Source organism: Gymnoscopelus microlampas (genome assembly GCF_963454915.1).
Source record: "Gymnoscopelus microlampas genome assembly, chromosome: 15".
In the NCBI taxonomy this organism is placed as follows: Eukaryota; Metazoa; Chordata; class Actinopteri; order Myctophiformes; family Myctophidae; genus Gymnoscopelus; species Gymnoscopelus microlampas.
This window is the reverse complement of record NC_139952.1, coordinates 14,883,586-14,955,674: the sequence shown is the minus strand read 5'-3', so window position 1 is coordinate 14,955,674 and position 72,089 is coordinate 14,883,586. Positions and strand designations below refer to the sequence as shown.

At 41.8% G+C, this 72,089-nt stretch overlaps 3 protein-coding genes across 3 annotated transcripts in view; 2 read left to right on the top strand and 1 right to left on the bottom strand.

The window, feature by feature from the left end:
* The window catches only part of zc3h12ab (zinc finger CCCH-type containing 12Ab), a 9,572-nt gene extending 9,069 nt beyond the window's left edge, over positions 1–503 (top strand). The window contains exon 7 of the mRNA XM_084081397.1: positions 1–503. This exon is cut by the window's left edge and continues 2,215 nt beyond it. The gene's annotated coding sequence lies outside the window, so the exon portion shown is untranslated.
* A 2,146-nt stretch (positions 504–2,649) lies between these two features.
* smim13 (small integral membrane protein 13) lies at positions 2,650–5,624 on the top strand. Its single transcript, XM_084080165.1, has 2 exons — positions 2,650–3,127; positions 4,084–5,624. Exons 1-2 carry the CDS (start codon positions 3,052–3,054, stop codon positions 4,272–4,274), a joined length of 267 nt encoding a protein of 88 aa, XP_083936291.1. The 5' UTR covers positions 2,650–3,051; the 3' UTR covers positions 4,275–5,624.
* Positions 5,625–34,240: 28,616 nt separating this feature from the next.
* nedd9 (neural precursor cell expressed, developmentally down-regulated 9) lies at positions 34,241–61,015 on the bottom strand. Its single transcript, XM_084079884.1, has 7 exons — positions 60,808–61,015; positions 47,549–47,980; positions 39,663–39,761; positions 39,284–39,430; positions 36,923–38,101; positions 35,851–35,940; positions 34,241–35,246 (listed from the first exon to the last, which is right to left on the bottom strand). Exons 1-7 carry the CDS (start codon positions 60,817–60,819, stop codon positions 34,683–34,685), a joined length of 2,523 nt encoding a protein of 840 aa, XP_083936010.1. The 5' UTR covers positions 60,820–61,015; the 3' UTR covers positions 34,241–34,682.
* Positions 61,016–72,089: the final 11,074 nt, after the last annotated feature.

Sequence of the window (72,089 nt, the reverse complement as noted above, 5' to 3'; positions counted from 1 at the left end):
GACATTTAATTCAATTGAACTGAACTGAATTGAATTACTCTAAACTCAATATTTATAGTTACATCTCATTCCTAAAACATTTTTAAGAGGTTGCTAAATAGAACCTTGAATTGTATATGAGCAACAGAATTCCTCTACAGCAACAAAACAAATAACAATAACAACAATAACAATAACAATGCTTATAGCACCAGGGCCAGGAGGGTTTTCAAGCCATAAGTTCAATAAAATGTGGGTCCCTTTCATCAACCATGTACATATTCTGCAGCTGGAGCCCACCATGGCTATCTGAGTGTCCCTTTTCAGCTTTGGTTGGTATGTGCCACACATGGCCAATATATCTGGTGTACTTAATGATTGACTATTTTGTTTCTGATGTGCATTTCCATTTTTAATATATATAGTGTTTTCTTTTTATTTGTTTTGTTTTGTGTTACCTTTATGAATTCTTATTCAATAAACATGTGAAAATAAATCGTTAAGAGGTCAAGGTCACAATCAAGACACAAGAGAAGTTTGGTGCTTGAAGGGTTTTCACCTATTTAATTGCTGTTACAACAAGATGGACACTGACGCCACATTCTTGTTATTCATCTACATAAACCTACATGCATACTGATCTTTGCAATACATTTAAAAGCTTCTAGATGTCCTATATAGATATGTTCATGCTTGTAGAGAGATGGTAACAGATAATGCATTATTTCATTTGAAAAGGAGGAAGTGGAAAGATTTACTACCCGAGGTTAAGATGCATCAGTTAAGGCAAACAACATGTATCCAGGTTTTTATTTAATAATCATCAATAATATTTTGATCTTTTGTTTTTAGTATAGTATTCCATATTACAAAAAGTCACTTGTCTTGACTATAGCATCAAAATAAACAAAGACAGAGAGTCAGAGCCAGAGCAAAAAGAACATTTAAACTGCCACTTAACTTGCTAATAGTATGTCTGGATCATAGCAGACAGGGCAATTTACTGTTCCAAAAGATACACCCTGTTACAAATGATGGAACACAAGTTCAGGCATGGCTTGGTGTTCCTAGAATGCTGAAAGTCAAAGATAGAGAGGACAGTGTCCAGTGTGTAACATTTTGTTTCCCACTGACTAGTGGTGGCGATTTTGGTTGCCTAACACTTTAGTACCAAACTTTAATACTACAGGCTGGACTGCCATGGAATTTGCTATGCAGGTTCATGCTCACCAGAGGAAGAACCCTGCTGTTTATTTGTTTAATTATTTATATGCTGACCTTATGGCCTTTCCTTTAGTACCACCCTTGGCTAAAATGTCCACACATAATGGCCGGATTGCCGTGACATTTGCTGAGCGACATGACATCATGCTGGTCCAGTGCAGAGGGTTCTGAACTGATGAGAGCAAGTGTTGCCGTCTACAGTATTTAGTCTAGAAGATGATGAGATTAAACCAGGAGATCACATTTATTCATTTGTTTGTTTATTAATTAGTTATTATTATTTTTCATTTTTATTTAAAACCTTCCTTTCACCTTTGTCAATTTTCAGCCATATAAAGATCAGCCTGCCCTGGAGTCTGGAAGAGCACAGAAATGGCTCCTCCTGCAGGATTAACAATGAATGGTCTTTTTCTGTTTGTTTTATGGTCCTTTATATTGAACAGCTACGCCTGGTGGCTCTGGTCCAGAGCTACGCCTATGGTGAGAGGTGATCTGTTAAAAGCTACTAAACATTAACTTAAAATACGCATATTTCCATTTACATGAAATGTGGCAAATAGCTGATATTTTAAGAATCTACAAATAACTCTTTCTAAAAGCTACTAAAACGTTATGGTGTGTACAATATTTGCATTTATATTATTTACTGTACTATTATAGCTGTTATTTTAATATCGACAAATAACATCTGTTTCATGCATGGATAGACGGATACAGGATAGGTGGGCACTATAGGGTCATCTGGGCACCATATGTTTGGGAAGATGGGCATTGGGCGGGCACTAGGAAGAGTGGTAAAATTAATTCTGATAATGATGTACCGTGCATGTTCACATCATGTATACTTTACATTACTTTTTTTTGGTTTACATTTTGGACAAAATAGCCAATTTTATATCGAGTTGCCCACATGTCCCTAGTGCCCACCTATCCTGTATCCAATGGAACAACCACTGAAACTTTGTCTTTACATACAAGACACACATTTAGCATCTAGCATCATTGTTAATAAAGTATTCAATTTCACAGGCAGTGCACCAGTGCACCTAGTGCCCAGTCTGCCGGGTGCCCACATGTCCCTAGTGCCCACTCTTCCTAATGCCCAGTTTTCCCTGTGCCCAGTCTCCCTGATGCCCATATTTCCCTAGTGCCCACTCTTCTCCACCCCTAAGTGCCCACTCTTTCAGGTGCCCACTCTTCCCAGTGTCCAGTTATCCCGGTGCCCAATCTTCCTGGTGCCCAGATTTCCTTAGTGCCCACTCTTCTCCACCCCTAAGTACCCACTCTTCCAGGTGCCCACATGTCCCTGGTGGCCACTCGTCCAAGGTGCCCAGTTTTCCCCAGTGCCCAGAATGTTTTGGTGCCCAGTCACCCGATCCTGTTAACGGATAGACTACAGGTCCCATAAGTCAACTGGGTCTCCTGCGCAGTCGCAGTTTGAGATCTCATCGTATTGACACCGTTTGTGTTGTTTTAACCCAGTTACCGCTGTGCAAGTGTGCTTATCTCTGTGGGAGCCAACAAAAACTATGTTGCAATTATGTAGCCACAGTGTCTCGGTGGTTTAAGGCACTGTGACACCACTCTGATTCGTTTCGATCGCATGGCTGCTAATTAGCTAGCCAGATGCTACCTATCAAGCTAGTGGGAGCTTTGTGATGTGGTATTTTGTTTTTGTCTTTTCTCATTGCAGTGGCTGGATGGATAGCAAAGCTAACTTAGCTAACAAATGCTAGCCTCCTGAGAAACCCACCACCACTTTGCTCAGCCCACGTTTTGAAGGGGGAAATACATATCGTTTACATATTCTCTCCTAATGCCATTCGGGTTATTAAGTGCTCAGCTAAGATGTGGCAAAGTGTCGGGCTCACAGTGCTGGTCATTGTGGCCACAATTGTGTGTGCGTTACTCTTCATGCTTTTTGGTAAGTTTCACAAACAATCTAGCTATCTTGTTTCTTTATATTGTTGCTAACTTATTTATTCAACGGCTACGCTGCTAGTAAATACACTATGTACGTTGAACTGTCTGGAACCACTTGACATTGTTATGATGCAATGGTAACAGGATAGGTGGGCACCAAGGAAGAATGGACACCTCGGTATTAACTTGGCTATTTTTCCCCAAATGTTAAAAACTAAAAATATTTGGAAAATATTTTTATGTTAAGTAAAGTATACATGATTAGAACATGCTTAAACATTCGTCAATTAAGGTCTAATATTTCTACAATTGCTACAGAACCTGTATATACATTTTGGGGCATACACAAGAAGTCTGATCATGATGTACCGTGCATTTTCACATCATGTATACTTACCATTACTTAAGACAATTTTTCAAATGTGTATATATTTTTTTACATTTTGGACAAAATAGCCAAAATAGCCCAGATGTCCCTAGTGCCCACCTATCCTGTATCCGTTATAACACAATTATGTAAGCAGCGCATGGCAATAAGCCACGTTAGAATACGAAGGTTGGTTTGAGCACAGCAAGTCCTTAAAGTTAATTTGTACGAGTCTCGTCAAGAATATGACACGGTGTGTTGAATAGCTTTGCCTAACTGGATTCTATTTCAAAAGAGTTTCTATTTTTATCGTGCGAAGGGGGAAGGGAGAGTCACTGAAATGGACATGACAGCTCCCTTCACCTTCTTCTTCAGCATATTCTGCAATTGACCTTTTAAAGACATGGCTTTGTGTAATTTCTAAATATTTACTTTGTCTACTGTCAATAACTTTTTTCTTTTGTCTGTACATTAGTCATGTCACGTTCTTTTTGTAAAAGTGACCCATGCTTTATTTGATATACTACTGTGTTGTTGATACAACTTTGACAGCAGATTTTTCACAATTGTTATTCTGACCCTTCCTTCAGGTTGGTATGTAGTTTGGCAGCTTTTCCTGTCCAAGTTCAAGTTCCTGCGTGAGCTGCTGGGGGATGCTGGTTCTCCGCAGGCCGAAACTCAGCCGTCCGAAACCAAGAGTGAACGTTCTGCTAGTGCTGCTGTCCGCAACCGGCCCAAGACTGCACGCCAAAGACTTGTTGCTCCGGAAAGCACTACATAGACCCTCCATCCCAAACGGTCTACTGTTTACCATCACTCTTTTACCTGCTACACAGACATGAAACCTCTGTTTCACAATGACCGCTTATATTAAATGTCCTGTCTGATCATTTGAACATTTACCCATCCATGCCTTTTCTCTGCACTACCTAAGGACCTTGCTATCAGTCAGTACTCGGCCCTCCTCACCAGGACACTTTAAAACTGACCGGGCAACTCTTCTGGATTCAAAGGGATAAACAATCCAAGTGACTGGCCATTTCTTTGTAGCACCTGTTCAGTCTGTATACATGTATCCTCCTAGTTGTATGTGGAGCTATGATTTCATTAACTATCCAGCTGCTGTTGCTGCATCACAAGAAGACACATGGCTGACAAGTTTATAGCATAATTATATGTGTACACTTTATATAATTTGATCTTAATAGTTGTTTTAGTTCAAGGAAAGCCTACTTTGACAGGTGTAGAGCTTCTAGAAGACCATTATGTAGAACTGGGTAAAAAAAACTGAAAGAAGCAATTTGTGTAACTGACAACTTAAGGTAATGTATTTTTCTTTGGGGAAAATATTCTTGTAATAAGTTCAATGAAAAAGCAAAATGTTTTGCTTTGATTTTATTGTCGTATGTACACTATGTATTAGTAATTACTTACCATGCAAGAGTGTCACAACCAATAGATAGGCCTATTGTCAAAGCCTCCCCGAAAGAAAACAAAACTACCAGGGCTACATTCCAATAGTGTTGTGATCCTTTTTCTTGCAGCTTCTTCTAGACACTCAAAAGATATTGAATTGCCAAGAGAAAATGACAGTGAAAGGAATCATTTTAGACCTCTGGTAATGTTAAAGTGGTTGTATGCAGTGTTAACAGCCTACCGTGAGTGGATAATGAGGCTTGATACCGCAGGGGTGGGAAACCCTGCACTTGTGATGTCTTCTCCTGTGTCCTGTGCCTCTGTCTGTACCAGTGCCTGTCTAGATGGCATCCACTGTTTGTTACTATGGCCTCTGATTCTTTTTTATTGCGAACAATAAATTGGTTTCCATTACAGAGCAAAACAAGGCTGACCAGTCCAGAGCTTAGTTATTTGTCGCTCGATTCACCAACAGGTGAACAAAACTGTTATGCATCATATTACTGGAAGAAATAATTTAGCACTCAAGCATTTCAAATGAACAAATACTGTTGTAAATGTTTTTAAGTCCTCATGGCTCTATTGGACAACTGTCTTGTTGAGAGAAAAGGTCTATAGGCAATGTAATGGTTGTGTGTGTGTGGTTGGTTTAAAAGTTTTTAGTATTGGCTGTAATTTACCTTCATAATAAATATATTTAATAAAAAATACAAAGATGTTTTCATATATACTGTATACAAATTAGCTTTGTTACACTGGTATGAAATAATTGGTATTGTAATAAGGAATGATGGGTTTCATTTAAACGGTTCCATAATAAGAATGACTCATTCTCAAACCCAAAGTGGAGATGAAGTGTGGCCCAGTTAATGATAATGCCCCACCTGCTGTCTCTGAGTCCCAATGTTGTCTTGGCAATAAAACTACAAAACATTTGATGTGCTATGACCCTAGGCTATGACATGCACATGGCAGTTTGGCATGTTATTTGACACATCCCTTGCTATAGAGGTGAATCACTTAAAACCCTATATACTTTGTTGACCGGAGTCCCCCAGGGGTCTCTATACTAGCCCCCATCCCTTTTCCCTCTATATTCAATTCAATTCAATTCAATTCAATCTTTATTTCAGACTCAGAGTCCATACAACAATACATATGACAGTTGCTCATTGCTAAAACTCAGATATAAGCAGTACTAGTAGTTCTCAATCTTTTCTGGATAAGGGTCCATTTGGGGAAAAAGTGGCTTCTGACCACTTAACACAGCAGTGTAGTTTTTAGCCGCTAGCTGAAAGCGCGGCTCTACAAACAGGCTCAGACAGTGTCATCCCCGACATGTATTTGTCTATTGGCTGTCCTGGCTGTCCTTCACTACTTTAAAGCCAATGGACGGCCGTCCTTTGCAGCACCCGCCTCCCCTCGCAGCACCGCGGCGCAGGGGAGGCGCCCCCTTACCTCTGACTGCAAAGGTCTAATAGTGGCCAAACAACGGATGCACGCTTATACAGTACTTGAGTAAATGTACTTAGTTACTTAGAACATTTATTTTTCGCCGACTTCACATCGCCCGTCCCCGCAGGGAAGGGGGTTCCCTGGCTCAAAATAGATTGGGGGGGCGGGGCTGTTGACAAATACATATTAATCTGGGGGTCCATGAACATGTTTGAGCACGCGAACGGCGTTTTCCTTTCGCCTCCGAGGCACCCAAACCAGTAGAGACGCGAAAGGAGTTGGGGAGAGCCTGGCTGTGTTGTTGACTGACAACAGATGCACGCTTTTATGCGAAACAACAACAATACAACCTGGCGCAACAGTTGCGTGCATTAGCGCAAGATGAGGACAAAGGAAACATATGAAAAGGCTACTACAGTCAAGTAAGTTGGACTGAATGACTATGCCCGTGCCGTGGGTTTCAATCACCGTCACACAGAGTACTCACACACGCGCATACTGTCCGAAATGGGAGGCATGCGATAATCCGACAGACCTTTTCTCCGACTATGTGGCATCCGCGTGCGGTTAGGGAATGGTTAGGGTTGGACTTCAGTGCTAAGCCTTTTTAGAAAGGTCACCCTTTCAGAAAAAGGCAGAGCAAGGAATTTTTGCTCTCGCCATCTTACCTTTGAAAGAAAGTATTTTTGGGATCCTGTTACTCTTTAATTTTAAGGTCCTTATAATTTCACATTCTGTTCTGTTTAACTAAGTCTTTAAACTACATTCTAAATCTTTGCCATAAGTTCTTTTTGGCTGGTTCCCCTTTCCTAGAGGGGGGGGGGGAGGATTCCCAATTAGGGTTAACCATTTAACCTTTCTTTAAGGTTTAGGTTTTTAGGCATGTTTACAAACTATAAAATAAAATAAAATTGCCAGTGAACTTTGTGAGAAGTGTTCACTGGGGACTGTGCATGGCAGGTAAGTCCAGTCATCCTGAGTCCCACCTGGACCGCATACCAAAAAATCATCCATAATCTCATTATAAGAATGGTACAGGATTAGGACTCAATAAAAGATTTAAGAAAACAAATGTAGTTTTGGACCATGCTGGAGGCCCGCCGACTCCGCAGACCTTGAGGCTGAGGAGTCGCGTCCGAGCGCCTCCAGGCGCGAGTGCCCGCGACGCCCAGCCGATGGGCTGCTAGTCGACTCAGCGCCGTCCGAGTTATGTACCGATAGGCACAGAATCGTAAATGATGTTTGTGGGGACTGCGTTTGCCCCCACTGACCTTCCCAGTGACTGCTGAGGGCAGGATTGTCCAGATTCCTGAGTCTTTTCTATATTAGACCGCATACCAAAAGGTCATATTTTAACTGGCTAAGTTTTCACATTTGCAAAAACATATTCCAACTCTCACGTTGATCCTATTTTAAATGGCTAAGTTTTCACATTTGCAAAAAACATTTTATTATTATTATTATCATCCTCTCACCTCTGGGTGTGCGTGCGGGTTTGGTTCGGGTTTAGTATTGAAACGTCGGAGCGCTGCGCTGTCGGAGGAATGCGCTGTCGGACTAACGTACTGCACCCGTCTGAAATACTCTGAAAACAGCCGATCTACAAGCTCACAATCATTGTACAGTACTGGAGTAAATGTAGTTACTTTACACCTCTTAACAGACGAACATACGTGTTGAGGCTCCGAAAATCTGTACGAGCCACAACTCACTATCTCTCGCCCCTAAACACGGTTGCCCCTGATCGCAACGGTCTGGGGTGAGCGATCAGTGCCGTTCTGCCTCGCCCCTAAACACGGTCGCACCGGATCGCAAAGAACGGTCTGGAGTGAGTGATCTGCTTTGCCCTTCAGTGCATATTTGCATGCACATGATGATATTGTTGTTGTGGTTAAGTTGAAATAAAAGTTGCACAAGTTGTAACAATAGTGCTGTATCATTACTTTGTTGCAGTAATCAATTCATTATAATATACGTACAATGACTGACAGAATATATATATATATATATATATATATATATATATATATATATATATATATATATATATATATATATATATATATATATATATATATATATATATATATATATATATATATATACATACATATAAATATATAATCCAAATATTATTTAACTTTTTCTTTTCAAGATATTTTTGAAAATAGCCGATCTACAAGCTCAAAAAGCATCGTGAATGCAACACTTTGCGAGCATGTAGATCTGCTATTTTCAAATAGCCAATGTACTAGTCTGTGCTACTGCTCGTATGTATGTATGTATGTATGTATGTATGTATGTATGTATGTATGTATGTATGTATGTATGTATATATATATATATATATATTCCAAATATTATTTAACTTTTTCTTTTCAAGATCTTTTTGAAAATAGCCGATCTACAAGCTCAAAAAGCGTCGTGAATGCAACACTTTGCGAGCATGTAGATATGCTATTTTCAAATAGCCAATGTACTAGTCTGTGCTACTGCTCATCCTAGTCGCTTCTTTTGGCCTTGTTTTCATAGAACTGACTGCTTATTTCACTCATGCAAGAGAGCCTAGTCAGCCTACGTGAAACATAACATCACACTTTTGCGGATTCCCCTGTATTGCACGTTTAGATGGAGAAGCGAGGCTGCGCCATTTTCACCCTGAAAGGCGGTTTCACTTAGGATTAGGGTTGCACTTAACTTTCATAGCCTAAGCATAAGTAGGCTTGGCTAACTATTTTTGTTGTTGATACAACTTTAATTTACTTCTACTCAACTACATCTCAGAGGCAAATATTGTACATTACATTATAAAACATACATTTACCACTTTAGCCCTATTTTACACCTACAAGTATAATACCTACTTGTAGATCTGCTATTTTCAAACATTTACAGAGATTGCCAGGTGGGGAGAGTCTTGTTTTTTCCCCCGTTTTTTTTGCTGAATCTGCTGTTTTTTTAGTGTGTTCCGGTGCGTTAGCCTGGCTCCACCCCTGAATCGCTAGCCGTTGTCCTAAAACACCCTGCCCCGGCTCTAATCCAGCGGCCTCGGAGCGTGAAAAAAATGGGCCAGTGTGTTTTTGGGACTAGCGTTCCTTTACCACCCGGTAGTGAAAATAGCAGATCTTCAAGCTTACGATGTGACGCATTGTGAGCTTGTAGATCTGCTACGTTCACTGCTTTGAGTCCCGGGGAGACATCAAATTTATGTTTTGGGTCCCGAGCTACAATGTTTGGGAACCTCTGGTTTAAAAGATGCTAATAATATCTTTGTTTATTGTAGCTACTCCACTTATTCATTAACTGCTTTTACTTGTATTAAACGTTATAGCTGGATAGCTGTTCTGAATTGTGAACCAGCAGTAGACAGGGGTCTTTTCTGAGGGAAACATTAGCCGAAAATAGCAGATCTACAAGCTCTCAACGCCTCGCACAGCGAGGCGTTGAGAGCTTGTAGATCGGCTATTTTTGGCAAAGAGGCTAGGTGTAGAGGGAAAAAAAGAGCAGATTAAGTAAAAAGCAATGTTTTTATCTGAAACACAATTGTATACAATATAGAGGGGGTCCCTGCTTCATCTCTCTATCAGCTAGGGGGTCTCTGGCCTGAAAACGTTGAAGACCCCTGTACATTACTGTCCTTGAGCACTAATGATAAGTTCATGTATTTGAACATTAGATGGCAGCAGTGTACTAAAGCTAATTAGAAGTGTCCGGGCCTTTAGGGATGGAACACATTCGTTCAGTTCATCCACACAGGTTTCCTAGGCACTCGACTCGAGCTTACTGGGGGGGGGGGGGGGGGGGGGGGCATTATGGCCATTCATTTGCTTTTGTAGTTTGGCCTTCATAATTTCAGAGTACTCCAGCAATAGACACTAGTAGGGCTGGGACTTGAACATGGACTCTCTGTACTGACATTGAGACCGTTAGACTACATAACAGTTCAGGTGGGTGTTTTTTTGTTTGCCATAACCACTCAACTTTCCTGTCTGGAAACAGCGGGGAGCAACACTGCTCCACCACCGTAATGAGTATTGGCTTCGGTGCCTCCCCAGGCTGGACAACCCTGTGCGCCTTGCTTGCAGAGACGGGATTCAAACCTGTGGCCCTGGTTGCCGTGTGGCTTTCGATGCCAAAGACCACATAGGTGTCCACCAACTATCCGCTGCCCTACGGCACCTCCACACATTTACACATGTTTATTTTAGTGCAGTTTAAGTGTAGTTTCTGGATGTTAGTGTTCAAAACATGTATTGAAGCAGGAGGTTTTGATCACACGACCTTTGGATCATGTAGGCCTAGACAGTGTCCTAACACAGCGACCTACCACGCTGCCTGCTTCGACCTTGTTTTCTTCCTGCTTTAACTAACAGCAGACAACAATACAAACAAAAATATATCAAGATATGCAGTTGAATTTATTTTAGTTTTTCATACAGGTATATCATTGTTTGTTGTGCTGTTCCTTGTCTGGATTGTTTATGGAACAGCTTTGAGCACAATGGAAACAAGCCTCTGGATTTTTTGTGATGAATTCATTTGGCCACACATAAGTAACATGTTCCAATAGCTCACTGTGTAAAGACACTGTCTACATGTTCCTAAAGTCATGGGTTCAACTTCAACAAATATTTGAATTCTTGAAATTTCTTTGACAAATTTTAAATACTTTGAAAGTTTTAAACACAAATCTATTTAATGGGTGTACTTTACCTTTTTACCTTTCACTCCACTACATTTCAAAGGCAAATATTGTGCTTTTGACTCCACTACATTTATAGGAAGGGGGAAAACAATACATTATGAATTACAAATTCAACTTAAGCCCTATTTCAAATATAATGAAGAACAGAATGAACATACTGTAGTAGATCCAAAACTGCATTCAGACAACATAATGCAATAAATAAATAGTACCATCGGCATCTCCATCTTCAAATTGTGTGTCAATGAAGTTGTAGAACAGTATAATACAACAAATAAAAAGTATGATCACTATCTCCAGTGAAGTTGTTGACAGTATGGGGCGGCAGTGGCTCAGGGGCAGAGTGGCCGGTAAAGCAGCTAGATGGCAACCCAGCCCAGGGGTTCCCAGTTCGATCCTGGGCTCCCCCAGAATTAGTGTTGAAGTGTCATTGAGCAAAATGCTGAACTCCTAATTGCTCCTGTCCCGGTAAACCAGGTGCCTATTTGCTTTTTGACACCATGTCTTCACTTGTCTGCATGTGAATACAGTTTTTACTGTAAAGGATGAATAACCTGTTGCAGCAACTTGATAAAGAATCATCACAGCTCTCCTTCAGTGTTTACTGATGGACCTGTAATCAAAGTATACAACAGCACAGTGATTCTCAACGTAAGGTCCGGCGGTCACGTAAGGGCCGGCGGTCACGTAAGGGCACGCACGCACGCACGCACGCACGCACGCACGCACGCACGCACGCACGCACGCACGCACGCACACACACACACACACACACACACACACACACACACACACACACACACACACGTGTCATCATCATCATTAGTGTTGATTGAAAGCAAACTGGGATCCATTCCCTCCAGACTGCATTTGAGCAGTGCTTATTAGATATAAATAGAAGGCAGGTGAGAGATGCCAGGGTGGATCACTTCAGAATGGAACCAGCCATTCGTGTCATAAAATGCGCCGTTCGTGTCATAAAAAAAACAAACAAAAAAGGCGCTGGTCTGGTTCTCCTGGTTTTACTAGGACAGGGTTCGATTCCCTGTGGCGACCTGCTCATGGTTTGCGTTGCGTTTACATTTCCCTAGCTTATTAGCACTTGATTGGTTACATTGTTAGGGGGGGGGCACCAGTGTTAAAATGTGTCATAGGAGGGAGGAGGTACAGGTTAAAATTAATACATTACCAGCAAATTAATACATTACGAAAAATGATGAAAAATGCTGGTGACGAAAAAAATGCTGGTGACGAAAAAATGCTGGTGACGAAAAAATGCTGGTGACGAAAAATGACGAAAAATGCTGGTGACGAAAAATGACGAAAAAATGCTGGTGACGAAAAATGACGAAAAATGCTGGTGACGAAAAAATGCTGGTGACGAAAAATGACAAAAAATGCTGGTGATGAAAAAAAGCTGGTGACGAAAAATGACGAAAAATGCTGGTGACGAAAAATGACGAAAAATGCTGGTGACGAAAAATGACGGAAAATGCTGGTGACGAAAAATGACGAAAAATGCTGGTGACGAAAAAAATGCTGGTGACGAAATAATGCTGGTGACGAAAAATGACGAAACAATGCTGGTGACGAAAAATGACAAAAAATGCTGGTGACGAAAAAATGCTGGTGACGAAAAATGACAAAAAATGCTGGTGACGAAAAAATGCTGGTGACGAAAAATGACGAAAAATGCTGGTGACGAAAAAATGCTGGTGACGGAAAATGACGAAAAATGCTGGTGACGAAAAAATGCTGGTGACGAAAAATGACGAAAAATGCTGGTGACGAAAAAATGCTGGTGACGAAAAAATGCTGGTGACGGAGGTTTCTATATCTATGGCTGTTGCTGCAGCGTGTGCAGTGAAGATGGCTGGAAGGTAGGAACTATGATGCTGTTGCTGCAGCGTGTGCAGTGAAGATGGCTGGAAGGTAGGAACTCTGTGCTGCTGCTGCAGCGTGTGCAGTGAAGATGGCAGAAAGGTAGGAACTTTTTTTTAATTCTTTGCTGCTGCTGGTTAGGGTTAGGGAGGTCACTTGCGTTGCGCCATTCGTGTCATAAAATGCGCCGTTCGTGTCATAAAAAAAACAAAAAAAAAAGGCGCTGGTCTGGTTCTTCTGGTTTTACTAGGACAGGGTTCGATTCCCTGTGGCGACCTGCTCATGGTTTGCGTTGCGTTTACATTTCCCTAGCTTATTAGCACTTGATTGGTTACATTGTTAGGGGGGGGGGGCACCAGTGTTAAAATGTGTCATAGGAGGGAGGAGGTACAGGTTAAAATTAATACATTACCAGCAAATTAATACATTACGAAAAATGACGAAAAATGCTGGTGACGAAAAAAATGCTGGTGACGAAAAAATGCTGGTGACGAAAAAATGCTGGTGACGAAAAATTACGAAAAATGCTGGTGACGAAAAATGACGAAAAAATGCTGGTGACGAAAAATGACGAAAAATGCTGGTGACGAAAAAATGCTGGTGACGAAAAATGACAAAAAATGCTGGTGACGAAAAAATGCTGGTGACGAAAAATGACGAAAAATGCTGGTGACGAAAAATGACGAAAAATGCTGGTGACGAAAAAAATGCTGGTGACGAAATAATGCTGGTGACGAAAAATGACGAAAAATGCTGGTGACGAAAAAAATGCTGGTGACGAAATAATGCTGGTGACGAAAAATGACGAAACAATGCTGGTGACGAAAAATGACAAAAAATGCTGGTGACGAAAAATGCTGGTGACGAAAAATGACGAAAAATGCTGGTGACGAAAAAATGCTGGTGACGAAAAATGACGAAAAATGCTGGTGACGAAAAATGACGAAAAATGCTGGTGACAAAAAAATGCTGGTGACGGAAAATGACGAAAAATGCTGGTGACGAAAAAATGCTGGTGACGAAAAATGACGAAAAATGCTGGTGACGAAAAAGTGCTGGTGACGAAAAATGACGAAAAATGCTGGTGACGAAAAAATGCTGGTGACGAAAAATGACGAAAAATGCTGGTGACGAAAAAATGCTGGTGACGAAAAATGACAAAAAATGCTGGTGACGAAAAAAATGCTGGTGACGAAAAAATGCTGGTGACGAAAAAATGCTGGTGACGAAAAATGACAAAAAATGCTGGTGACGAAAAAAATGCTGGTGACGAAAAAATGCTGGTGACGAAAAATGACGAAAAAATGCTGGTGACGAAAAATGACAAAAAATGCTGGTGACGAAAAACATGCTGGTGACGAAAAAATGCTGGTGACGAAAAATGACGAAAAATGACGAAAAATGCTGGTGACGAAAAAATGCTGGTGACGAAAAATAACGAAAAATGCTGGTGACGAAAAAAATGCTGGTGACGAAAAAATGCTGGTGACGAAAAAATGCTGGTGACGAAAAATGACGAAAAATGCTGGTGACGAAAAATGACGAAAAAATGCTGGTGACGAAAAATGACAAAAAATGCTGGTGACGAAAAAAATGCTGGTGACGAAAAAATGCTGGTGACGAAAAAAATGCTGGTGACGAAAAAATGCTGGTGACGAAAAATGACAAAAAATGCTGGTGACGAAAAAATGCTGGTGACGAAAAATGACGAAAAATGCTGGTGACGAAAAAATGCTGGTGACGAAAAATGACGAAAAAATGCTGGTGACGAAAAATGACAAAAAATGCTGGTGACGAAAAAAATGCTGGTGACGAAAAAATGCTGGTGACGAAAAATGACGAAAAAATGCTGGTGACGAAAAATGACGAAAAATAATGGTGACGAAAAATGACGAAAAATGCTGGTGACGAAAAAATGCTGGTGACGAAAAAATGCTGGTGACGAAAAATGACGAAAAATGCTGGTGACGAAAAATGACGAAAAATGCTGGTGACGAAAAAATGCTGGTGACGAAAAATGACGAAAAATGCTGGTGACGAAAAAATGCTGGTGACGAAAAATGACGAAAAATGCTGGTGACGAAAAAATGCTGGTGACGAAAAATGACGAAAAAATGCTGGTGACGAAAAATGACGAAAAATGCTGGTGACGAAAAAATGCTGGTGACGAAAAATGACAAAAAATGCTGGTGACGAAAAAAATGCTGGTGACGAAAAAATGCTGGTGACGAAAAATGACGAAAAAATGCTGGTGACGAAAAATGACAAAAAATGCTGGTGACGAAAAAAATGCTGGTGACGAAAAAATGCTGGTGACGAAAAATGACGAAAAAATGCTGGTGACGAAAAATGACAAAAAATGCTGGTGACGAAAAAAATGCTGGTGACGAAAAAATGCTGGTGACGAAAAATGACGAAAAATGACGAAAAATGCTGGTGACGAAAAAATGCTGGTGACGAAAAATAACGAAAAATGCTGGTGACGAAAAAAATGCTGGTGACGAAAAAATGCTGGTGACGAAAAAATGCTGGTGACGAAAAATGACGAAAAATGCTGGTGACGAAAAATGACGAAAAAATGCTGGTGACGAAAAATGACGAAAAATGCTGGTGACGAAAAAATGCTGGTGACGAAAAAATGCTGGTGACGGAGGTTTCTATATCTATGGCTGTTGCTGCAGCGTGTGCAGTGAAGATGGCTGGAAGGTAGGAACTATGATGCTGTTGCTGCAGCGTGTGCAGTGAAGATGGCTGGAAGGTAGGAACTCTGTGCTGCTGCTGCAGCGTGTGCAGTGAAGATGGCAGAAAGGTAGGAACTTTTTTTTAATTCTTTGCTGCTGCTGGTTAGGGTTAGGGAGGTCACTTGCGTTGCGCCATTCGTGTCATAAAATGCGCCGTTCGTGTCATAAAAAAAACAAAAAAAAAAGGCGCTGGTCTGGTTCTTCTGGTTTTACTAGGACAGGGTTCGATTCCCTGTGGCGACCTGCTCATGGTTTGCGTTGCGTTTACATTTCCCTAGCTTATTAGCACTTGATTGGTTACATTGTTAGGGGGGGGGGGCACCAGTGTTAAAATGTGTCATAGGAGGGAGGAGGTACAGGTTAAAATTAATACATTACCAGCAAATTAATACATTACGAAAAATGACGAAAAATGCTGGTGACGAAAAAAATGCTGGTGACGAAAAAATGCTGGTGACGAAAAAATGCTGGTGACAAAAAATTACGAAAAATGCTGGTGACGAAAAATGACGAAAAAATGCTGGTGACGAAAAATGACGAAAAATGCTGGTGACGAAAAAATGCTGGTGACGAAAAATGACAAAAAATGCTGGTGACGAAAAAATGCTGGTGACGAAAAATGACGAAAAATGCTGGTGACGAAAAATGACGAAAAATGCTGGTGACGAAAAAAATGCTGGTGACGAAATAATGCTGGTGACGAAAAATGACGAAAAATGCTGGTGACGAAAAAAATGCTGGTGACGAAATAATGCTGGTGACGAAAAATGACGAAACAATGCTGGTGACGAAAAATGACAAAAAATGCTGGTGACGAAAAATGCTGGTGACGAAAAATGACGAAAAATGCTGGTGACGAAAAAATGCTGGTGACGAAAAATGACGAAAAATGCTGGTGACGAAAAATGACGAAAAATGCTGGTGACAAAAAAATGCTGGTGACGGAAAATGACGAAAAATGCTGGTGACGAAAAAATGCTGGTGACGAAAAATGCTGGTGACGAAAAAGTGCTGGTGACGAAAAATGACGAAAAATGCTGGTGACGAAAAAATGCTGGTGACGAAAAATGACGAAAAATGCTGGTGACGAAAAAATGCTGGTGACGAAAAATGACAAAAAATGCTGGTGACGAAAAAATGCTGGTGACGAAAAAATGCTGGTGACGAAAAAATGCTGGTGACGAAAAATGACAAAAAATGCTGGTGACGAAAAAAATGCTGGTGACGAAAAAATGCTGGTGACGAAAAATGACGAAAAAATGCTGGTGACGAAAAATGACAAAAAATGCTGGTGACGAAAAACATGCTGGTGACGAAAAAATGCTGGTGACGAAAAATGACGAAAAATGACGAAAAATGACGAAAAATGCTGGTGACGAAAAAATGCTGGTGACGAAAAATAACGAAAAATGCTGGTGACGAAAAAAATGCTGGTGACGAAAAAATGCTGGTGACGAAAAAATGCTGGTGACGAAAAATGACGAAAAATGCTGGTGACGAAAAATGACGAAAAAATGCTGGTGACGAAAAATGACAAAAAATGCTGGTGACGAAAAAAATGCTGGTGACGAAAAAATGCTGGTGACGAAAAAAATGCTGGTGACGAAAAAATGCTGGTGACGAAAAATGACACCAGCATTGTGACGAAAAAATGCTGGTGACGAAAAATGACGAAAAATGCTGGTGACGAAAAAATGCTGGTGACGAAAAATGACGAAAAAATGCTGGTGACGAAAAATGACAAAAAATGCTGGTGACGAAAAAAATGCTGGTGACGAAAGAATGCTGGTGACGAAAAATGACGAAAAAATGCTGGTGACGAAAAATGACGAAAAATGCTGGTGACGAAAAATGACGAAAAATGCTGGTGACGAAAAAATGCTGGTGACGAAAAAATGCTGGTGACGAAAAATGACGAAAAATGCTGGTGACGAAAAATGACGAAAAATGCTGGTGACGAAAAAATGCTGGTGACGAAAAATGACGAAAAATGCTGGTGACGAAAAAAATGCTGGTGACGAAAGACGAAAAAATGCTGGTGACGAAAAATGACGAAAAATGCTGGTGACGAAAAAATGCTGGTGACGAAAAATGACGAAAAATGCTGGTGACGAAAAAATGCTGGTGACGAAAAATGACGAAAAAATGCTGGTGACGAAAAATGACGAAAAATGCTGGTGACGAAAAAATGCTGGTGACGAAAAATGACAAAAAATGCTGGTGACGAAAAAAATGCTGGTGACGAAAAAATGCTGGTGACGAAAAATGACGAAAAAATGCTGGTGACGAAAAATGACAAAAAATGCTGGTGACGAAAAAAATGCTGGTGACGAAAAAATGCTGGTGACGAAAAATGACGAAAAAATGCTGGTGACGAAAAATGACAAAAAATGCTGGTGACGAAAAAAATGCTGGTGACGAAAAAATGCTGGTGACGAAAAATGACGAAAAATGACGAAAAATGCTGGTGACGAAAAAATGCTGGTGACGAAAAATAACGAAAAATGCTGGTGACGAAAAAAATGCTGGTGACGAAAAATGACAAAAAATGCTGGTGACGAAAAAAATGCTGGTGACGAAAAAATGCTGGTGACGAAAAATGACGAAAAATGCTGGTGATGAAAAATGACGAAAAATGCTGGTGACGAAAAAATGCTGGTGACGAAAAATGACGAAAAATGCTGGTGACGAAAAAAATGCTGGTGACGAAAAAATGCTGGTGACGAAAAAATGCTGGTGACGAAAAATGCTGGTGACGAAAAATGACGAAAAAATGCTGGTGACGAAAAATGACGAAAAAATGCTGGTGACGAAAAAAATGCTGGTGACGAAAAAATGCTGGTGACGAAAAATGACGAAAAAATGCTGGTGAAGAAAAATGACAAAAAATGCTGGTGACGAAAAAAATGCTGGTGACGAAAAAATGCTGGTGACGAAAAAAATGCTGGTGACGAAAAAATGCTGGTTACGAAAAATGACGAAAAATGCTGGTGACGAAAAATGACGAAAAATGCTGGTGACGAAAAAAATGCTGGTGACGAAAAAATGCTGGTGACGAAAAATGACAAAAAATGCTGGTGACGAAAAAATGCTGGTGACGAAAAAATGCTGGTGACGAAAAATGACAAAAAATGCTGGTGACGAAAAAATGCTGGTGACGAAAAAATGCTGGTGACGAAAAATGACGGAAAATGCTGGTGACGAAAAAATGCTGGTGACGAAAAATGACGAAAAATGCTGGTGACGAAAAATGACGAAAAATGCTGGTGACGAAAAAATGCTGGTGACGAAAAATGACGAAAAATGCTGGTGACGAAAAAATGCTGGTGACGAAAAATGACGAAAAATGCTGGTGACGAAAAAAATGCTGGTGACGAAATAATGCTGGTGACGAAAAATGACGAAAAAATGCTGGTGACGAAAAATGACAAAAAATGCTGGTGACGAAAAAATGCTGGTGACGAAAAATGCTGGTGACGAAAAATGACGAAAAATGCTGGTGACGAAAAAATGCTGGTGACGAAAAATGCTGGTGACGAAAAATGACGAAAAATGCTGGTGACGAAAGAATGCTGGTGACGAAAAATGACGAAAAATGCTGGTGACGAAAAAATGCTGGTGACGGAAAATGACGAAAAATGCTGGTGACGAAAAAATGCTGGTGACGAAAAATGCTGGTGACGAAAAATGACGAAAAATGCTGGTGACGAAAAAATGCTGGTGACGAAAAATGCTGGTGACGAAAAATGACGAAAAATGCTGGTGACGAAAAAATGCTGGTGACGAAAAATGACGAAAAATGCTGGTGACGAAAAAATGCTGGTGACGGAAAATGACGAAAAATGCTGGTGACGAAAAAATGCTGGTGACGAAAAATGACGAAAAATGCTGGTGACAAAAAATTACTGCATGCATTAAAAAAAAATTCTATCCATGTCCTGAGACACTTGTTCAGACCTAAAGTCTATTCTGTGTTCAGAATGTTCAGTTCTTTTACATGCAATGATGGGGTCCTTTGCACGTGCAGTCATTTTATGTTAAGTACACTAGATTAGAGGGGTGTGCCACCCCCTGTACTTTTGTCCCTGTTTGCTTTTGTGACTCGGACGCATTCATGTTATAAATGAAACTCTGAATTCACCAGTGGCGTAAAATAACTAAGTACATTTTTGAGGTACCTCAAAAGTGTCTATACTTTTACTTGTACTCCACTACATCTCAGAGGCAAACTACAATTATTTGAAAACTTTAGTTACTTTGCAGGAATAAAGTATTTATTACTTTATAAAACATAAATTAACCACTTTAGCCCTATTTTAAACCTAGGCTATTTGAAAATAGCAGATCTACAAGCTCGCAACGCGTTGTGAGCTTGTAGATCTGCTATTTTCAAACATTTTAGTACTTTTACTTTTGGTACTTTAAGCACATTTTGATACCAATACTTTTGCACTTTTACTCAAGTAAACTTCTACATTGCAGTATTGATACTTTTACTTAGGTAAAACATTTGAGTACTTTTTTCACCACTGGAATTCACTTTATTTAAATACATTTATGCCTTTTTCAAACTTACTTTATACATAGTAACTAATTTAACAAAGGCTATTAGGTGTAAACATTTACGTTCTACAACATCAATATGTTTGTGTTTTAATGTACTGTATAGTTCAAAGCCATCTGCATCTAAAGTTCCTTTCCCCACACCTTCTCGGAGGAAATGATACTCAGACATACTACTGGGGTGGGACTTGAACCTGTGATTTTCTGCTTACAAGATAGCCACTCTACCCATTCAGCTATGGCTGTCTCTTTAGTTACAGTGGTTCTCAAACATCTTCATCACAAGGACCCCCAAATTTATATGTATATGGCCGTGGACGCCCATGTCAAAAGATGTAGTGACAGGACCCCCCATAAGTAAGATTTATATTAATAACTTGGAGGAAAAAAAATAGTGTTCCAAATTTGGCAAGATGTTGGGTACACCTTGATACATTGTCAGAACTTGGACTTGAACTTCCAATCTCCCGTATCTTAGGCAGGCGCCATTACTCAGTGAGCCACTGAGCTTTTGTTTAGTGCCTCACTCACCCTCACTTTGAATCCATTTCACTGTATACCATTTGTATATTGTTCCTCACACCAGTAGGGATACTATAATACTAGTCCTGGAAGAAAGCTGGCATCAAAAATTGATACGTATTGGCCACAGACCTCCATCTGAAAAGATTGTGCTGGCGTGGCCATAGTAAGGGGCGTCAAGATTCTTCAAAATGTTTAACTGGTATTTGTAGGACTTGAACCCAAGACGTTTTCGAACATGCAGAAAGAGTCTTTTCACAGTGAGCTATTGTGGTGACTGCTAGAACAGCTAAATAGAATAGACTAATCACAAAAAAGACAGAGGATTCTTTCCATAAACATTGAAACATCTAAGCTAAACTAAATAATTTTAACTGCATACTTTGATATGTATTTTGTTGCAGTAATTAAGGAAGTGAAGGGACAGTGGAAGTTACAGTGGTTCTTCTTTAATCTGAAGCATGTTTTAAACACCACACTTAAAAACACTAAAGAAACATGTGGAAATGTGTGGAGGTGCCATAGGCAAGCGAGTTCTGACGTGGATACCTAGGCGACCTTGTAAAAATGCCAAAGTCCCGCCTAGGCACTGAAGCACATACTCATCGATGTACTCTGTTACCCCCGGTGTACGGGGATGCAGTAGAGTGGGGCCGGGGAGCGGTTTAGCTCCCCGGTGTTTCCACACAGTAAAACTAGGTGGTTATGGCAAAAGAAATCACACCTATCTGAACTTTTATGTAACCAAGGTAACAATGACAATTAGATGAGGTCACTTCCTGAACTGCACTCCTCCCACCTCACTGTACTCCTCCCACCTCACTGTACTCCTCCCACCTCACTGTTTGATGTCTGTGCTGCTGCCCTGTCTGCTGACTGCTGAGCTTTTCTATAACTAAGCTTGTTTATTCACATTGTGATTTATTGAATATTGCTACCCACTGTTAAATATTGGAATGCGGTAGATGGCGCTCACGCACTGTCTTTGGGTTTTCTAGGGTTACATTCAGCTCAGTGATGTTGTGTTTGTTACAACAAAGTCAAGTCTGATACTTTTACTCAAGTAAGAAATGTGAGTACTTTGCAATCACTGGCACACAACCTATCACTACCTCATGTGTGGAGGTAGTGATGTGTGTGGGCCGGGGGGAACAGTTTAGGTGACGGACCATTCATTCACAGCATCTGAAGCTATACTCTAGTCTGTATACACATTAATAGAGTTATCAAACACATTAATAGAGTTATCAAACACATAATTACACGGAGGCCTTGAAGAATGGGTACAATGGTTTGTTGAAAACTAAAACAGACGGTTATTATTATGCTGCAGTGGTCACAGCATTAGCATTAGCATTAGCCTTAGCCTTAGCCTTAGTCTTAGCCTTAGTTATGACCCTATAGGTTCATATGTATTTTCCTGTGTGTTGCCTTGTGTTTGTAGGTATGTTTCCCTCATTGGTGTGTGTGTTGGTGATTGAGTGACTGAGTACCAGCTGGTGTGAATGGTGAATGAGTGTGACTGGCTGATTACTAGGTGGAGCCTGCTGAGGATTGGCTCATGTGACCAGGCTGGGGACTATAAAGATGGCTGTCCTCAGTACTTCTGATGTCTTCCTCCTAGCCAAGTTCTAAGCACCAGCACTTTGTTCAGTTTTATACCTGTGATAATGTAATACATTGGGTATGTAGGGGTGGGTGACCTCTCACTTGTTTTTTTGTAGTTTGTTCTGTTTTGTTAGTTGAAAGTAGGATTTTGTGTTTATTTTGGAAGTTGTGGTCCCCACCCTGAGGTATTGTAAATGTGTTTTATTATTTGTAAAATAAATCCTGAGCTCTTAGGATTTTAACCCTGTGTGGCTTGTCTGAATTGGGAACTGGGTAGGAGGGAGTCCATTTTTATGTTACACCTGGTAACCCCGAGGCCGGGTCGTAACAGTCTTAGCCTTAGCCTTAGCCTTAGCATCATCATCATCATCATGATCATGGTAAAGTGCTATTTATTTTCCACAGAAACGCCACTAAATCATGTAACATTAGTTTTTAGACCTGGAATTGTATAATTGTGTACTGGGCTGTCTGTAACCTGCAGCTTGGGCTTAAAGCTAACAACAGTCCATCTTAGACAATTGTAATGATTCATAAACATGGTTATTCATATATTTTCATTCATTTTAATGCAAGTATGCAATATGGTGTCAACATGGCAAACAAGCGCTGGTAGTCGGTACACCTGGTTTCTGCTGGGAACAGGGTTCGATTCCCTGCAGCGCTGTGCTTACTGTTTCACCTTTGTCCTGTTGTGTATGTTTACATTAAATGTTAGCACTCAATTCATTGATTCATAATACCTGAATGCACTTTTTATGCAAAGCTGTTCATGTGAAAGATGGTTGCATACTGAGCAACACTAGAATATTCACCACATGCTGACTGCATGTTTTAATTTCATTGTGGTTCAAGCAAAGGCATAGGATGTTGCTGTGCATTTGATCACTAGGATCTGGGTGTGCATGCTTTCTCTATTATATATCTTTATTTATTTATCATGTACAATTATTTGGTAGCACTTTACGATAATGACCCGTTATAAAGCATTTATAAACGTTTATAAGTAGTTTGTAGACTATTACTAACAACCTGTTTGTTGACATTCGTAAATGACTACTAAAACCTTTATAACTACAGTTACAAATCATTTGTAAAGTATTAGTAAGTAGTGAACTATTCATGAATAAGCCATTTATATACACCTGTAAAAGATTATTAAATCATTTGTAACGACCCATTCTAAAGCATTTATAAACGTTTATAAGAAGTTTGTAGACTATTAACAAATCATTAACAACCTGTTTATTGACATTCGTAAATGATTACTAAAACCTTTATAACTACGGTTACAAATCATCTATAAAGGTATTAGTAACTATTCATGAATAAGCCATGTATAATACATCTGTAAATGATTATTAAATCATTTGTAACTGATGTTACAGAATATATACAAGCTATTGGTAGCTTGTTCATGTTTAACATATTCCTTAAACATTCCTAAAGTATCTATAAATCCTTAGTACATGTTATTATGTGCCCTATAGTAAAGTGAAGACAGTTCATCATTTACAACTGTCTGTTAATGTGTTTGTTCATGTTTAACATGCTTTGTAAAACATTCCTAAAATATCTATAAATCCTTTGTACATGTTATTATGTGCCCTACAGTAAAGTGAAGACAGTTCATCATTTATGACTGTCTGTGGACTTTCTCCTTACCTGTTGCAAACTACCTGGCTTTCATGAATGCAGACACCAAACAATTACTAGAATTATCATTCATGTTAAGCAAATGATGCGTAAGACATTCGTAAAGAGTATGTAAACCATTTATGGTGTTAGGGACCAAAAAAGTCACTACAAAGTACTACCAATCAACTCTAAATTGCCTGAAACGTACTCCTAACAGGTTTTTGGGGGGACGATTTTGGCCTCCACACTTAGTGATTATTTCGGATTTAACTTTCGTTTCGGTGGTGACCAACTTTCGTTTCGGTAGTTTGATTACAAAATGTAAGTTGTGTAAAAAATAATCTGACTATACTAAGTTGTTATTTGTTTGTTTAAGTCAGGCTATACTCTACTCAGAGTCATAAGTTTACAAAATGTACTAAAGTACAGTGAACGTCTGTGCGGTTTGTCTTCATCACTGAAAATAACGTAAACTGATGTCATGTGCAGTTGGGGTGAAGAAACGCAACCATTTCACTCCTAATAATACCTATTTGATTTGATATCCTGACTTGCTGCTGTAGCTGAGGCTTGAACCTGTTACCTGCGGCTCACTAGTCAGTGACTCTATCCATTCACCTACAGCTGTTTCCTTGGAATCTGCGGTTCTGAAACGTTTTGTTGTCAACCCCCCAAATTGACATGTATTTGGGCAGTGGACCCCAATGTGAAAAGATGTAGTGTCAGGGCCCCCCATGAAAAAGATTTATTTTTATGCTGTAAACACATTTTTTTAAAGTTATTTGTCTTGTTTGTTGTTCAAGTCAAAGCACCAGGAAGGCTGTACTTGTCAGCCATCTGTTAGCTCAATGGGTTGAGACGCAGTATTCATGATCCAGAGGCCATGAGTTCAAATCCCATTGATGTCTTTCCTATGATTCTTTCCTTTGCAGACTGGCTTCCAGAAGATCAACTGAAAACTACCAGGAAGGCTATATTTGTCATCCAACTGTTAGCTCAATGGGTTGAGACGCAGTATACATGATCCAGAGGCCATGAGTTCAAATCCCATTGATGTCTTTCCTATGATTCTTTCCTTTGCAGACTGGCTTCCAGAAGATCAACTGAAAACTACCAGGAAGGCTGTACTTGTCAGCCATCTGTTAGCTCAATGGGTTGAGACGCAGTATTCATGATCCAGAGGCCATGAGTTCAAATCCCATTGATGTCTTTCCTATGATTCTTTCCTTTGCAGACTGGCTTCCAGAAGATCAACTGAAAACTACCAGGAAGGCTGTACTTGTCAGCCATCTGTTAGCTCAATGGGTTGAGACGCAGTATACATGATCCAGAGGCCATGAGTTCAAATCCCACTGGTGTCTTTACTGTGATGCTTCCCTTTGCAGACTAACTTCTAGAAAAACAAGTTAAAACCACCAGGAAACCTCTAACTCTCAGCCAACAGCTTAGCTCAACTGGTAGAGCGTCTGTCCAATAACATGACTTGACTTGACTTGACTAGAGTGGGTTCGATTCCCACTCCAGTCAAGTGTCCCCGGTAACTTGAGATAAGTTGACTGATATCCTTAGTGATGCTTCCCTTTGCAGACTAACTTCTGGAAAAACAAGTTACAGGTTTCCTGGTGGTTTTAACTTGTTTTCTAGAAGTTAGTCTGCAAAGGGAAGCATCACTAAGGATATCAGTCAATTTATCCGTTGCCCCAAGTTACCGGGGACACTTGACTCAAGTGGGAATCGAACCCACTCAAGTCAAGTCAAGTTATTGGACAGACGCTCTACCAGTTGAGCTATGCTGTAGGCTGAGAGTTAGAGGTTTCCTGGTGGTTTTAACTTGTTTTTCTAGAAGTTAGTCTGCAAAGGGAAGCATCACTAAGGATATCAGTCAATTTATCCGTTGCCCCAAGTTACCGGGGACACTTGACTCGAGTGGGAATCGAACCCACTCAAGTCAAGTCAAGTCATGTTATTGGACAGACGCTCTACCAGTTGAGCTATGCTGTAGGCTGAGAGTTACAGGTTTCCTGGTGGTTTTAACTTGTTTTTCTAGAAGTTAGTCTGCAAAGGGAAGCATCACTAAGGATATCAGTCAATGTATCCGTTGCCCCAAGTTACCGGGGACACTTGACTCGACTGGGAATCGAACCCACTCAAGTCAAGTCAAGTCATGTTATTGGACAGACGCTCTACCAGTTGAGCTATGCTGTTGGCTGAGAGTTACAGGTTTTCTGGTGGTTTTAACTTGTTTTTCTAGAAGTTAGTCTGCAAAGGGAAGCATCACAGTAAAGACACCAGTGGGATTTGAACTCATGGCCTCTGGATCATGAATACTGCGTCTCAACCCATTGAGCTAATAGATGGCTGACAAGTACAGCCTTCCTGGTGCTTTGACTTGAACAACAAACAAGACAAATAACTTTTAAAAAAATGTGTTACAGCATAAAAATAAATCTTTTTCATGGGGGGCCCTGACACTACATCTTTTCACATTGGGGTCCACTGCCCAAATACATGTCAATTTGGGGGGTTGACAACAAAACGTTTCAGAACCGCAGATTCCAAGGAAACAGCTGTAGGTGAATGGATAGAGTCACTGACTAGTGAGCCGCAGGTAACAGGTTCAAGCCTCAGCTACAGCAGCAAGTCAGGATGTCAAATCAAATAGGTATTATTAGGAGTGAAATGGTTGTGTTTCTTCACCCCAACTGCACATGACATCAGTTTACATGTACGTTATTTTCAGTGATGAAGACAAACCGCACAGACGTTCACTGTACTTTAGTACATTTTGTAAACTTATGACTCTGAGTAGAGTATAGCCTGACTTAAACAAACAAATAACAACTTAGTATAGTCAGATTATTTTTTACACAACTTACATTTTGTAATCAAACTACCGAAACGAAAGTTGGTCACCACCAAAACGAAATTTAAGTGTGGAGGCCAAAATCGTCCCCCCAAAAACCTGTTAGGAGTACGTTTCAGGCAATTTAGAGTTGATTGGTAGTACTTTGTAGTGACTTTTTTGGTCCCTAACACCACAAATGGTTTACATACTCTTTACGAATGTCTTACGCATCATTTGCTTAACATGAATGATAATTCTAGTAATTGTTTGGTGTCTGCATTCATGAAAGCCAGGTAGTTTGCAACAGGTAAGGAGAAAGTCCACATTAACAGACAGTCATAAATGATGAACTGTCTTCACTTTACTGTAGGGCACATAATAACATGTACAAAGGATTTATAGATATTTTAGGAATGTTTTACAAAGCATGTTAAACATGAACAAACACATTAACAGACAGTTGTAAATGATGAACTGTCTTCACTTTACTATAGGGCACATAATAACATGTACTTAGGATTTATAGATACTTTAGGAATGTTTAAGGAATATGTTAAACATGAACAAGCTACCAATAGCTTGTATATATTATGTAACATCAGTTACAAATGATTTAATAATCATTTACAGATGTATTATACATGGCTTATTCATGAATAGTTACTAATACCTTTATAGATGATTTGTAACCGTAGTTATAAAGGTTTTAGTAATCATTTACGAATGTCAATAAACAGGTTGTTAATGATTTGTTAATAATCTACAAACTGCTTATAAACGTTTATAAATGCTTTAGAATGGGTCGTTACAAATGATTTAATAATCTTTTACAGGTTAAATGGCTTATTCATGAATAGTTCACTACTTACTAATACTTTACAAATGATTTGTAACTGTAGTTATAAAGGTTTTAGTAATCATTTACGAATGTCAACAAACAGGTTGTTAGTAATAGTCTACAAACTACTTATAAACGTTTATAAATGCTTTATAACGGGTCATTATCGTAAAGTGCTGCCAAATAATTGTACATGATAAATAAATAAAAATATATAATAAAGAAAGCATGCACACCCAGATCCTAGTGATCAAATGCACAGACATCCTATGCCTTTGCTTGAACCACAATGAAATTAAAACATGCAGTCAGCATGTGGTGAATATTCTAGTGTTGCTCAGTATGCAACCATCTTTCACATGAACAGCTTTGCATAAAAAGTGCATTCAGGTATTATGAATCAATGAATTGAGTGCTAACATTTAATGTAAACATACACAACAGGACAAAGGTGAAACAGTAAGCACAGCGCTGCAGGGAATCGAACCCTGTTCCCAGCAGAAACCAGGTGTACCGACTACCAGCGCTTGTTTGCCATGTTGACACCATATTGCATACTTGCATTAAAATGAATGAAAAGATATGAATAACCATGTTTATGAATCATTACAATTGTCTAAGATGGACTGTTGTTAGCTTTAAGCCCAAGCTGCAGGTTACAGACAGCCCAGTACACAATTATACAATTCCAGGTCTAAAAACGAATGTTACATGATTTAGTGGCGTTTCTGTGGAAAATAAATAGCACTTTACCATGATCATGATGATGATGATGATGAGGATGATGATGATGATGATGATGCTAAGGCTAAGGCTGTTACGACCCGGCCTAGGGGTTACCAGGTGTAACATAAAAATGGACTCCCTCCTACCCAGTTCCCAATTCAGACAAGCCACACAGGGTTAAAATCCTAAGAGCTCAGGATTTATTTTACAAATAATAAAACACATTTACAATACCTCAGGGTGGGGACCACAACTTCCAAAATAAACACAAAATCCTACTTTCAACTAACAAAACAGAACAAACTACAAAAAAACAAGTGAGAGGTCACCCACCCCTACATACCCAATGTATTACATTATCACAGGTATAAAACTGAACAAAGTGCTGGTGCTTAGAACTTGGCTAGGAGGAAGACATCAGAAGTACTGAGGACAGCCATCTTTATAGTCCCCAGCCTGGTCACATGAGCCAATCCTCAGCAGGCTCCACCTAGTAATCAGCCAGTCACACTCATTCACCATTCACACCAGCTGGTACTCAGTCACTCAATCACCAACACACACACCAATGAGGGAAACATACCTACAAACACAAGGCAACACACAGGAAAATACATATGAACCTATAGGGTCATAACTAAGGCTAAGGCTAAGGCTAAGGCTAAGGCTAAGGCTAAGGCTAAGGCTAAGGCTAAGGCTAAGGCTAAGGCTAATGCTAATGCTAATGCTGTGACCACTGCAGCATAATAATAACCGTCTGTTTTAGTTTTCAACAAACCATTGTACCCATTCTTCAAGGCCTCCGTGTAATTATGTGTTTGATAACTCTATTAATGTGTATACAGACTAGAGTATATGTCCTTTCAGTAGCTTCAGATGCTGTGAATGAATGGTCCGTCACCTAAACTGTTCCCCCCGGCCCACACACATCACTACCTCCACACATGAGGTAGTGATAGGTTGTGTGCCAGTGGTTGCAAAGTACTCACATTTCTTACTTGAGTAAAAGTATCAGACTTGACTTTGTTGTAACAAACACAACATCACTGAGCTGAATGTAACCCTAGAAAACCCAAAGACAGTGCGTGAGCGCCATCAACTGCATTCCAATATTTAACAGTGGGTAGCAATATTCAATAAATCACAATGTGAATAAACAAGCTTAGTTATAGAAAAGCTCAGCAGTCAGCAGACAGGGCAGCAGCACAGACATCAAACAGTGAGGTGGGAGGAGTACAGTGAGGTGGGAGGAGTGCAGTTCAGGAAGTGACCTCATCTAATTGTCATTGTTACCTTGGTTACATAAAAGTTCAGATAGGTGTGATTTCTTTTGCCATAACCACCTAGTTTTACTGTGTGGAAACACCGGGGAGCTAAACCGCTCCCCGGCCCCACTGTACTGCATCCCCGTACACCGGGGGTAACAGAGTACATCGATGAGTATGTGCTTCAGTGCCTAGGCGGGACTTGAACCTGCTTTGGCCTTTTTACAAGGTCGCCTAGGTATCCACGTCAGAACTCGCTTGCCTATGGCACCTCCACACATTTCCACATGTTTCTTTAGTGTTTTTAAGTGTGGTGTTTAAAACATGCTTCAGATTAAAGAAGAACCACTGTAACTTCCACTGTCCCTTCACTTCCTTAATTACTGCAACAAAATACATATCAAAATATGCAGTTAAAATGATTTAGTTTAGCTTAGATGTTTCAATGTTTATGGAAGAAATCCTCTGTCTTTTTTGTGATACATCTATTCCATTTGGCTGTTCCAGCAGTCACCACAATAGCTCACTGTGAAAAGACTCTTTCTGCATGTCCGAAAAGGTCCTGGGTTCAAGTCCTACAAATAACAGTTAAACATTTTGAAGAATCTTGACTTATTATGGCTGTGGCCAATACGTATACATTTTTGATGCCAGCTTTCTTCCACTACACAGGACTAGTATTATAGTATCCCTACTGGTGTGAGGAACAATATACAAATGGTATACAGTGAAATGGATTCAAACTGAGGGTGAGTGAAGCATAAAACTAATGCTCAGTGGCTCACTGAGTAATGGCGCCTGCCTAAGATATGGGAGATTGAAAGTTCAAGTCCAGGTTCTGACAATGTATCAAGGTGTACCCAACATCTTGCCAAATTTGGAACACTCTTTTTTCCCCTCCAAGTTATTAATATAAATCTTTCTTATGGGGGGTCCTGTCACTACATCTTTTGACATGGGCGTCCACGGCCATATACATATCAATTTGGGGGTCCTTGTGATGAAGATGTTTGAGAACCACTGTAACTAAAGAGACAGCCATAGCTGAATGGGTAGAGTGGCTACCTGGTAAGCAGAAAGTCACACCCCAGTGGAATGTCTGAGTATCATTTCCTCCAAGAAGGTGTGGGGAAAGGGACTTTAGATGCAGATGAACCATCCTTTGTATGTTACTGTTCAGTTAGTAAAGTTTAAATACTCCAGCATTTAAAGCTGCATTATGTAACTTTCCTGTTCAACCCTGCATTTATCTTTTAGTGCTTTTGAGTTGTTCTTTTGTAGTTTAGCTGGCAGAACTTTATAGTAAAAAGAAAGACTGAGTATTACCATTACTCAGTCAATGATTTAGTACTTTTGAAGTTTGTTTATACGTTAACATTGAAAAACTCACAGCACTTTTGCATTGAACTATAGTAGATATGGGACTTTAACATGGGAGCACAGTGCTGAGAGTTTGAGCATTAGTCCACTACACACCAACACATCTGTGTATGTATAGAAATTGTCTTCTGGTGGTTTTGAAGTGTTCTTTTGGACTGACCAGCAAAGCCCAGTTTACCAGCAGAATCCAGCTTAACCTGACTGGGTGACTAACTGATCAACTATACTGACAAACCAGCAAGACCAGCCTGGTAAACCGGTTAAACCAGCCTAATAGCTAAAACCAGCAACCATCATAAGCTGTTTTTTGCAGTTTTTTTTTAGCAAGTAGCTGATACCAATGAAATGAATGATCAACCCTCCCATCCTGAATACAAATTACAACCATTTTATTTAAGTACAGTACCACATCAATTATCTTTTGCTTCCAGTGTAGCCAATTGTAGGTCACTCATCTGTGCTGCAAACAAAAGCAATTAAGCCTTTTTTTTTTTTACATACATGCACGGCATTGCAATTGCATTTACAGTCCAATGAATTATCTTTTTTTCAAATGGCAATGTAGCCAGAAAGGTGTGAAGACGGTACAACGGGTACTCTGACAAAGCCTCCGACACTATGACTCAGACATATTGAAATGTTTAACGTCAATGGCAAAGGACATTTAAAGGGAAAAAAGTAAACTTTGGCAGGCTACTAGTCCTATACTTACACCTTGAAACCCCATTCAAACTTTAAAATGTTCATCTTACTGTTGACACATTTGCCTGAAAATTAATATTTGAAATGTTTTAGAAATATACTCCTTTAAAAGTACAGAAATGTATAATGGAGGTCAATGGAAGATTTTGGCACCTCAAAAAAGCATTTTTCATTCTTTAGAGTACACTGAGTTTTAGGCCTAACTTCTCTCTTAGCTTTAGACATGTTAATAATAATGTCATATCGCTCTCAGGTCTTTAGTACATTTTAAGAGCTACTGTCTGTAGCTGGGCACTTTTAAGAGAGGAGGTCCTGAGCAAGAAAGCTGTAATTTTAGAGCCTGCAAATACTTTGCAGGAAATGATTGTGGTAACCCAAGGAAATGACATTGACTCTCCACTGCTCTTCTAACTATATATATAGTGAGAACCAAGTTCTCCGTCTCTCATCCACTTGAGGCATAGCACAGCATTGCCTTTGAAATGACCTTTTCTGTTTTAATTCGCTCAACAGACAAGTTAGCAGCTGACATTTTGATAGCCACTGGACAGCTCCCGTTGTATATCACTGTACATTTCCATCCAGTGGCTCATTGTTTCCCATCGTTACTAGACAGCATCTCAGAGAAAACTCCTCCGACGGGATGTTGTGAAGAAAAAAAAAGAATAAATCAAGCCTCATACTTAATGTCTTTGCAGCACCTCAACCATTTAAGCGTGACACCATCGTATGCCGAGAATAACCAATCTACAAGCTCACAAAACAATTTTCGCAAATGTTTGCCATGATGACATGCCCAAAATAGGTATACTAGTGTTATGTTGGGATTATGGTGACCCAGGGTTTGATGAGTTGCCCTTTGTGCCAGATAAATAAAAAAAGTTGCCACTGCTCTTCTGCCCCCCCCCCCCAAGTCCAGGACTTTCTGCCCTCGACTGAAAAAGAGGTGCAATAGGGGTTGCGGTTGCCAAGCCTAAAATAGCTCATTGATTCATCAAGCCCTCCCGAGGTCTCAAGCATTAACTCCAGCCAAGAGCCATTTCTCTCACTTGTTCTGGAGCCACAAGAAGTAAATCTGAGATTTTCAGCCAGAGTTCGAATCTGAGAAGGACATCTTTCTCATGATTTATGGCATCTATCTATCCCACAACCCAGGGTTAAATGAGACCCCTTTTAAAAGTCATTCCATGGCAGATTCCTTTCCCCTCTCATCTCCCAGGAGAGCACCAGTTGTGGAATGCAATGGATAATAAAAGCAGTTAAGATTGCTTGTAAGTGCCAGTCCGTGTGTTCTTTAGAGGATTTTAATGAGATTTTCTGATTTGGAGCTGAAGGGGTTGAAGTCTCTCCATGGGATGGGGCATCACTCTTTCATACCGTGGCATCTATCTATAGAATAGCTGCTCCATAGGGAAAGACTATATTTTATTCAGATCGTAGAGAGGAGGGAGTGAGACAAAAGGTGTGGGAAAAAAACAGTTTCTCTTAACTCCTCTACACAGTAAAATCTGCAGTGTTAATAAGAATAAAGTATGCTCATTTCAAGTGGTTGTTGTACTCTGCAGCCTGTTTGCATTACACAACAAACCCTCAAATTACTAGTAAAAGATGCCAAGTCATTGTGTTGTACATGGTTTATCAATTTCCTACGCTAAGCTACAGAATTTAGTTTTATGCCAATAGGGTAACTTTTAAGAAGCGGTTGTCAGATCAAGATCTGGAGAACATGTGTCACGATGTGTTGTTCTCCGTTTTCCCCTGCTTTCCCCAACCTGTGTCATATCAGATGTTCCAGTGGCCCAGTGAAGGGTTGTACTTTGTCAGAAATTGGCACCTTTCCACACACCCAATTCTGTTTACAGAAAAATCCTATTTGCCTCATCTTTAATCTGCCCCTCTCCGATGAGGTGCAACTAACAATCAGGCATGACCTGACATTGAAAATATGCAAATGTCCACTGATATTAGATAATTATTGATAAATGCACTTTGTGCGTTAGTGTCCAACTAAACATCTGTGACAGGAGGTGTCTACTTGACAATGCCAAGGACACACTGCACCCACTGTCCTCTGACATCCAAGGCAGCTTTCTGTGTGTTGGCAACTTGGGAGTTGGCGCACACCCCAGCTTGGTAGCACAATAGGCAGTTACATCAGGTCTGGTCAGTTGGTAAAGTAACCACTGTTCCTTGTGTAATTAATCTTCATTTCCAGAGATTTCGGTCATAGTTCTGGTCCAAGTTTACTTTTACTTAACTGTATACCATCCATCCAAAATAACATCTACTTCGGTGCAAAAACACACTGCATTCAATGTGCATTTAATAAACATGAATTACTGTTGGCAAAAAGAGACACTGATGTTAACTGTTACACATTTTATATAGTACTCAGTTTGGAGAGCTTTGAGAAGTCTTGTGCACTGTAACAGTCAGATAAGAGAGATCAAACGACACAGTCATATCATTAAGAACAATACTTTACTTTGTCCTTGGTGAGCCCCCCCCCCCCCCCCAAACAAGTAGTTGAGACTGACATCAAATGATTTACACATTGATCTACTGTCATATCCAGCAGTAGGGACATCAACAACATTCTATGGGTGAAAATGAAAAATAGGACATCTCATAAGGTGCTTATTAATATGCAACAGGAATGTTATGAAAATATGTCCAAGTTACTCTATAGAGACACCGATGCTGTATCTATATATTCATACCATAATCATAGAAAACAATCTACACAAAAATAGAGCAAATATTTACAGAACAGAAAGAACAAAACTATTTACAACATCCAAAAACACGAGTCACAATTAATGAAGAGCAATATATAGTTAAATGTTCACACAGGGGTCCTGGTGAAATAACCAAGCCCCAATGGGTGAGTCACTAGACTGGAGATCACAAAGTGGCCATTTGCAGTAGTTGTTCTTTGAACTGCTGTGAATGGTGCGAGAGATCAGTGACTCTGTCCACCATCTCTTGGACGGCAGCTGTGTTGGGGTAGTTCAAGGCGGCCGTCTTGGTTGCGCCCACCACAGTCTTTAATAAATCACAGAGAACATTGCTGGCGTTCATCACCCGGTTGGCTACCTCGGGAGCAGCCGCTTGCCTGGACAGAGTGTCACCGATGAAGACCAGTTTATGCGCACTGAGAATGACAAACTTGCTGTGTGCCACAAAGATGCGGGGAGGCTGCCCAGCGCCAACACAGCTGAAGAATGCATCCACGGCATTGAGGAGCGTGACAAAGTGCTGCTCGCACTGCTCGGAGTAGAAGCTCAGCAACTGACGGTCCCGCCCACACACATGGGCACCGCCGACTCCAAGGGAGGGCGGCGGTGAGGAAGAGGAGTCAGAGGGCGAGGAAGAGGTTCCCGCCGAGTTGTGGTGGGAGATCCACTGTGAGATGTCATTCTCTACTGGTTTGGTCGCCTCCTGCTCCAGCTGTTTGAACTGGTTGATCTGTGAAGAGTCAAATAATTTAACTTCTGTTCACATACATCAATTTTAACTTGCTGCATTCTGTATACTTTTAAGATAAAAAAAATAAATAAAAAATAGCAGATGTACAAGCTCGCAGCTTGTGAGCAAACATTTTCTGACAATAGTACATCTACACGCTCTCAACACATCGCTTTGAAACATATTGTGAGCTTGTAGATCTGCTATCATCACTGAAACGATTTGGTGTAGAGGGTAAGAAGGGGGAAAGTATAGACTCCTCAGGGGACCTTGGTCTATGAAGTACATATGGTATAAGTGGTTAAAATTAAGCCCTACATAGTAAGTGATAAACAAATGCCATTTCTGCCCATCAAAAGGAAACACTTGTGAGGGATTATGTGAAAAGGTTAATCTCCTGATTAACATATTCCACTATGTGTATTTGCCATGAGGTGCCATCTGGAGTTTAGTTCTCTGAGCCCATAACCCAACTGTGAATCGTATACATTCATATTTCTTACTTGGCCAATGGAAAATGATATGCAGGGCACAAATCCTAGCACACATAATCTATCTGTATGCCTAGAAGGCAAAATGAGAGAAAGGAAAGAGAAAGCCTTACTTGTTCCTGGCCCAACTGAACTTTGCTTTGCTTGATGATGTTCTCTTTCTCCAAAAGTTCCTTCTGCTGACGCTCGAAGTCTTCTTTGCCCTGCGAAGGCAGAAAAATAGGTGAAAATGGCATTCAAAATCGCAAACTCAAGGTGTGATATAATCCCTGCTACTGAGATTAAGATGCATATCCTCAGTAGCATTAACTCATGGAGAGTAAAGCAAAGCTAAATGGACCATCATCCTTTCAAAATATTATCATGGTTTGAAAGGCAGCTAGAAGCACTATTTCGACTGATTCAAAGGGCAGTATTTATAGACCAGGCATATGAATGAAATGGTTTCAATTCAGGCTATCAAGGGAAATATCGAATAGTGATTCTTCCACGATATTTCTCAGATATGACCATACCGCCCCCACCCTCCCATCCCACCCCCTCAGGACTGTGTATATTAATAATAAAAATAAAACTGTGTGCATAATAATTTCTACGTTATCAAACCATAACAGCTGAATAATTGTGCAATTAATCACAATAAAAACATCTATCAACTGTTGATGCACGTACTTAGAGCATGTACCGATTGTTGCCCCCCCCCTTCCCCCACAAAATAATATTTTTCAAACGTTAATGACATATCACCATATTGCGATAGGACTACACAGAGATATTACATTTTGGATATCTAACCCTAATATAGTGACTAGGGGTGGGACGATATGGGTATCTCACGATACGATATCTGTGGCGATGATAGGCCCTCGATAACAATAATATCACGATATTCGATATATTGCGATATCACAATGTATTGCATGAAATTTCACCGACGATATATCACGATAGTCCTTGTATTCAATTCATAAAAACACATAAAATAGCACCAAACAGTTCAAAATCATCATTACACAAATACATATAGAGTCGGATTTTTATATCGATATTTTTCGGCAGTATATCGATTATTTATCGCGGGAGGAAGTATCGCGATATATCGCGATATCGATATATCGTCCCACCCTAATAGTGACACAATCTTCTGAGGTGCATGTTGTAGCAGAGGGTTTTTAGTACACATACCTGTAGATGCACATAGTCATAGTCCTCCATCCAGCTTTTAACACACTTTTCACTGTTGTTCATATTGTCTTTGTCTTGGCTGGAGGACACAGGGAAGGGCTTGGTCTGGCTCCCATAGTTGTCATTGTCTGAGGAAGGGGATGTGAGTGCGTGGATCAGGCTCCCGTCAGGTGTGCCTCCCCTGGAGAAGGACCCATCCATAGGTACCCTTCTGAAGAGCAGTTCGGCATTACTGCCTACTGTGGAGGCCAGCTGCTTGGAGTCGTCGGGCACAGTTCTGGAAACCATGACAAAGCGGTCCAGATCGTCACTCTTATTGTGGTGTTTGGCGGACCCACAAGAGGCCAGGGCATTGAGGGCCCAGCCACAGTTCTCCAGGGCCTGGTACGTCTGAAGCAGGATCAGCTGGGAGTCCTCTAGCCGCCCCAGCTGCCTCCTGAGCTTACTGTGCAGGCTGGGGTCCGACAGAGCCGTGGCGTTTGCCGCGGCTCCTCTGCCAAACACGAGGAAGTCCCCCAGGGCGGCGCGGACCCTGTCCAGCACTGTGCGCACGTCGTTGGCATGGCGCTCCATGAAGGGAAATGTCCTCCAGTGGGGAGAAGCGACCATGGTCTGGAGAGCCCCTACTGAGGCCTCCATTGCCTGCTGCAACCGGTGCAGCCTCTGGACAGCCGAATCCAGGTCCAGGGCCAGTCGTCCCTCAGTGCTGGAGCCTGTAGAAGAGGACGAGGTGGACATGCTACTGCGGGTGCTTCCCGTGCTGGAGATAGACAGACGGTTGACGCCGTCCGTTGCGTCTGCTATCGCCCGGGCGTCCTGGGAAGGGATCTCGTACATGCCCTTGCCTCGATCTCTGTCCACAGGGGACGATCTGTGTTGTGTGTGCTGCATGCCCCGGGGGATGTCGTATAGATCTCTTTGCGATCCTGCGGCAGAGAGAAGGGCAGGAGGAGGCACATCATAAATGCCTTCATTGTCATTAGCGGCAGGATGATGATGATGATGGGCAGAGAGTTCTGAGCTTGGGGGGAAGTCATAGTTTGACTCGGGGCTCTGGGTGGTCTTGGCGAGGGTAGGCGGGGGGACGTCATAGATGCCCTCTGGTTTGTGAGGCTGGGGGAAGTCGTAGTTTCCCTCCTGGAGAGCGGGGTTGCTTCGACAGGGTGGCACCGAGTACACCTGTTAAAAAGAGAAACGTTAGGTTTATGCACAGTGCACGAAATACGTGCAGAAATTGTCTTCATCAAATACGCTCAGGGTTCCAAAACTTTTTTGTGACTGAACTGTGGATATACTTTTGGCCTAGGACCCACCAAATATGTTTTGCAGTAAAATAAACAATACATTTTCATTACCATGTCAGAAAAGTATGATAATTAAAAAACATTTCTCTACATCTCTAAGTTGTTCATGAATATAAAGTATTCTGCTTTTCAGTCTTCAAACATACCTAATGATGAAATGAAACAAACAAGTCATGTCAAGATCACACATAATTAGTTTGTACGTAAAAAGTTTTGTCTCTGCAGTAAAAAATAAACACCTGCCCCCCTGCTGTGACCCACTTATGTGTCACAGTCCACAGTTTAAAAAACACTGCTAAGTGCTACTGTCAGTTGCACTTGAAAACAGAGGAAGTGAAAGGCCTCTCTGGTGTCATGTAGATACCAAATTTGCAAACCTCAAACGCCCCTGATTCCTTCCTTTAAATTCAGAGTCAGCATACGGCACACAAGCACCAAGTAATAACTATGAGGTCTTGACTATGCTGAATATGTGTTATGACGTACATGGCACAGGGCACAGAAGTCCAGTGGGATAAATAAAATGGTGGACTGCAAGTGATTTCCATCAGCCTTGAAATCCACTCTTTACAGCAAGACAGGCCTGCCCAGACTGTAATTAGGAACGACGCAAATAACAGGTCCCAGCATATTTCAGGTTATTACAAACAAACTGATGGCCCAAAGCCTGGCTGTGTCTGGAAGTCTGGTGAAATCCTAGAGGGTTTGGAGAGCGACCATTTATGTCCTCGACTTTCCTTTGTTGGATAGCTCTGGATGGTTCAGAGGCAGAGAACCGTACTCGGCTCTTTTTGGTTGAACACTACTGGCAGGCAAGGCTTTCATTTAGAGCAGCCACAAGAATGTCATAAATATGATCATTGGACATATTATTCGTTTATTACAGCCAATTAAGAGGAACTGTATCAATAAACACATGCTAACTTTTTCCGGACATGCGTGGTTACCACCACTTCCTTAATTTGAGTTGAATTGACAGAAATAAATCCAGTGTCCAGTTGATGTGCCCTTTCATTTGGGTGGTAGCTTTAGTAGTTTTGTGGAACTGTTCTCTTACTTCTGTAGAGGGGGGTATGTCATAAACCCCTTGTGTCCTGGGGTCCATTTGGGACGGGGGTATGTCATAGACTCCTTGACTCCGGGCACTCCCATGTTGAGCAGAGTAAGGTGATCCCATCATTTTACCAGGTGGAATATCATACACCTGAAAAAAATATATATAATAAAAACACTGGAAACAGGGATACTTACTGAAAACACAAGTAAGACCTCAGTCTGTTTATGGTTCTCTGTAATTGTACAAAATTGGCATACATCAACAGTTACCTACACTATATGATGACTATACGATGAGTGACATTGTATGACAAAGTGTTGTATGCAAGTTACAGATCAGTGAAAGATCGGTGCGACAGGCTGAATCATGAAACACCTACCCCCTGCGATCTAATAGGAGGGACATCATAGAGGTCCTGTTGGTTGTGCTGGCCTGGGCTGTAAGTGTAGGACTGTCCCACTCTGGTTGGGGTCACCACCTGTCCATTCACAGCAGGGGCAAGAGAGAGAGACACACAGAGACAGCAGAGACTTTAATGATCAGGACTGCTGTTTAAGATGGCAGCTGGTGCACGACAGTTCTGAAGACATTCACAAACGCTCAACATCACAAGTCTAACCATTTCCTTAAGTCCTTTTAAAAACCGGTGTGCCTCTTGCCTGGCATATCAAGTGTGTAGCTGTTTCCCATTCGTTGTCCTCAAGTGACCAGGCAACGGTAAGTAATTACATCTGAGTTAAATCAGTTCTGACAACAGAGGCAGTTGCACATAGTCCCTGTGCCATGTTTCAGCCCGTTTGTGGAGGACCCTCCAAACCGTGTGATAATCAGAGGCCAGGAGCAGGCCAATACGGGGAATGATATAAGATAACTTGTTGATGCTGAAATGCTAAACTAAATACAAGGAACTACATGGACATGGTACCTCCACAGCTGTGATGAACTGTGATGCTGACACAGGAAACCAAATCATTTCAAACAACTTGCTGAAATTGAATGAGCTTAATTCGAACTAGAGTCCATGAATTCATATTATTGTTTTATAATAATTATTATTATTAATATCGTGGTAAATTACAATTGCCTTTATACATATGTAATATACAATAATATACATACAGTATATTGGTCTACTTTTAAGGGAACATTCATACATACAGACAGACCCTGTTCTAGATGGTTTGGCATTCGGCTACGTCATTTTTTAAAGTTGGAACAACAGCTTCGGCCCTGTGAATTGTTGTTTATTCGCCGTCACATTTTCCCTCCCTCTGTCCTGTCAGTGTTTATCATTCCCACCTAATCTTATGATCTCAGTCTTTCCAACCCCCCCCCCCCCCCTCCTCCTCCTCCAAAAGGACCAAAAAGAATCCCACATAGGACGATGTAGACCTCCTTGCAGCATCAGACAGACAAAGGAATGTCCGGAATGCTCTTCCCTGAGCACCAGTGACCCCTCCTCCTCCCCCACCAACCCCAGTCTTCCCCTTTCGCCCCAAGCTCCACTAACACCACAGTGGAACTAGCAGGGTTCATAAACAGGGCTTGAAAATGGGAACCATATTATGCAGAGCTTCCTGGCAGAGAGTGAGAGAGGTAGGGGGGGGGACAGAGAGAGAGAGAGCGAGAGCGAGAGCGAGAGAGACCAGGGAGGCATGAGACTTCAGTTTCACTAACCCTTCTGAGTCCCTGTATAGCTGACCTAATATCCTAATACCTTCTCGGAGTCGAATGATAGGAGGCGCAACCCTGGCACGAGGCTGACCAGCTCCGAATGAGATTAATGCCTTTGTAGAGAGACAGGGGAGAGAGGGGTGGGCTGGTAGGGGGGGGGGGTGTTGAAAAAGATTTATGGAGAGAGTTAAGAGAGGTAAGTGAGAGGAATGGAAAATGAGGATATGAGTGTCCTAGCATGGAGAGGAATGCCATTCATCTGAGTGGAGGAGAGTCGGACCGCCGGTAGTCCATATGGTTCTCATAAGTCTAATCGGAACATCACCTCGGTGAGTTAAGGTGTTCATTGTTGGCATTCCTGTCTGTACATACATCATCCCTCTGAGCCCGCTAGGGTCAGCGCTGATACATTCACTATAGGCTTTAAATGCATCAAGCCAGGAGCCTGAAATAAAGCAGCGAGAGTTTACTGTAGTTCCTTTCTCCTCTTCTCACGTGTGTTTGACGCACACACACAGAGGTTGCGTAAAGCTCCCAGAACACGTAACCAGACACACCAGCCATGGAAGAAGCTTTTTTTCAAAGCAACAAAGAAGAGGCCCAGAGTTAGAAAAAGGTCACCCTAGCACTGCTGCTCTGGCTGTGCATTGGGCTTAAAAAATAGATTTTTACTGTGCAGATTAGAAAGATCTGGGAACACACACATGCAAACACACTGCCATGCGTGCACAAAAGGAGATCTCTTCTTGGAACTGGCCGTTCCACTCGCATCTTTAAAAGGAAACACCACATGTACATGTCATCCTCTTGCCATCAGTGGCTCCTCTAAGCCACTGCCAGACACGCACTGCTCATTTATTTCACATCTCTGCCCTCTGTTTACCCAGCAGGCCGTGCGTCAGGGCCACTTGGCGCTCCTATAATTGCCCGCTGGGTAAATATTTACCGGGGCCGCTGGGGTTGGTTCTTTTACGGACGTTTGGGGAGGTCGATCAAAGAGAAAAGCGGTGATGTCATCATAAAGGGCCAGGGGACTGAGCAAACACTTGTTCCCACTCAGGTGACAGGCTCTTAGCATTCCATCACGGAGGAGTCAGAAGGGGATGATGTGAGTGACTAATGAAGGATCAGATCCCAAAAGGAGCATTGTTGAGACTCCTGTTACTATTACCAGGTTGAATGACTCACAGCTCTTTCAGCAAAACAATGTTTGCTTAGCATCCTGGTGGGCTCAGGTTTGGGCAGGATGGGAGTTTTCAGTGTATAGAGTGTATATAGTTTTTAAGATAAATAGTGACCTCACGGGCTTGTTAGCATATATTGTTGCTGTCAGGCAGAAACCTTGTATCGGCAGATTTCATTTTTTTAATGTTTTTCGGCTATAATGATATGCCCAAAATAGTGACGGCAGGTTGAAAGTGGTTAAGTCTGTCTGTGTGGGTGTATAAATGTTTAACCAATGAAAAGTATTAAGTGTGTTAAGTGTTTAAGTTAAGTTTGTGACTAAATAAAATAACTACATTGGATTAATTGGATTCGTTATTCAATTTCCTGAAAAGTAATGGTGCTGCCCGACAGCGACGTGTGTGTGTGTTTAAGCAAGAAGCAACAGGATATGATCACTTCACACCTTTTCATTGGTAATATGAAGTGCACTGCAAATGTGCTTCCGTCTCATCTAATGACCCACTGACATATTAAGTCAACAAGCCCATCTCACCAAAGTTCAGGTTGCAAAAAGAACGCAGTGACAATGACATTGCTGGCAAGGTGGCAACTGAGGCCTATTGAATGCAGACTGCATCCATCTATCCATTCACCTTTCCACCCACCTCATCTCTCTTCGCGCACAGCCATCACCACTGTTCCCTTATCCATCCATCCTGCAAGGTGCTGACAAAGTACAAATCACCCCGTTTCTTGTTACCTTCCTCCATCCCCGTTCTGCCATTTGCTTCTGTCAGCACAAAGCTGTTGTTTTAGCATTAAGTGGCCATGGGTCACTCAAAGCTGGGCAGCAGGGAGGTCCAATCATGACACACCCAGTACAAACAGATAGAGTTCAAGTGGAATTTAATCAACTGCCTTCACTAATATAATAACAAACTTTATTTATATAAAGTTAAACTATATCCAAGGGATGACTGGGTCTATCCCACTGTCACTCTTCAGTGCTCAGTTCTGTTCAATGTTAACCTTTTCTTTCAGGAACACCTGCACTGCTGAATCATGGTAGGAGTGATATAGCTTGCAGTGTTCCAGGCTATTTTCTCTCATGCCTGAACCATTTCACTGGGGTGCTCCTCAGAGCCGCATTGATTCTTTTCCACCGCTTGGAGCGGCGCTGGCCTATTAAACGTGCCAAACCAATTAATGCAGGTGATTAAGTTTTGAATCCTATGAGGCCATCTCCATAATGCAAGCAAGTGCCCAAACCCAAACAGAGAGTGTGTGGGTGTGTGGGGGGTAATGCCTAATTTAAGCTCCAACATATGACAGTGTCACATGCCGAAAATAGCAGATCTACAGGCTCACAGTGCATTAGGTGTTGTGAGCTTGCAGATCAGCTATTTTGGCTTAATGAGGGAGGGGCACTGAGGAAGGACATACTGATTCTAGCAGTAATAAGGCTCAATCATTCAGTCTCGCTTTAAAGAGGCTTCTTAATCTCGGGACCAGACTGTTTTAATGTGATCATTGGAGTAGTAATAAAGAATCAAATCTCTGTTTCTAAAAACAAAACACAATTATAGAGAGATTATAATCTGAATTGTGAAAAGTAACACAAAATGGAAAGGCAGACCCCTGCCCGCATAGATCTTAATTAGGGGAAAATGTTACCTTTCAGCAAAGCATTTCCTGCCCTCTCTCCTCCCTCAACCTCTCTGTTATTCCTCCATAGCTGCAGCTCTAAACCACGCAGGCAGGCGGGGAGTTTCTCCCAGTGTGCAAATGGCAGAGCAGAATGCTTTTGATAGTACAATGGATTTATGACCTTGGCCCCGTGGTCAAATCTCACAGACCGGTGATTCATCACAAGTGCGACAATGGAGAGCAGACAAGTGTCTGAAGAAATCGGCTCGCTCCAAGGAAGGGATAATTCATTTATCTGGTGCCGAGATCGTTCTGCACATGATTAGAGTGAAAATAAATGTGGTTCCTGAGCCAAACAAACAAGCCATTCATTATTACAGATAACCTGGTAACTTCCCAGAGGCAGAACCTTATCAAGGTAGTCGCCGCACCCTCTGCATGTGTGTAGTCAATAAACACTTAGCAGTTAGTCTAAGCCTATCCTTAAATTGTGTGGGAGTATTTGTCCCTTTGCGATTGCCCTACACATCTTTACGGTGGGCAGGCCAATGAGGAGGAATGCTTGGATGTATGAAACGCATGGAGGAAGTGCCCATAGAAGGAGCCAGGAAGTGAGAAATAAAAAGGCTGTCTGGTAGGAGTAGATAAGAGGCTTGGCGGAGGCCTTTGAACTCTGACCCCGCCCCATCTTTAAGCACCATGACCTCATTGCCTGACTCAGAGGGTGGGGAAATCCAGAGGCGGAGGAGTGTGAAGGGACAAACTGACGTACCTTTTGGGGCTGTGAGGAAAGAAAAATCAAGGGCACTCTCAGATGACAAATGGACTTCTAACAACGGGGTGATCACGGCGGTACAAGGCTTCTCCCGGCCTCCATGACAGGAGACTCTTTGTGGAGCCCCAGGCACTGGGCGCCGCACTCTGACCTTGCTCTGGGGCCCTGAATGGGGCCAGCTGTGAGGCTCTCTTTTAGCTCGCTCCCCTAAAGGGGTCACACAAGGACAAGGCTGCCGCATCATCAAACCAAACAGCCGGAGGAGCGGAAAGAGCCAAACCTCAGTGTGCCTTCACAGAACCAAAGTCCTATGCCACATGAATAGAAAAATAACCAAGTCGCCAGGATTTGCACGACGGAGTTGGAATGCCAACCTGACTGCACAAAGTGGAGGATGTGTGCATGCAAGAGTGCACAGTGGAGGACATAAAGCATGAAAAAACTCTTCTGAGTGGGAGGGGATGCACGCCAGTGTCGCACGTCAGAAATGTTTCCATAGCTCAAAACGAGTCACATCGCAGGCACATTGTGAGTTTGTAGATCGACAACACGATGAGCAACCAACTATAAATCAAGCATAATATGAGAGGGTATTATTTGAAGTCTCCATAATTATTTAGGAAACAAGCATGTCTCTGCAACATGCATTGCATGCATGCAGGTGGACATTTGTGCTATGCACCTGACAACCCTAAGCTGCACCGGCTATTACCACTCCACACGACACCTGAACAGACTATTTAACATGCGTCAATGTGCAGAGCCTGTCATCAAGCACACCATCCATGTGGTGCATTCGAGAAATACTGAGTCACAAATCAGACCATTCCCCATGATTCCCTCACTCGCACGCACACACACAAACACAGAAATATGTATAAATACATGGGCTCTGTCATACATGCACACACACACATAAATATGTACGAATTGCATGTGCCCCATCATGCAGGCAAATGCACACAAATAAGTACGAATTGCATGTTCTCTGTCATGGATGCAAACGTGTACGCACACACACACAAAATGTCTTTTTTCCCCTAATAGCCAGAAACTGGAATCTGCACCACTTTGACAACCACAGATTGGAGGGTTGGCTAAATATCCTAGATTTAATATAATCTCTCAAACAACATGATTACAGACTGCAAGCACCAGAAGAACTTTCACAAGAACAGCATTTAATTTTCCATGTTATCACCCTGAGCCCTTTTAATACCACTGCATTGTTAAGCCCTATGTGCAACTTGTGCAAAGGAGAGGTGTTGGTTGACCCTTCTTGTGTGTGTGTGTGCGTGTGTGCTTGCGTATTTGGGGGTACAAGTGAATGACAGGCCTCCTGTTCCAAGCCACCACCCCCCAACCCCTCCCCCCACCCCCTGGGTTTGTCTAGCTTATCATAACCGTTCTTGTACCGTGAATCACAGTCCCTTAAGCTCCTGGCGCCTGCTCCCTATTTACCCACCAACCAGTCACCTTAGCTCATTTCTATGACAACGAATGCCATTCTGTAAAAAAAGAAGGAAAAAAAGCACCCCAGGATATAAAAAGCTTTTCCAGGATTTAATTACCATCCCTGTCTCCTGCAGAGATGGTATGGTGTGAGGTGCTACAGTACAGCTAGTTAAGCGGGTGAATGAATAAGAGCATTGGATTTCATTTTTCTCATGCATCCAAGGTTTGAACCCACCCTTGCCAAGTAACCATATGTCCAAATGATTTCTCTGCCCGTCCATGAAAAGCGATGGGAAAGTCTCTGGAAAACGGCTTGCTTATTTTCTCTGCTATTACAGGCCATATTCTCTGTAACAGACTTAGATGTATGCCTTCATTGATATAATGTCCAGCTCCGGCTACCAATATAGTACATGATGGACATGCTGCTAGGAGGACACTGTAAATAGCAATATACTGTAATTGACCACACCATGGGTTTGCAATTGGCTTGCCAGCGACCTGTGTATAGCATTTTAGTACAGGGCAACCTACATTCAGGCATCTGGACTCCACCAAAATGCTAAAAAACAGCCTTGTGTTGTTTGCTTTTCCATGAGTTTTCCCCATGTTCACTGTGGCTCGACTGGCTCTGCAGCACAGAGCTTGCCAGGACACAAGCAGCTCCAAATGGGAGCCGTGCATAAAACACTACCCTGTTCTGTGGTGAGTGCCACAGCACAGGCACACCCTGTCCACAGTTCACATTGCAGACCCACAATCCCTCTGGCCGCGTGATTCTATCTCCGCAATGGCATCATTCACCATGCATTCACTATATGAATGCTTTAAGACCCATCACGTCTAATGTACACATGCACGCACGCATCCACACATTATGTTCAATTCTCCCTCGTAAAAACAATCCGTCTATGCCATGCAGTTGGTGCTGGTGGTCGGGTTTCAACCGAACAATCTCCATTTTCACCTACCTCAGAAATAATTCTATTTTCTCCGGGATAGGATATATTTCCCCTCTCTCCCCCTCCTCTATAGCATTTCATCTATCTAACCACAACGTCTTTCTCCCTCTCTCCTCTACGCTACTCTACCGGTCTCTCCATTTCTATCTTCAAGGTTCAAGAGTATTGACTGTCAAATACACATATACAGCTCATCGCAGGCAGTGAAATACTTGTACTTTGAGTTTCCTCTTTTGTGTATGTTTGTATGTGTAACAATAATAGGCTGTGAATCTAGAAACTTGTAATCCTGTACAGTCTATATTTTATATACTGTATGTAGCTATGTACAGAAATAGCGCTGTCACATACATGTTGGTGGTAAGGTGAACAGTGTAGTATACTACTGAAAGCAATAAAGCAGAAAAATGTAAAAAATCTGTAAATCTGTAAACTGTCCTGTACAGTACACAGTCAAATCCTCAGTGTTAATTTATCCATGTGTAACTCAGAAAGTGTACAAATGTAATTTGTGTGTTTTACTGTGTAAAGTCTATATCACTTTGAGTGTGTATATTTATTGTCTGTGTACAATCGATCTCTCACCTTGCTGGGTGTGAGATCAGCAGCGAGGTTGCTCCTCTGGGGTACTTGGTAGACATCCTGGCTAGGGGGCACCTGGTAAATGCTCTGCTGACCTTGTTGCTGTGGGCTCTGGAAGGATGGGGGCACCTGGTACAGACTCTGAGCTGAGCCTGCCGTCTGCTGGTAGGCAGCACTCTGAGCTGGGGACGGAACAGCACCGGTAGCAGCAGTGGCGGCAGGAGAGGCCAGGGACTGGGCCTCAAACATCGGCCCAATGAGCAGCTTCAAGCGGTTTCCGGGGGCAATTCCCTGCCGGCCGTGCAGAGAACAGAGCCACCAGCCCTCCAGTCCACCCGTGTTCTGCTCAATGACGGTCAGGATGTCCCCCTTCCGGAAAGCCAGCTCCTCGGGGGACTCGGGCACGTTGTCGTACAGCGCTTTGGCCATCAGGTTCTAAGCAAAGGGAGAACAGACAGACACCAGTTAGCAACATGAGCATGTAATCATACAAGTTTATAAAGAATCGAAAACTAGCACCCTCACGTAAGGCATATTTGGGTTAACCCCCGTCCGCTTTCGACCCCTGACCATGAAGTAAGAGAAAAATGGCCGCCATGTGAATATGGCCAATTATGCCGCTCTGGTGAATACAATGAGAAACTACTTGGTGCACTTGTAATTAGCATGCAAAATTGCATTACCCCCTTCAGCTCCCCGCCAGATGTCTTTCAAAGTGATTTGAACTTGATAGGATTTTCTCAGGCCGTGCAGGGCTGCAGGGCACAGTTACCTAACAGGCTAGTAAATGGTTTGGTATAATGACTCAAAGCCACAGATCTGGAGATAGCAAAGCCCAAAGGGAAGTCACCATTGTGTCTGAGAGCCACTTACCAACAATTACCTTGCTAAAAGCACTCATCTGATGGCCATTGAAAATACAGTCAAATAAAATACACTGCCCTTATTTCTGCAACAGCACTGAAATAGTGGAATGGGATTTCTTATAATCAGTCATCAAACTGGAGGAGCTATGCACATCTAGATACACTTTTTTGTATTCATAAACACACAGTGAACTCCACAGGGATAAATTCACTCATATCAAATAAACAAAGAGGATAACATTGGATACCTAATCTGACACACAACAAACATTTGGAGCATTTTCTCCACAGGACAGGGATGAGCAAAAACATAATTTGTGAACTTAATCAGCTGAAATGTCCAAATTCATCTTAAAATGTATTGTTTTCCTTCCACAAATACAAACACATCTCTCCCCCCCAGTAGTGGTACATGTTATCGGCAGTGTGGGAATCAGGAAGCCTACTTTGAGGCTGCTGTTGGGCTGAGCCCTCCCCGAACATTCAGCCTTCCCTTTTCCTCCACAGCCTGATTCAGAGGATTCCCATGTGAACCATTCTCCACCGGTAACATTGTTATCTCTTGCTGGGAGTCTGTTCTCCCTGTTCATTGTCCCAGTATGCTGTCATGACCATTATACAGCAACACCCAATGCACAATTACCCTCCACAATCACCTCAGCCGGTACCAGCTAGCTCATCTGCAGGCCTGTGACACACTTGAACCTGACCCCTGAGCAATGGGAGTGGATCTGAACCGCTTCTTTTAGACAATAAGTAGATCTCGGTGGGCACTTATAAAAGAGGAAATTAAATCAGGATTTATTTACTGCAAAGTTGAATTCTCATGCCCCTCCAACAGTTTAGTTGTAATTTTAACCTTGAGAAATAAGAGTGAATCACTGTCAAGTTGATTATCCGGACATGCTTAAAGTAGCTCTAAACTGTAATGCTTTGCCACTTTTTGGTTTTATGTTGCATCACATGACACTTGACGAGGTTATATTCCAAATGCTCCATCCTCAAAGAAAGTAGTTCAAGACCACTCCTATAAACAAAACAAAAAAGAAAGACATACTGTATCATAGTTCTTTGCCTACTCCCATGTCTCCACTAATTATAGAAACTATAATCAACTGCCAAAACAACAAAACTCTCTGTCTTATGACATACTGGCACACCAATAAAAACAAACAAACAAAAAACACCTCTATTTGAGCAGCTAAGCCCAGCGAAGTCCTACTAAGCTTTGTGAAGATAAAAGCTGATATGACAGTGAGACAGTTTCAAAAAATGCTCACGTGTCTGAATCTCCCAAAACCACACAGTCTAAGCCTCTCTGAGCATACAATAACAAAATGATAGATCTGAGAGAGAACATGTCATTCATTGTACTGAAACAAAAAAAAAATCCAAAGACAAAGGACATAATAAAGGAGCAAGTAGGGTTGGGGTTCAAAACGATTTCATCAAATCTGAATCTAAATGTCAATCCATTTATCAATTCAGAATCCTTTCGAGTACCTTTTTGAACATCTGGCATGAACTGCGGCCAGAGTGAGTAAACTTATTTCTCTGTTCAAAAATCAACACAGCTGTTATTATTATTAATACTCCTTCAGCTTTCTAGAACAGAAATGTATTACATTTTAAAATCAAAACATGTTGAACACAAAATATTCAATAAGAGATTTGTTTAACTTGGAGCTCATCGAATACAATTATTTGCCTACTGTCAAAATGGAGCTGGCTGTCAAACCCCAACCCTTGCAAGTGTCTGTCTGTGTGGCAAGATTATTTACACAAAGAGTCAAGGACACAAAGTGTCACAAAATCGTAGCCAATCATTGCCTGCTCTTGGCTAATCAACCACATGCCAGTGATGACACGTCCGTTCAAAGAATCATTGGCATGGTTGATGAGTGAACTACTTTGTGTGAGTAGCTGGACATTTTCAGAAGTCTGACATCAAGTCTGAGTGAAGCTTGTAGAAAAATGTGGTGACAAACATGAACACATTTCATGTGTTGTGGTTAGTTCCTGGACCAGATATAACAGGGGAAAAAATGGTGGACACACTTTCACACCATCAACATCCTTCTGTCCAAAGTTTGGCTATGTGGGGGCTAGTCTTGTAAATATTGACAACAGATGTTCAATTTAACTCTTAAAGTGTAAAAATAGAGTTACATTATTATCATATATTTTGATGTGGCCACAGTAAACAATTACTTTCATATTAGTATATTGACCAAATTAGATTTCTAGCAGAATAACTAAGTATTAGGATCTCTATTCAGGGACTTCTAGGACCGTCTGGGGCAAAGAAGAGGCTCCTTGGTTGGAGAGTCTTTTAAGTGTGTCATTGCTGGGAATACAAACAGGTTGTTAGCCATAATGGAGACCAGAAACATGGAAATCCCTTTCATGTGAGGCATGGGCGGGAAAGATCAGCACCCGTTTGCTTGTTTTTGTTTGCTCCTGGACATTGCACATCTGTAATTGGAGCAGGTGAAACTGACTATTAAAACAGATGTCATATCTCAGGCATAAACATTAGTTAGTGAGAACGAGATGACTCCAATGCTTGTCACTGATCCGCCTGTAAACACATGTGTTTGTCATTTGTAAGTGGGCAGAGGGGTGGGCCCTATGCTTATGCTTTACCTACACAGATGAGTGGTGTCTTCCGGGAAGTTATCTTTTACGCACTGTTAAACACACTTCTGTAGGTAACTTCCCTTTTTGCTTCCCCTGACAAGTGGCAATGAATTGACTGGTGTATTTGCGTGACAGTAATGGTGTTAAAACAACACTGGTCGAGGTGTGTGGACTGATGGTGAACTGGCATGCTCAAGGCATTCATTAAACATTTGCTTGTGTAACTGATAACACTGGCATAAGTGTTTCAACTTTGACCTAGGGCCTGAAAAGAACAGGATACACACCTCGTGTTTATGACAGTAGTCACAGTACACAAGGTGGTAAAAAGTGTGCGCACACGCGCACACACACACACACACACACACACACACACACACACACACACACACACACACACACACACACACACACACACACACACACACACACACACACACACACACACACACACACACACACACACACACACACACACACACACACACACACACACACACACACACACACACACGATGGTTGCACAATTAATCGAGAATAATTCGAAAATTGTGAAACTCAAACACCTTATTTGGTCAGTTGCTACACATTGCACTCATCTCCTGACAGTACACAACATTTAATATAACCGGAACATTGTACAACCCATCTCTCCATCCACCTGGTAGAGGAACAATAACATTTCACAGAGGCTATTACATACCATTTGAACGAACACATGGCACAGATAAACACAATGAGCAACAACAGCATTAAGAGAACACGTTTTTCCACCAAAAATTGGCATTACCAATATGATATGATTAATACTCATGACTACAATATATTAAAGTAAGTGACATATTTGTACTGTTAAGCAGTTTAAGCAAAATAACCTAATCTGGATCATCATTTTAGCCATAATCACACAGCCCTAATGCCTGTTGATGTGTCTCTCTAGTCTTAACACCTGGAAACTGATAAGTACCTTGGAGAATCTCTAATAAACTTGTGTTTATGCCATTAGAAAGCAATTAAATTGGAGAAAAGCAGTACAAAGCAGAGCCGTTTAGGTTCACACCTGGAGCAGCACGTGTAAAGTTCCAGACACAGCTGTGTAGCCCCATTCCTCCTATACCCCTCTCTTGTCTTTTCTTTTTTTTTTGGGGGGGGGGGGGGGGGGTGATGACTCATCCACTTCTACATCAACAGAGCATTTTCCACTGATGTCTCGTCTGAGCACTAATAGCAGTCTGCTTTGCTCATTTGTGCGGAAGGTGCGCGTACCCTGTGCTGACCACTCCAGAAATAAGAAGGCCTTACGTAACACTGCCACTGAAAGGGCCCCGCCTCTGTTTTCAGTAAGAGCACTCTGGGTGGGTTTGGCTCCGATTCTAGAGTACACATCGGCCTAATGAAGGTGGCTTTGGGTAAATGAGCTCACAAATACAACAGTCTAAATTCCCCCGCCACCTCAGCCAGAATCACTAACACACCACATCGCATGAAATCTGGGTCCCCAAGGCAACGGGAGGGGTCGCGCATTTAAAGAGGCATGGACGTGTTCGGTCCAAACCAGCCACCCTCCACCCTCCGCACACACAGCCTTCCCCCGTTCCCCAAAAAAGTGGTTGGATCCAACTGTGAGAACATCATACTGTTCCTATAAAACCCCATGGAGTACATCAGCAGAGGGCTGGTATAAAAATTAGGGCCATACCACTGTAACACATGCCCTGGGGTGGTGCATGGAATGGGTGAACCAGCACACTCATTTGGCCTCATTTCACATAGGTAAATATAGAAAATAATTATAGTAATGACGATAATGAGGACCTGATGACTTTCACGGGCCGTTCCTCTGAGTGTAAGGCTGCTGCGGGTGAGAGCCAGTTCAAATAAATGGGCCGTGTGAAGGGGTTCTGGGTAGAAATGGCTCATGGGAAGAAGTTTGGAGCTCAAGAGTACATGGCAATTTCTTCATTTGAGCAGTTTTCTAGCAGGCTGACCGACTGATTACAGCCTCTATATAACCTCTGCCAGTGGCCATGTAATAACATAATTACACATCAGGTTAGGTAAAAACCTCATCTCCTCTATTTCTGAAATAGTCTCAATGCCAAGAAACATATCACAACTTCAGTGTTTCCACTTTCAACAAGCATAATTCAACTTCATCACTTACCACACGAGCAAATAGCAGCACGTGCTATGCTGTTGCATATTGACTGATTGCCTCGTGTATGCACTAAAGTCAATGCAATTACAGTAACATGAAAGCAACGGTAGCCCTACACTCTGAAAAAAGAGAATGAATCCTCCCTATTCTGTCTTTTTATTCATAGCATGTTATATGTTTTCTATGATTCAGTCCTTTTTGGAGAGCTGATTCACAGCTTATGAAACCGAGAAGAAATGTCTATAAGTGAATTGTAATCAATAAGCAGTAAACACTCAGTTCAGTCCGATGACTGGCTTATGTCATATGTTCCGTTTTGTAGAAAACAGAAGTCACTGCAGTGCACTGAAATGTCTACAGTTATTGAATTTCATTCCAACAAATTTGCAGCATGATAAAATGCCGGGATGGAGCGTAATATCATCAACCACATTCAAAACAGAACAAATGGCACTATTTAGTGCATTGAGTAATAACACCCTTATGACGGATCACATCTAACCCCCCGCCCCCATCTAAATCATACTTGCTGCCCCCGACCATGGCAACCATCTTCAACAGGATATGCTATACCATGTTGGGCCTAACCACAGTGCATGCTGTGACAACCCACAGCATGCACAACCCATAACTTACCTTCACAATTTGAAATTTGTTTATGTCAAGTCTGACAGCATCAAACAGGCTCTCTCGTCATGAACTGAATCACCAAAATCATGTGTCAGAGTAGCATGGAGTTTCCCTGGAAAATATAATGATTTTGATTCTTATCCGACCTTTCCACAGACACAGCATGTTACCATTGGTGCATTTCTACTCATATCCACCAAATACCCACACATTCCTTTTGTCAAACTGCACATTCAAACCGCAATACAACAGTCAGGCAACCTTTATCAACAGCAGTAAAAGTCCACATGAAATACGTTATGGGCAGGACATACTGGTAGCTTCACAAGACAAGACAGCCATTGACTAAATCACGGGGACTGTGAGTTACTGTAACTGCTTAATAAAACCGCCCGTCTTCCCTTAACTGCCCTCCATTCCTTTCTGTTCGTTCGAGGTGGTATTAATTTACTGTCACATTCAAAAGGTAACTCGATGTCCACCCAGCCCTCCTTAGCCTGCAGCAATTCCTGTGCTCTGCACTACATTGAGGAATTTAGAGTGGGACACTTGGACTCACCTTGCCTTCCTTCTCATAATATCCTCCTGACCTGCCTTGCTCTGGTCATGGAAGCACAATTCTATGTAGCCTACATAAGATGAACTTACACTGTGGCTATATTCTTTCAAGTATGTATCTTATTCTGTGACAGGGAGGGGCTATTTGTGCTTCATTTATGATCCCTCGTACGGCGGTGTTGTGTGCGGAAAATAGCAGATCTACAAAGCTCACAGCTTGTAGATTGGCTATAACAGTGCACGACACCAGTGCACAACCAACTATAAATCAGGCTTTAGGCTTGCATGTTGCGTAACAGTCTCTCACGCCAGTTGTGCCAGGACAATGCGATGGTAAAACCTACGTTACGGATGGTATGCACATACTCTGGGGCCCAAAAAAGAGCTCAGTGAGTGAAGATGGAGGGAGGGGGATTTCTGAAAGACTGGGTGTGTAGATCATGCCAAGTGAGGGTAGTGGTACTGGAGAGCACCATTGTAACCCTTGGAGATGCTGGATAATCCCTCAAGGGGTTATTGGTCGTGATGAGGGATATATTTTATGGTATCTCTGCAGGCCCACATTTCATGGTTTTACATATAGGCATAACCAATGAGATGCACATTTGCCACACTGTCCTCCCGATTTCACACTCCACGCTTGACACAAAAAACACTGCCAAACAACTAATCCCACCACCTTCCCCCCAACATATGTGCCTTTGGGGAAAGGGTGACTAATTTGTTTACTCAATGAATTTTGGGAATGTAGAACACTCACTCATATTACAAAATGACCCTATAATTAGGACTTGTTTTGGGGCTCATTGTTTTGTTGTGGGACAATTTGCCAGGATTATGGACACAGATTCTCGCCAGGATCGAACCTATGACCCTCTGTTTTTCTGATGCAATTTTTCAAACACCATAGCCAGTGAAATGTGTTTTTATCAAAACCGATATGCCACTTCACCAAGTCAAACAAACCACACAAGCCACATAACAAGACCCATGCATGAATTGACAGCAAAGCAATACAGACATGATCAAAGTTGTAATTTTGAAGCCCATATTTGGAAGGTCACTCTTCCCGTTTTTCTCAGACCCCCATGGTCCCAGCTGTTAATGTTCCTCTTATTTGACATGAGGGCAGGCTTTCCATATAACTGAAATGAGTTGACAGGGGTCTACTAGATCACTACAAAATACTTGACATTCTTCAGAGGAAGGGGGAGTGTCAAAAATTATTTCCGCCAAAGGTTAAACATGGAAGTGACTACATGCATTGTTCCTGGCGTTGGGCACGTTTGGTTTTTCTCCTTGCTCACCATTTTCAAATGGTAAGACTTGGCCCATGGTGCGAGGGCACAGCAGGGGGTTGGGGTACCCTTAGCCACTCAGAATGGGGGAAAGCTCTTCATGCTTGATTTGGAAAATCCGGTGCTAGGGTGGGTTAGGGGTGGCCAAGGAGGTGGGCAGAGGGAATCTTGGAAAATCTTGAGACAAATGGTAGCTCCATCTCACACCAGTGAGAAGCCAAATTAGACAAATCTAGACATAATGCAGACCAAAAAATGTTTTTTTATTTTTTTATTTTTTTACTAATAATAATAATAAAGCCAGGACAGAATAATGCAGGACATGTGTCTAAAAGTTTAAAGATTTAACATATAATACATATAAAATCCAAATAGTTGCGCTTCAATAAGTTAGTAGAAAACCATGTGTGGGCTAAGGCCAACCGTGAGAGAAAGGCCAAGTAATACAGGGGAGGGCTGTTTAGCTGGTGGCTGAAGTTTGCTCATGAATGAACCCTGTTCTTCTCATGTAGAATACAAATGTCTCTGGAGAAGTGCTCTTTCCACACAATGGAACCCCATATCAAAAGGTACGGTACACAAAAACGAGCATGTAAGCACATATATACAACAACACACAAACACTCACAGAAAAGAGTATGTGCCCCCCCAAACAAACCCTCATTAACAAGGGGCACCTTGAAACAATTATGTGCAACTTCAGCACAACCCTCCTATGCACAGTTGCCGAGTGGTTCTCATACATTCTTGTCAAGGACCCCCAAAATTATATGGCCGTGGACCACCATTTGATTTTTTTTTTCTTATTTTCCATAAGAGATGATTTGTCAAGATTTGTCAAAGGTTTTCAAAAATAGCTGATTTACAAGCTCACAACGTGTCCGAAAAATGTAATGAGTCTAAACTGCTCCTCATTTTGCTGGGGACCCATTGGAACCCCCTCAAGGACCCCTGGGTGTCCCTGGACCCCACTTGAACCAGTGGCCTGGAGTGCATTTTATTTTTTCATTCTCACGGTGAGAGGTCCACAAGGACCGAACTCCCATCCCCCAATGCATCCAACAAAGCCCCCCCCCCCCCCCCCCCAACACCACCAAACTCCCCCACCCACTAACTTCCTATTCCCTTTCATTTTCTTTCCCTTTCAGTGTCCGAGAGAGCCTCCTCCTCCTCCTCTGCCCTCCACGGTCACAGACTGGGAGAGAGAACAATGTCTGCCTCGCTCGCTTCCAACTCACTCTCCTTTTGGATCGCTGCCTGGAACCTGGGCCCAGGAAGAAAAAAAAACATACACACACAGGCTTGGACTTTGTATAACTTTGGTTCACCTAATCACTCTGGTCCTGAAGCTATTTCTGCCACAGTTACGTAAGCTACAAAAGAATGACTGAAAAGGAAGAGGACTCCTAGAGAGAGTGTGTGTGTGTGTGTGTGTGTGTGTGTGTGTGTGTGTGTGTGTGTGTGTGTGTGTGTGTGTGTGTGTGTGTGTGTGTGTGTGTGTGTGTGTTGTCATAATGAAGATGGGGGAAGGTCCAAAGACTCCTATCCTCCTTTTGCTCCAGAAAAGAAAAAAAATGTGTAATAGTAGTGCTCTTAACCCTATTTTATACTCTTGTCGTATGACGTGGCGTGACAAATACAAGCTGTGCGAGCTTGTATATGGGAAATGTTTGAAAATCCTTTGCTTACAATGACAAGCCCAAAACAGGGACACCAGGTTGAAAGTGGTTAATCAGACCTCCCTCTCTCTCTGCTTTCGGGTGTTAAGAAATCTGTCTTTGTATGGTATCAACTTGGGGATTACACGCATTAGATGACCTATGGAGTGACAAGCAATCCCCTCACACCTGCACACCTGTTGGAAAACATCTGTGATGTCACAGAAAAGGGGACAGTGTCTGGCCCAAGCCGGCTCGCTGGCTGGCTGACCCCTGGGTTTTGACGCGCCGCCGCCGGACCTCAGGACATGTGAGATGCCGCCAACAAGCCACTGCACTTAGTTAAGCCTGTGTGGAAACATAACCGCCCTCCGCAAGGAATTCAGCACTTAATATAGCTGTGGATAATTCACCTCAGCTAGGAGGACGATGAGCAAATGCCAAGATCTGATAAGGGGACATAAAAAAGCCTTTTGTAAATATTTAACAAGAATTAGACTGGGTTAAGATCAGCGAGGGTGGAATCTGTGTGGAACAGAGCTCCAAAAAAGATAGGATAAGATATACTGACACCAGGCCAGGAAATGTGCATTTGAAACAGGTCAGATATATCCCTGTTACCACATACACTAGTCTCCCCCCCCTCTCTCTCTCTCTCTCTCTCTCCGTCTGTCTGTTGCATAATTTGGTGACTGTGCTATTTGCTATGCTTTCCATATCTCAAACATAGTTATGATCAAACAGGCAGAGAAAGAGATAGTTGGAGAGACAGAGAAGTGGAGTAGTTTATGTCACAAAGATTGCATAGTGTACAGAGTGTAGTCTAGCAGACAAATAACACAGATTTACCCTTTCTGTTATGAAGAATATAATAAATTTGAAGGGGAGCAGGTTGGCGTTGCTATACACAATAAAATCCACTGAGTGAATTTATCCATTTGTAAATCTGAGAGTGTACAAATGTAACAAAATGACGGTCCTTTTTTCTTTCTTTGGTACACTTCTCAGAGTTAAATTAGCCTATCACTAAGATTGATTTCACAGTGCATTCTCAGAGGCTTGCTAAACGATTTGGCCTTAACTGAATGCAAACCATCACCACCCACCATTATCTCTGTCACTGCTGTGTATGTGTATGGTGCACGGAACAGGGCAATGAGTCAACATGACGCAAGCACATGGCGCACACACCCACACAATCACAGAGTCCTCTGGGAGGCCGGTCTCAGGTCATTGTTGGACAGAACGCACGGAACCAAACCAATGACACTGTGACTACACACTGTGGAATCCTGAGCGTTTAACTCTCTCAGAGTTACTAATGGATAAACTAGGGGGAGGGGGGGTTCTGAAGTCACCTCTGAGTCGCCAGAACTCACAGCATTGCATGAAAGAGCAGAATTGTTGCTTCCCTATAATATGGTATTCTGAAATCAGGCCACAGGATGAAGCACATGCATCTAATGAAGTAAACAGATAAATATTACACTTGTAGAGAACGGCACTAAAGGGCAATAAGGGGGCAACACAGGGTACTTCTTATTTTAGTACGAGTGGGTGGTTTAGGAATACCATGGCGCCAATTTACTGTAGTGTACCTGGACTATCTCTTGCCAACTGTCCTATATTCCACACATAGTGTTGAGCAGACAAAAGAATTCCATTCATGAACAGCGGGCTCAGGCATCCGTCCAAAGTCGGAAGTGAATCTTCTCATTATCTCGGAGCTGTAGTGCTGTGCAGAGAATGTACTGAATGGTAGGGCTACACAAGTTCACAAGATGCCAAGTTTCCATGGGTGCCAATCCAAAATGCTTCCTCTGTCTGATAAACCCCACAGCCAGCAAGTTATTACTACTCTGTCAGCTAACCTGTCACAAGACAAGACCTTAGTGAGCAACAGTTGCATCTAAAATAAGAGTGTGGTGAGAAAGATTCCCTGTAGGCTAGTGCAGTGGTTCGCAGTTGATTCCATGGACTCTCAGGGTTCCTTTAGGAGGGTCTAAATTCACCCTTACAAGGCTGTAACTCTGACAGTATACAAATGGCACCAAATGGACCCGTAACAGGTCCATTTGGTGCCATTTGTATACGGTCAGAGTTAAGGGGAGACCTTGTAATTTAAAGGTTTGAGAACCATTGGGCTAGTGGCTCTGCCTGTCAGTCAGTGTGCATAATGTACCACGTAGGCATGTGGCATGGGCTCATGAGTCATGACCTATGTTGTGTGTGTCAAACCAAACTCTTTATCCTCCCTTTCACTGTACCAATATAATAATCTTGAAAACAAGGCTCAAAGGGCTGTATATAGATTAGAATACCAATGCAGAATTGACATTAGTGAAGCAGTGATTCACCCTGCTTTAGGTAGAGAAGTGTCAATTGACCTCAAATGAATGTCCCGTGTGTTTGTCAGCCCACACAAGGATGTAAACAAAAAAAATATTGTCCAAACAAAGCTGGAGCCTCACATTCAAAGAGGAACAGCAAGGGGGGTCATTGAGAAGGACATAAGTAATGGCGCACAGGAATAATGAATGTGCTTATATTGTCTTTCAACTGCTACCTAGTAATTTGAGTTGCAGCAAATGTTCATTCCCCCACAAATGTACAATAACATCAGTCATTGGCAGCTGGGACACTTAGGGGAATTATGGGCCCCAAATACTGTGCGATTTAAGATCAAGAGAAGGTATATAAATACAGAGAGATTATGTGAAGAGCTTCTCTTCGGAATATTCCCCCTTGAAGATTTGTCCCCCCATTTCATTCAACCTGGGGTCAAGTGCATTATGAACTATATCAGCAGTGGTTCCCAAACTTTTAAGCTCAATACCCAAATGAGAAATTAGACGTTTGCCGGGACCCAAACTAGTGAACATGGCAGATCTACAAGCTCACAGAGCTTGTAGATCGGCTATTTTCACTACTTCTTAAACATTTGTTTTCTAATGCATGGAATTTATTTAATTTTTCTTTCATTTATTCGTGAAATTACGTTTTTTGAAAATGTTTTGAAATAACAATTAAAAACTAAAAGATTAAGGGCCCCATACAAATGTGTCCGCAACACATGGGTCCCGAGCCAGTGTTTGGGAAACAACAGTGAACTATCACCATCTCAACATCTATCCAAGATATTACGATTATTACGATATTAACACTCATTCTGAACTCATTCCTGACCATGGAGTTAGTTCCTGACCCCTTGAAATTCCTCTTGAAATAAATGGAACTTCCCAGTTTTGTCATCATCAACCCAGCTGTATTATATTCATCACCGACCATTCACCACACAACTAAAATAGCCGAGATAGAAGGACCAGCCATATAGCGATTAGTAGATTAGGTATTTATTGGCCCAGATGATCAGACGAATGAATACGAGGCAAGAACCGTTCATCTCGAATAACTTATTCCGACACCGTTATACACTGCATGCTAAACGACTTACTTTGTATTTCATTTTGAGCGCCTGGAGGCTGGACCTCTTCTCTGAATCCCACGAAAAAGTGTAGAATATCCCGCTTGTGAAATCAAAAAGCGCACATCTGAACACTGAAGTGGAAATGTGTTGTTTGTAGTTAAAGACCCATGGAGGATCGGTAACAGAACGATACGAGGAACTGTGTGAATGAATCCTCCCTCCTGGTCGTAGCACGGCTGTGAAAACCACTTCTCTAGTGTAGTCTGTACTACTCCCCAGTGTTGCCAGGTTTTGAGAGAGAATCAAGCAACCATGTCTAGGAAAACAAGCCCAAACGAAGCGACTACTAGGCTACGGCTATTTGAAAATAGCCGATCTACATGCTGCTCTGCAATTAAAAAAGAAACATTTTCAAATTAAGACATTTTGAAAAATGTGGAGTATTGTATTGTTGAAACATTTTAACAACACACATCTTGTATGGGGGTCCATGGCATAACATATTTTCAGATGGGGGTCTGCAGACAAATGCATATCAATTTGGGGGTCCTTGACATGAAAATGTTTGAGAACCCCTGGTTTTAAACAACATTTAGGAGGGAAGCCCAAATAAGCGACTACACTTTAGAAACAAGCTCAAAAATATAATATTTACAAGCAACTTTACACTTATAATAAACCGACATGGCAACACTGCAGACCTTACACTTTACTATGACGGACTTTTAGCTCATTTGCATGACGCGGTTCTTATTGGTAAAAAAAAACAATATGGTGTCCCCTCCCCTACTTTAAATATGATGTCATTGCCACATGCAGCAGTTAATTTTAAAGATATTTACACCACAATAATTATTATAATATAATACAAATATTTTTTTCTTTGCCTAGTTATTTACATAACCTATATATATTCTCACTCTTTATCCTAGGTTATGGTGATTACTGATTACATGTTTTGATTGAATTTATGTGAAACATGCACATGCTTATTTTTCAGACTAGACAGGCTACAAAGGAAGCACTGCTAGTCTACTAGTAAAGAAACATGGTGACTTCCTTCCGTACGTTTAAAATCTAATTTGCAATCTCCACCCACATTTAGCAAGCATGATGGCCCATTTACTTTATTTATTAGGATTGTGGTATGTAGTTTGATAAAAAGGAAATAAATAATACATTCAACTGAAGGGAGTTTTCCTCAGGCACATAGAAATAGATTAAACTATGATTCAAGACACTTTCCACTTACCTTTCTAATACAGTTTGGGGGATAATTTATTAAAGTAGATCCTCAGAAGTAATTCTATGAATGTGCCTCACCCTTTTATGATTATGTTATCACAACTTGTATGCAACTCGTCTTGTATAGCCTTTTTCTTTGTCTAATTGTTTCCCTGAAAAATCTAAAAAAAAATGTTTAAAAAAGATGTAAATTCTAATTCAAGTTTGAAGTTTATCCATACCGTATTGGCTGGTTTACCCCAATCACATCACTGCCTCTTCAAAATCCTATGCAATGTAGCAGGCATTCTAGGGAGGGTGAACATGTAAACTTGTTTTTATAGAGCTTTGGAGAATTGCGACCACCATGATCACAACACCTGCTGCATATCACAAACTTCACTAAGACCACAATGGCCTTAATGTCTGACTGTGCTGTTTACATTTCTGATTAATAAAGTATTCAATCAATCAAAGGAATTATATTTATACATTCATGAGTACTTGTAACCTAAGGAATTATATTTATACTTTTGTGAGTATGGAAACTTTCTGGTAGCTAGCTCCTGCTGTTACTTTGTTCACTTAGAACTTGACAGAACACAAAAGATTTAAATTGACACAATGAATACATTTTTATCCACTTTCAAAAATAAAATCTTTAAATATATTAGGCTTTTCCGAACACAAAAGACCCGCATCTGCAATAGTCATAGAAATCTTCAAGTGTCCATTGAGTGCAATTTAAAGCTGCACTACATAACTTTCCTCCACCCCGGATTTGAAACCGGTTTCCTGCATGCTGACATTTTTACCATTGAGCTAATAGAGCATGCCTATGAATTGAATCTTGACCATCAGGTCAAAATTCGTGTTAGATCCTGTGCCTCGGTGAGACATGACCTTTGACATGATCTAAATCTCTCAATAGAAGAGCAGAGAGACAAAATACAACCACCCCAATTGTTTAAGTTATATTGTATTACCATACTCTACCATACAGATTGGACAAAATGTAATTGTATTCATTAAAAAAAAGTTACATAGTGCTACTTTAAGTTTAGTTTAGTTTCTTCATGTTAACAAAACGCACCTGTTGTCAGTAACATACAGTAGCTTGATATTGTTACCAAAATAAATACTGCCTTTCAAAAACAACACTCTCTGAACACTTAACCTTCCAAAGTAGTCTAGTGGTTTCAGTAGTGGCACAAATTCTGTATTTGAAATATATCTGTGGAGAAGTCAAGCAGAAGTCAACCTTTAGTACAGTTGTGAACCTTTTTATGATATTTTTAGATAACTAGAAGCAGTGTTTTAATAAGACAGAAGGAAACTCACCCTGTCCTGAGTGCAGAGTGCAGAAAATGCGGATGTAGGTATATGTTGTGTAATATGTATGGTAGAAGAGGTGAGAAACTACACCCCTTTCAGCATCTACAGTATGAGTTGTGAAACTGGCAGGAAGGTCTTTGTATCTTTACAGTCGGTGAAAAAATGCTTATATGCTCATAGCTATGTACATATATACAGACAAAGCACTAGATGTTGTGGTGAAGATCTGCATACTGACTAACTATAGTATGCTTTACAGAAAACTCATGATCCATGCATTGTCGTAAGTAAATTTAACTCAGAGAGTGCACAAATGGAACCAAATGGACCATTCATTAACACTCAGGATTTTGCAGTGTAACATAACTCTTACAGTTGTGTATACAGTAGTTGTTGTTGTTGTTGTTGTTGTTGCTGCCTTCACTATCACAAGCTAACTTGAAATACCGGAAAAAATACCTCTAATTATCCTAGCTCCCATGCATTTTCCATATGCTCCACTAATTTGTGTAAGCTCATTTATCACAATCAGAGAGACCCTAACTGCTCATTGTCCCTAGTGAAACAGTCATATCCTTAGATGAATGCCTCTCGGTGAGGCACTCAAAACAGTCATTTGTGTAATGTACACCATGCCCAGCTGGAGCCCATTCTTTGGTCCGCAACTGGGTTACACGAGTATTCTTCTCGTGTATGGCACGTGATTTTGTCTACATGTGCACCTGTTTCCTATGACAAACGCACCTCATTTTCCTCCTGCTTTTGTTATCAGCACTGAGACGAAAACAATGTAAAACAGGCCAAAACAGGCTGTTTATCTCCTCTACACAATATTTGGCTGGATCGAGTGGGTAATTAGCCAGTGATCTCTGTCGATGACTTACATGCAATGTATCCAGTTTTAGCGCATACTGTATCTACTGATGCATTACTGTACCACGACTATCCTGGTCTTGGTCACTGTGAGAAATCTTTCAGTGCCTCTTTCCTGGAGGTCCTGCATTACAAAGTAGTCTATAGTGGTTTGCTGGTTTCAGTAACGGACCAAATCCTCTATTTGAAATGTCTGTGGAGAAGTCAAACAATAGCGGTGAATGAAAGATTTGTGTTGGCCATTTAGGCTCACAGCCTTCTGAATGCCATGTCACCATGACAACTGTCAGCATTCCCATGGTGTCTGTTGATCTCACATATACTGTAGAAACCACTTTGAACCTGGTGTCCCTATTTTGGGCATGTCAAAAACGTTTTTTCCCCCCAAATCTTCAAACATGCTGAGAGACTTTCAAAATGTTTGTTATAAAAAAAAAATAGCTGATCCACAAGCTCACAATGCATTGCGATGTGCCGTGTTGTGAGCTGCACAAAAAAGTATAGAGGTTAAAGTGCCAGAATGTTTAGACAGTCTGCAGATGAGGGGATCACTCTCTCGTTATCCCACACACTTCAGCACGGAAATAGCTGGTAATAGTTTGAGTGAAAAATGAGTAGCCTTCCTTTCATGTTTCATCTCTGCCAGGTGTCTGTGATATTCGGGTTACATAAGCGCCCCTCTGAACCGTCATTTAACAAGAGGGCAGACAGGCCATACGTCTTCCATAAGGAGACACTCACAGGGGTCTGTGAATCCAGGCAAGTCAGCTCGAGTTGGGGATCCTTACCGCCATATACACAGCAAAATTAGTGTTAGCTTAACTGTCCAATGTAAAAAAGGACCCATAAGGGCCCATTTTTATACGTTCAGTACCTAGGACTGACGGAGGCAGGATGTCCAGGCACAGAGGAGCACCACAACAGCTCCTCTGTGCAAGGCCATGAGGCTAGACGTGGCCCCTCAGCGACTCCTGGCCCCTGTGAATGGGTGTCCCTCACACTCTCGCAAACAGGCTCAGGCAGATTTATGCCCCCCCCCCCCCTCCTAACACACTAACCCACCCCCAACCCATCGCTGCCTTCCTCCATTGCTGGGGCTTTTTAGAGAAGCTAGCCCCCTATCCCTCCATAATGTTTCCGTCTTTGTGCCCAGTGACCTTCCGTGGCCTTGTGGCTTGGCAGCGGAAGAATAGCACGCACAGCACCACACACACACACACACACACACACACACACACACACACACACACACACACACACACACACACACACACACACACACACACACAAGAAGTTATGAGTCCAGCAAACAATCAGGGTCACTATGTTTCGGTGGCAATCTAGAATGCCTATGAGTTGTGTCAAGCTGTGAATAGACGCAACTTAAGCAACGATGGCGTCAGAGAGAGTTTTTGTAGAATGTCGAGTGGCCAGACATGCGGTACACAGCATATGTACACGTCTAGCCTATGTGCTGAGACAGAGCAGAACAGACAACATGTGGTTTGTAATTACACAACTGGGACCAGTCTGATCCTCTCTCAACCTCAGAGTTGTTTACTTTTTCTTCGCTTTTTAAAATCGGGGTATTTCTTACTCTCACCGTTGCTCTCTGCATATAAACTGCAGGCTCCTAGTCTCAGCCATTTTTCTTTTCTTATCTCATTGTATAGCAGAGGAGTCAAGTGTTGGTAGTGTCAAGGAATTCTGGATCAATCTCGAGGCAAACGGAGTCGAAGACACTTTGTGCATTCATTAATGCTATATTTTCTTTATTGCTTTTGGAATAAGGATCCTAAATGTCCATTAGAATTTTCAATTCATTGCATTTCCAAGTACCTCCATTGAAAACTCCACTCATTGAGCCTAATGTGGTATGCTTAATTTTCTTTGTCACCGTGCTCACAAGGAAAATATCCTCAATCAATGAAATGGATTGCCTTCTGCATCATTAACCAAATTAGTGTCAGATCAGAGAAAAACATGGATGTCTGTGGGGCTCTGTAGCCTTAGCTTGACCAACCTCACTAATGTGAAGGATTTTCATTTAGGGTTGGATTATCACAGCTGTAATTCAATGCATTGAATGGTGCCTTGTCCTGGGCTAAAGGCTTTCCTTTATTTGGCCTTCAACTTGGCGGTGGTATAAATGATCCATGGCCTCCCAAAACAAGGCAATAAAAGTCTACATTAGAGTTTGATTGTGCTGCACAGCACACGTAAACATTCACACTGAATGTGAATTACGCTAACTGGATACCAGGGCAATCCTGTTCTAAAGGTAGAATTCAATGTTCACCCTGTTGCAACCTCCCCTCCCCTCCCCCCCTCCTTCCCCTCCCCTCCCCTCCCCTCCCTCCCCCCTTGTTCATTCATTGTACATTGCAACTGCACACCTTCCCTTGTGGGTTACTCACTTCTGGATTGGTCTTGCTTTGTGGTGCAGAGCCAACTGTTCATCATTCTGTCACCAGCTACTGCAGGATAATACGTCAAGTAGAGTTTTAAAATTCAGGCCACAGAGAAGCGCATAAGGTCGAGCTTTATATACGGAGCCGAGAACAGAGAATTCTTATATACATTTTTTTTAAACCATTCCTCAGTGATAATTTATCCATTTGTAACTCTGAGAGTATACAAATGTAACCAAATTGACCCGTAATCATACACCCTCAGAGTTGAATTAACACTGAGGAATACATTTGATACAGAAGGCCCAAGTCTTGCCCCAATAGCATTAATTCCATCACACAGAGTCACTATACCATTCAATCCATATAACATTGAGTCTCAGAGTCTGTTTAACACAGAGTCACTATGTATAGGTATCACTCAAATCCCATCATGAGTCATTTCATCAAAGAATCCTTCTTGTGATTGAGCTCTATCTCTCTGATAAGGATGTGTTGAGGATATGGAGCGCGGTTGTAATTCGCCGGTGATGTCTGATAATGACCTGATGTGACACGTCTGCTGCAGGTAGACAGCCTGCCTGGTCCCTACCCTGATAAGCGCTCTGGTTGGCAAGGTGACAGACTGTGTCCCGACCCCCTCCATCCCTGTGTCTGATGCATGTGTGCGTGTGCGCGTGAGAGCGAAAGAGTGAGAGCTAGAGAGTACACATGGGTCTAATGAGGCCACTAATCCCGAAGGTGCTTTGAGCCAGTGCCATTGTCAGAGCAACACTGAGTGAAATGAGACACTTTAAGCTGATCTGGAGACTATGAGGGGGGTGGTGTGCGTGCGTGCGTGCGTGTGTGCGTGCGTGCAGTGGTGGAAAAAGTATTACATTTTACTTAAGTAAAAGTATCAAAACCACAATGTAGAAATACTCTCTTACAAGTAAGTCTGGTATTCAACATTTACTAGAGTAAAAGTACAAGTATTGGCATCAAAATTTACTTAAAGTACCAAAAGTAAATTATGTAATATTATGCAGAATGTCCCGTTTCACAAGTTATGTGTATAAAACATCTTTTGAAAAACGCAGATCTACAAGCTCACAACACTTGTAGATCGGCTATTTTCAAATAGCCAAAGTATGGCTGAAGTGGTTAATGTATGTTATGTGAAAGAATCATAATCTACAAAGTAACCAGTAACTAAAGTTTTGAAAACTTTAGTATTGAAAATTGTATTGAAATAAGTAAAAATACCTCAACATTGTACTTAAGTACAGTACTTGAGTAGATGCACTTAGTTACTTTCCACCACTGTGTGTATGTGTATGTGTATGTGTGTGTGTGTGTGTGTGTGTGTGTGTGTGTGTGTGTGTGTGTGTGTGTGTGTGTGTGTGTGTGTGTGTGTGTGTGTGTGTGTGTGTGTGTGTTTTGCTCTCAATTTATTTGACGATGTTTCCGTATGAGCCACACTGCCTGAATTCATGGACTGAGTGAGATAATCAGACTCATTTCTTTTCTTTTTTTCTTAAATACACAATGGCATACAGTAGATGTCAACATGTTTTGACACCACATTTTGTCCCACAGCGCAGATTGTCTCTTCTTCGCAGATTTCTGTTCTTTTATTTTTGGCTCCCCTTACTTAAATGTATACCAGAGAATCATCTGCATGGGTGACAGAGCCAGAGCGTTTGGACAGCTACGTTTGGAGAGGGGCCGTTCAGAGCTTGGAAACAAAGCGCAGAGAGAAAAACATAGTGGTTTTTGGCTAGGCTCTGTTGGTTATTTATGGAGAGGATCCATCCATCCTTTGTGCTCTGTGGGCAGAGGCAACGCGGGTGGGAATTCTACGAACTGGCGGCTATAAATGAGGCAAGCCCCCCCCAACTGCGAAGCTAGCTGGTGCAGACAGAAAAGACAGAAAGTGCCTCTGGTCTTCGAACATAGGCCTACTACAGTGGTTCGCAAACATTTTCATGTCAAGGACACCCTAATTGCATTAGGCAGCGGACCCCCATTTGAAAATATTTTGTGCCAGGGACCCCATTTTTTGAAAAATAGCCGTGCTACAGGCTCACAAGCTTGTAGACCAGCTATAAATAGGGCCTAAGTGTTTAAACTCTTGCACATTTTGCTAGACATCCTGGAAGGACCCCTGCTGGGCATTTGACAACCAGTGGCCAACTACACAGACAGATATGAGCACACATACAGGCACACATGCTCACAAAGACATGCATGCGCACACATGTGCGTGCACATGCAGCAGAAACAAAAGAAGGGAAGAAAACTAAATGCAAGGTCCATCTCTCCCTGTCTCTCACCTCCAGTCCTGTACTCATTATGTTCTTGTGAGACAAACGGCCCAATGCCAAGTGACCTACATTTAGCTTGTTTTGACTGCACTGTGCACGTTAACCTCTCCTTCTCCATTTATTTATCCCTCTCATGTTCCCTCTTATCCCACAGCTTTTTGTCTCTGCCAGGCCGAAAGGCATGGCGAGAGAGTATGTTTTGCACCCTGTCCGTGTGTGTCATTCTGTCTGTGTACAGCTAATCTCCGGCACCGTTGGCTTGATCGCAGCAAAACTGTGCTCACACACTCCTTGGATGCCAGCGCAGAACCTCTGCCCCAACTCTTTCACATGGGCTGTTATAGCGCTACCAGGAGGCCGCTTTTTGCTAAACATTTCTTTTGACAGTACTCCTACAGATTTTGTCCAAACATCACGCAAATTGGTACACAGTATCTCTATGTCATTAAACGAAACGGGTCTTTCAGATTTTTCATATTCCATCCTAATTGGCTACGATTGACCTAAGTTTGAGGGAGTGGCCTGTTTTGAACAAAATGCTGCAAATCATGAACGCAGCGTCCGATTGCGAACTTTGCACGCACATTTGCACAACATTGAGGAACAAATGCCACCCTTTTAACATTGCCCTATTATAGTGCCACCAGGAGGCCGATTTTTATATTACTCCTACAAATTTATTACAAACATCACGTGAATCGGTACACTATCTCTATAGTCAAGTGATCAAGACGGATCCGTCCGATTTTTCATATTCCATTCTGATTGACGAATTCCGAACATTGCTGGCCCATAATAACCTACCTGACCTGGCGGAGACCTGTGCTCCGAGAAGCACTTTTTCTAGTTTCCCATGTGTTCATACCAAGCCCAGCATCCGCATTTGAAATTGAGTCTATATAGGAAGTGACAGTTCATATGAATGGCTTGTAGTTTAAGTTTCACTGTTTTACCCCTGCTGGTGTCAGAAGAATTAACTCTCAATGCAAGCGGATGGGTTTTTGCCGAATTTTAGACTTGATTTTATTACCTTTTCTTTTCTTAATTTTTATCCCTCGATTTTGTAATCCTTTTTTCACCCGGTGCCAATTTGCTAAGTGATCCTGGGCACTACACCCCCCCCACCAGCCTAGGGAGGCCAGGGCCGAGCTCATGCCTCCTTCAATGCATGAGAGCCAACTGACCTTCTTGTCACCTGACAGGGGGGAGTTTCCCTGGTTGAACGTAGCGCGTGGAAGGAACACGTTATTCTAACCAGTTCCCTTCCCCTCCATCAGGCGCCCCGGCTGACCAGGGGGAGGCAGTATAGTGACCAGGATTACTACATGTTTTTGTGAGGGTATTAACTACCCTAGGAGACACGGGGAGAACATGCAAACTCCACACAGAAAGGCCCTTTCGCCAACCCCACCTAGGGTATGGGCGCTGGTGACACGGAGGAGAAGACAATTTTATTACCTTAATAAACATTGTCATAAATACTTCCAGTCACTAGTTTAAAGTCTCCCATTTCTTTTAAAATTGATGATAAAGTAGGGTATGGTGTAGGAGGGGCGTGTCTACCTTGTGATGATATGATTGACAAGCTACACAACCAAAAGAATTCATTCCCCACCCCCGCTCTAGTCCCAACCAATAAAATTAATTTCCGTGTGCATAGGATATGACGCGATATGGCGCAATATAGAAAGATGGCGGATTTGAAATAGCTGGAAAATTGGCTTCATTTACGGTCTGTAGAGTCTATTGGCGTAACTTTGTCCATTTCTTTTAACAGTCTATGGTTCACACCTGTATGTGTGCAAAAAATGTCCTTAATTTTACCAAAAGACAAAACAAAAAAGGGCTCAGACAAATATCTGAGAATGTTCAGAGGGAAAGCAATGAAACAATGCAAGCCATCCGTGCTGGGTTCATTGTGTGGGTCTGTCTCCTCGGGTATGGCTGGCGGTCCACGGTGGAAACGGGGCTCTGGTTTCCTGCATACCCTGGTGATTGAGATGAATGGGTGTAGTGTGGCTAGGCTCTTAATGAACTCATAGCAGGGTGTAGTCTGGACTGGAGGAGTGGAGCGAGAGAGAGAGACTATTGCCCAAGACAAAGTCTGGAGCGAAACACTACAAATCTAATTGTGGCTCTTGAGGAACGGTCTGACTGTTTTGATTGTCTTGAGGTCGTGGTCGTTGTTGTTGTTAGGACACGCAGTCCTCTGCCTGGTTGCTGTGGGGATGAATGGGATGAGTATTTGGCTCACCACCAGGACTGATGATGACGGTGGGTGGAGCATTTTGATGGTGAAATGAGGGACATCCCTGGTATGACTGATGCAAAGTGGTATCAGTGTGAATCTGAGAACAAATAGATGACATAAACCTCTCTGTAGGAGTATTTACCCTCGCCAGAAACTAAACACACACACACGCACGCACGCACATACAAACGCACGCAAGCACATACACAGGGCCAGCCAACTTGTGGTGAGCATTTTAATTCACTTACTACCCCCAGCCATCCGGAGTGGTTTTTGCCTCAGTGCCATGTTCCAATGCAGTCAGAGTCAATCACTAAACACTGCAGGCTACGCTTTACACATATAGATCCACAGAGGCCAGTGGGATATTTATAGCATATACACTGTAGATAATTACTACTAGATTCTCTTTATGCCTGTTGGCATGAAACTCTTAATTTGCCACATTTTTCTGCTGGTTGCCAGTGGAGACGGCTAAATGTAAAGGTCAACATGGACAGCAGCATGGCAACCGACAACATAAGATTTTTGAGGTTGGAGGTTTGGTGCACCAAAAATCTAAAAGTCTGTGGTGTGGGACGAGTACAGTATGTACCCCACTACTTATTCCTGTTCTGTTTTCTTTCTTTGTTTAGACCCATCTCACAGTGTGTATTGATACCAAGACACATTTTCCACCAGAAAATAAACTACCACGCCCTACTGGAAATTGTAGTTCCGCTTAATTCTGTCACGTTTACATACTTCTATTTGTATTCCCAAATACCGTTAAGCTCTCTACTTTGACCTTAAATAACTGCTATCAAGCTATTGTACCCTTTGGCACATGGCACATAGCAAATTTGTATCTTATTCAGTGAAAATATTGATGCAATGTTTGGTCAACAACTGGGCTGGAAAGAAATACAA

Coding starts and splice junctions, on each gene's coding strand:
- smim13 (XM_084080165.1), top strand. CDS start 3,052: ATGTGGCAAAGTGTCGGGCTCACAGTGCTGGTCATTGTGGCCACAATT. Junction 3,128..4,083: donor GTTACTCTTCATGCTTTTTG/GTAAGTTTCACA, acceptor CCCTTCCTTCAG/GTTGGTATGTAGTTTGGCAG.
- nedd9 (XM_084079884.1), bottom strand. Junction 39,431..39,662: donor CTCCTATTAGATCGCAGGGG/GTAGGTGTTTCA, acceptor TATTTTTTTCAG/GTGTATGATATTCCACCTGG. Junction 35,941..36,922: donor ATGACTATGTGCATCTACAG/GTATGTGTACTA, acceptor CTGCCTTCGCAG/GGCAAAGAAGACTTCGAGCG.